Consider the following 72089-nt stretch of genomic DNA (forward strand, 5'->3'; position numbering starts at 1 on the left):
GGGGCTTAGACAACATGCTCTCTGAGGTTTCTTACAACTTTAGAGCTATGATCTTATTGGGTCCTGTGAGATAGGACAGAAAATTCCATTTCCACCTCCTCCCCCACCCCACATATTTATTATTTTCATTTTGTAGATAAGAAAACTGAGGCTTAGTGAAAGAAAATGACACAAAGTTACCCAGCTAGCAAGTGACAGGATTAGAAAGAACTCTTAGAAAGGCTCTTCGTCCAGTGCTCTTTCCACAAAAGCATTCCTGCCTTGAGAAGCAATAAGTACAATTAACATACAATTTCACATTTTGTTATAACAAATGCAGACAAGCCTTTATTTTCATATGGGCATTTTATTTGGGACAAAAAAGAATAACATGAAATGATATATACATAGATTATCCAGACACACTTGGACTTTTGTTTCATATTTAAAGGACGTTAGTAACCTCAAATTTTCTTTAAGTTTTTATTTGGAGCAAATAAATACAATATTAAACCTTTGATAGCAGAGAGATTTTGAGCAAGTATTTCCTATTCAGTTTAGTATTGGGCCTGGTTAATGCTCTAAGGGGTCATAACGTTGTTTGCCTGTTTAGATCAATTAGAATCTTTTCAGAATAATTTGCTTTACGGATCTGCTGTTTCACTAATATGGGCACTTTCTCCATGCCTCTTGTGTGGTTCTTATCCATTGTCTTTTCATAAACCCTCCACAGATGAACCCAATGATGTATTTTATACTTTTTACATCATGCATTTGTTCAACTTCACTAGCTTCACAACTAATGGAAAAATGGCCTTTAACTCAAAATGATGGAGCTCCGTTGTTTATGTAAGATGAAATAATCTTATTGAAAAGGAAAGTGAGACTCCATGAATTTTCCAAGAGTGAGCTAGAATAATAATACCGTCACATAGTGCAGCTTATATAACTTCAGACAGTTCACCACAGTACCATTTCCTCTGTTCTGGTCAAAAAAATAATACAGGTTCACATTTCCATATATCACAAAGCATCCAAATGGATTATACTATTACAGAGCAGCATGCATATATTCATGGGTTAAGATGCTTTACGTTGATTTCTCTTGACCTGATGAAAGCAATTGAAATATAACCAAAGGCTTGATTAAAAATAATTTCAGGAATATTGTTACAGATTTTAAAGAAACTCATGCTGAAGGAAATAATAATTTGAAGTTGGAATAAATATGTTTTTAAAATTAAAGATTGTCACTAGCAATATTTGGTTCTAAAACACAGATTCCTTATAAATATGTTCCACACACATTCCATTTTTACTGTATAGTTTATCAAGGCTTCTTTCTTATTCCTTAACCACCATCCTATAACCCTAACTAGCCAATGTGTGCTCAAGACTTGTAAAATAATTGATATGAAAAAGAGATTACATGCTATATTTAATTTTAATGGCAGATTTTTGCTCTTACATATCTTTAAATCTTTTTATACTATCATACCATCTCCTAACTTGAAGGAGAATATATTTTTTCCATCCACATGGTTTCCAACTTGGCAGTGCGCTTGTTAGAAATCCCTTCAAAAACTTGGTTAAAGCCACAGACAAGGGTTAAAAGATCCTTTTTTTACCGAAAGAATGTCTCTTGTCTACTTTTTATATTCTGGTCTCTTATCAAACTTTCAGAAGCTCTACTAAGAGAGAAATGATGCTGTACTAGCAGATCAGGTTCTCCTAGGTTCTCTTATATCCAAAGAAGCAAATTAAGTAATTGAAAATAATCAGATAAGAGCTGGAAAGAATTTTAATTCAATTTTAGTTCATTTGACAGGTATGGGAAACTGAGATGCAGGAAAAGGGCTAGTAAGTGGCAAAATTAGAATTTGTGCTACCTTAATTGTTAACCCTCTGTATATAGTAATAACCATTTCTGCTAGGAAAGGAATAAGAGATCCTATGCAAATAAATATGGTAGTGAGGAAGGTAGATTTGTTACAAAAATATAATGCATCTTAACACTAAATACCATACTGCCTTGCATTTGTATAGCATTATTTTTAAAGTATTTTCACATTTATTATCTCACTTAGTGCTAAAATAGCTACTTAAAGGGATAAAGGGAATTGTGTGAATAAATAAGGTAATTAGGAAATTAGGAATTTTAAATCACCATGTAAGCTAGGTAGTGTATGCATTGTTATCTTCTGTATGGAAAGATAAGATAAAGTTCGCATTATTTTATATTTTGGGTTATCCATACCACTGCTCCTCCTCCATCAGTGTGAATAGTTAACTGTATATGCTGTTACTAGCCAGCATGAAAGATTCTTCCTTTAATTATTGACTGCACTGATGACTTGAACCCCAACTCAGAATGACCTTTCTTTTCTGACTTGTAAACAACCACTTACTTTCCCACCTCTTCCACAGAATGGTGATGGAACAGAGCTCTTGATGCAGGCCTTTGGGTCATAGATTCCTGGGGGTGTTGGTGGTGGTGGAATACTATCACGACCAAGGTTTGACTGCTGGTGATAATGAGGTGGCGGCTGTGATAGGGGAAAACCTAATCTGACATAAAATGGGTAAGTTTTTCCCTTTTAGCACCAGAGCTAGCACCTGTAATGAGGCCTCTGGGTAAGGAGAACTCTCTTGGAGCTTGGTAACCAAAGGAGGACAATAGTGCCACATTACAAACTGCCTCCTGTTTTCTGTCTCTCCTTTCCCCTCATACCCTTTCTGTTCCACTCCCCAACCCTTGGCCCAGGACCCAAATTTGTGCTATAGCTGTGTTCTTCCTTCCTTCCTTAGAATAGGGCTCATTCTAGGCAGATTGATTTTAATACCATATGGGAAAGAAAACCAGGTCAAGGACAGAAAGAAGGAAGAAATGGGAGAAGAGAATATTTCCTTACCCCATTCACCCCTAGAAACCAATCACCCTTGGGAGGAGTAGATAGAGCTAAGAGGACTGGCAGGTGCACAGCCACATATAGGCTTTCTCTATGCGGGTTTTCTCCCACAACCCTATTCAAAGTGACACAAGTAATTATTTTTAAAAAGATAAAACATGTCACTGTGTATATGTCTTAAAAGACTTTTTGTCCTTGAAAAATAATGGGATCTACTTGCAGGCTTAATGCAAAATGAGTCAATTTACCGATTTCAATTTCCCAAACAAAATCTTGACCTCAGATGAACTATCCTCATCTGCCGATCCTTACCTTATTTACCATCAGAGATTGACAGCTGTGGGCATGAGGAAGGGGCCTAGCAGGTTGTAGAATAAGACATCAGAACTAAAAGAGTTGGAAGGAACCTCAGGGATTATCTAGTTCACTCATTATTCTGATCACAAATCCTCTCTACATCCCCAAGGACTGAACATTCAGTTCTCACTTTGAGACCTACCGTGATGGGGGAATTCATTGTGCCAGCTGATTCCATTTTTGGACAGCTTTAATTGCTGGAAAGTGGTTCCTTATGTTTGAATTGAAATCAACTTCCCTTGTAAATTCCCACCCACAGCCAAGTCTGTGATCAGGAGCCAAGAGTCTAATTCTTCCACATGACAGTCTTTCAGATATCTGAACCCAGCAACCTTGCTTAGGTAGGCCCTCTTCCCTCCTTCCAATTCTTCTCTTTTCCAGGTTAAATATTCCCAGTTCCTTTAAATAAACCATACCAAGGTCTCCTCTAGCCTCACTATTCAGGTCATCCACACCTGGATGAAAGGTCAACCACCCTTGATAAGCAGTCTTTGGGCTCAAAATTAAAATGATGGTGGGAAGTTTCAGGTGTTATCTTTCTTCCCCAATGTCAGTCAGTGCAAGGGGGAAAGAGAAACTTTTGCATATCTTTGAATGAGAGGTTTCCCTGGACAGATCTGTGCTTGGGATCAGGTTGCAAATCTACAGTTTACTGTTCTGAGTCTGTTTTACTGATGGTGCAGTAATAGCCGTTTGTACAGCAAGCAGGAAATAGCTCAGTAGGGAGTGGAGCTGAGCTGCTATTAGTTTGGCCATTAGGCAATTAACCTTCAGTTCCTCCTCCTTCCCTTCAAACACCCCCAGTCAGTTTTCTAAATATCCAAACCACAAAATAAATAGATCCATGGTTGAATAAAAGGAAGGAAATGGGGGGATGGCAAATACCATTTTTTTCTCCTGCAAGTGCATTCAAAGCTTGTCTTTATAGACTTGCCAGTTCACTAGCAGGAAGCATAACTCCTGCTAAGAATATGATTCCTATGTTCCCTTATCAAGTTTTGCTAAGTTTCCCCTGGTAATGCCACACTACTGTTTTTCAACTTCTGGAATCTTATGAGCTTAGGTATTTTTATTTTCCCTTGGGAGGAAGTAATTGGAATATTTGAGGCAGGAAGGAAGATGGGGAATTAAGGGATGATAATGTGACTTTATGGTAGAACAGTTTTTTGACCTTCCCTTTTCTAGGACCTATCTAATTACAGAAGAGGGAGAGGAAACTAGATAGACTTTGGATGGACAATCAGACTTCAGAAATTCTACAGATTTTTGATTATTCTGTCTTACTTTATGTGTAATGACTGGCAGAGCCATTCCTAGGTGTTTCTTTGCCATGTTCAACTTTTTTTCTTACTGGTTGTTTGTATTTTAAATGATTCTTTTCTAGATAAAGATCATTTATTTGTGTCCTGAGTTGATCTTTTCACTGTAGAGTATGATAAGGAGGGGAGAGGCAGTATGAGGATAACTCACCATACAGAATTCAACTAGCTTCAACACCTCACTTCCAGTCTGGTAATTGAAGGATTTTCTGGGGACACAGAGCTTTTAGAAATTTTATGAATAATCTGTATTTTTAACCTTTTGATCTTTGCAGAGAAAAAAAGCCTTGTGGTACTGGGACCCTTATTGCAGGCCAAAACCCTCATGAAATAACTGAGAGGTTGTTCTGAACAAAGATCCTTTGGGCTTTTTCCATCACAACACCTCTCCCTACCCTCTGCTCCCCCAAACACAGGAGAGAAGAAAGAGTGAAGGACTAAAAGTGAGGGTCACAACCGGAGGCAGCTCCAAAGGTAGAGACAGGTGTGGTCAGGAAGAATCAGTTCTATTTACTCCTCCAGTCCAGAGAAGGGGAGAATACTCCTCAGCTAAACTATCCTCCAGAGCAACACCAAGTGGGTATCAAGTGTCTATCTAAACTTCTACTAAAATCCAGAAAAGATCTATTAAGCACCCATTGCACTATGATGGGAACAGTACAGAGTGCAGGGAAGGCACATTCCTTGCCCTCAGTCTGGTGGATCTAAAATGTTTGCCACAAGTGCCCTGTTCACATCTTCTCTAGCCCAGAACCAAAAGACCCACAAAGAAATGCAAAGGTTCTTTCACGACTAACTTGCAAGTTATTCGAGGGTGGTCCTGTGCATTTCCCCACAGTGCCTAGCACATAGTAAATTCAGGTTATTATCTGAATTTGTTATAAAAGCATCACGCAAAATGCATTAGCATGTTGATGCATGGTACCCTGACTATATAGCTTGTTTCACGTCTGGCTAAGGAATAATTGTGCCTTCCTTGACTCTTCCCTGATGGAAAGTTGGTCTGAGGTGAAGACTCTTTTTAAAATTTCTTTGTTTCTTTGTTTTTCGCATGAGGGTAGAACAAGGGTATTAGCGTAGATACTGAGTAACAATAATAAATGACTAGATACAATGCTTTACACGCATTATCTCATTTCAGCCTCACACAACTCTGTAAAGTGGGTGCTTGCGTTAACACCATTCTTTTACAGAGAAGGAAACTGAGGCTCAGAGAGGTGTTTGGACTTGCCTAAGTTCCTACAACTCATTTGAGCCTGGATTTATGCTCACATCTTTCTTACCCCAAGCCCATTAAGCCACACTGCCTGTATTTTTAGTTTAAAGATGGCAGTAGGCTTAGACATTTGTTTAGTGAGCCTCGATGCTGTGATATTTGATGGCTGGTGAAAAGTAGAGGCTGCTGGCTTTAAGAAAGTGATTCAACACAAGAACTGGTCCTATGGTGATCTCTAGAAGGGAGGTAGGTTTTCCCCACTCACTGGCCTCGGGACATCGTGACATTCTTCAAAGTTGAAAAGGGAACATCAAGGTGATCATGAAAGGCCCGCTAATCTGGGGCACATAGCTAAATTTCATTTCATGCTAGAGCTATCAATTTTAAATCTTAAAGAGCTTAAATCCAACTGCCTCATTTAACAGATGAAAGTCTCTATAGATTTCAGCATGTATGCTGACCATAACCCTAATTTTCAGTTGTTCTGAAGACCCAGATTTAGGTAAGGATAATACAAGACATAGTGATTAGAAATACTTCATTTTTTTTTTAAAAGACTGTGTACTAAATGGTGATTCAGAATTCTACAAATTAAGTGATGTAACATAACATATCTCTGTTTTTTCATCAGCTTATTTTAATGCTACTGAGAAAAATTGGCAGAGATAATTGGTCATAAAATTTAAATTCTGAATTTGGTCTCTGTGTGTGCCATCTGTTAATACCAGCAAGGCCTAGGCTTAGTTAGGGGATAAGGAAAAATGGAAGGAAGGAAGGAAGGAAGGAAGGAAGGAAGGAAGGAAGGAAGGAAGGAAGGAAGGAAGGAAGGAAGGAAGGAAGGAAGGAAGAAAGGAGGGAAAAGAGTTAGGAAGAAAATAAGAAAAAAGAAACATGCATGGAGAGGAGTTGCAGAATGCCTCAGATGCCACTCGGTGGCACCAATGCCCAAGGTTGCCTACCTTTGTGGCTGTAGCATGCTTTTCTTTCATTTAGTACTGAATAACTAGGTTAAAAACATTATGCAGTTTAAATATCCAGTTAAGTCACTTGTATTCTCAGAAGCCATGTCTGCACTATGGGAAACATTTAGGTGACAAGTGAAAAATCTCCTCTGTACTGGGATGTCCCCAAATAGCAGGACCTTCGGTAGTGGGGAGACAACGCAGGTCTGCAGAACCGTCTGATGTTTTCACTTTTCATCGTTGTTTTGGCACTATGTAGACAGAGCCACAGAGGTTTATCATGAGTCCAAACAGTGCATCTCAAAAGTGCAGTTCAAAGAAAATCTTGATGAGCAGTAGTATGGTGAATTTAAAAGGAATGCAGAGCTCCAAAAAGCTTTTACCTTCTGTTGAAATATTAAAAACTATGTTTGAAAAACATGAAAACAGCCTTTCAAATCATTACCATTGGTCGATAGTAAGAAACAATTTATGCTGGACAAGTAGTGAAGGGAACTTTAATTAATTTCACTACCTGTTGATCTCTTGGCTGGTAAATAACGTATCTGTGGGCTGGTAAATACTTTGTCGTTGTTTTCCTAAGGCTGTTAAAGGTAAAGTGATGCTCCATACTACTGACCCACCATAGGTAGGGCATGATCTCTCAATAATTTTCCAGTCCCATGGAATCCATCCATACTCTCACCCAATATAGGGTTGGCAATACTGGCACATCTCTTTTGTTATGTCAGCAGAATGTCTCTGTAACAGTTAGCCTAACTCAAAGCAGTGTATGTAAACAGAGCTAGGGCTTGACGAAAACAACTATACCTAAAAACATACCTTATGTACTAAAATCCTCTTTGTGGTTAAAAATGAACTTCTGTGGGAAGTAAAAACACAAGTTGGTTACACTGAATAAAGTGAGCAGGAAATTCCTATACAAAGGCAGTTAATGTCATTCCTGGTGGCTGCCACTCAACTAAGGTCTGTATCAATCCACTGTTCACTGTGCATGCCAGAATCATACATACTGAAAATAACAATATGTGCACATTATTCATCAGAGAGAATTAATGCCACACACGCACAAACAAAATAAAGTTAACGTATTAGTGGTGTCAATGAAGAGGGAGCAATTAACGGAAATGAACGACCTTTGCAAACATGGTCTCACTGGGGCAAGAGTTTAAGGTTGTGATCGTAACAGCTAGCTGCCTTAGGCAGAGCAGCTCTCCTCGGATGGTTGGGTTATCGCCGGTCTCCTTCCACTCGTTTCTTGCGAACTAGGGCAAAGGGAAATGAAAATAAATGAAAAATAAATTTAAGGAGAATAAATTCACTATTGGCAAAGCATTTCAGACACGAAAGAGCAGTCCTATACAATATCCTACTTATATTTAGAGCATAATGATCAGAATTCTCAACTCTCTGTGTCTATGGATGAGAGGAGTATCATCTGAACATTTTCTTAGAATGGTCTTGGGATGCATTTTGGTATTTACATCTGAATTCTATGAATATTTCGTAGTTTATTTCCATTCAGGAGGAGCCAGAAGGAAGGTCTATCTTCTCCACGCTACTTCCAATTCAACTTCTCCTTGGTCTCCATTTCAACACAGGGAAGGCATGGCATATCTCTGAAAGTACGAGAACACTAGCTAAACTGCCCTCTTTGAATTTTAAATTTTCTGTCCAAGCAAGTAATCAAATTTAATTACTTTGAGTTTTAAAATATCTTTTTCCTGATAAGTGATTCTCACCATCCACAGAAACTTTGACTTTTTTTTTTGCCTCAACTCTTCCTGGGCTATAGTCCTTACGTCATTTAAGGAGTTGTAAACAAAGTGATTCTCTCCGCCTTAAGAGCAGAGATCAAGGCTAAGACACAATTCAGACACCTGACTTGTATGTAATTAAGATAAGCTTTGTAGTGAAAAGTCTCTTACCCAACATAAGATTGATAAAAGGAGCACTTTGTACTTAGGACATGAGAATATTTAATATTAAGTATCTAGTCAAATCAATAAACATTTATGAAGCACCTTAACCTGGGGTCTGTGAACTAATTCAGTATATCTGATTTCCTTTGTTATCCTATGTATCTTATGCATTTAAAGCATTATTCTGGGAAGGGGGCCATCTATAGGTTTCACCAGGCTACCGAAAGGATCCATGACACCAAAAAAAAAAATGGTTAAGAACTTCTGATGTAGATGCAGGTCTTACATAGTTATAATTATGGGTTCTTGAAGTGGAAAGTACAAGAGAGAAACTAGGATGATATTAATAACTCTTTCCCTTACTGCAATTATCCCAGGCACCAATTTTGAGGGTTATATAATAAGTTACTGTTATAGGGCCCCTGAATCTTTACTAGTAATCTTCTGAAAATCAAGCTTGATTTTTTTAAAAGCATTTGACTTAATAGAGCAAAATATAGCTTTCCTCCAACAAAGTATTTCTATGTATGTGTTATCATCATACAAAGGGTTACTTAAGGGACATAACCCTAGAGATAATTTAGTTTAATTATTCACTGATTAAATAAAGCAAAAATAAGGCAAAAAACCAGGGCACCAAATATGTCTGCCTATGGTGTCAAACTCAAAAAGAAACAGATGTGGGAGGCAAAGTGACTTAGAAAATAAGAAATTAACATTATCTATGTTATATTTTTCTTAATGTTGCTACTCATTGCCTATTTACATTTTAATCTGGTTTGGTGGAACTTGGGAATCAGATCAGGCATGAGTTTGACACCTCAGTTTGACTGTATACAGTCCACAAAAAGAAGAAAGATTTCCTAGATGCTAAAGTCCAGCAGATGATCCCCTTTCAGATAACATTGGATTGATTGCATTCACCTCTAAGATACTACATGATTTCCTCGGTGAAATCTGCAGCTGCTCAGAAGAGATGAGTCTAGTAATCCATGCTGGAAAAACCAGTCGAATGAAGCATGTAATACATAGCTCATACCATTCAAGTAGATGTATAGACAATTCATTGAATGAAGAAATCAAGACATGTATCTTGGACAGGTGCTGAAGAATAACTATATTCACACCCTATAGCAAGATAAGGTCGTAATGGGTACATGATTTAAACATAAGGGATAATACCATAAACAAATTAGGAGAGAATGGAATCATTTACCTGTCAGATCTATGGATAAGGGAAGAATGTATTAAGCAAGCAAGAGATAGAGAACATTATGAAATGCAAAATAGATCCTTTTGATTACAATCAATTAAAAAAGTTTTTGCACAAACAAAACCAATGCAACCAGATTAGCAGCAAAGAGGAAAGCTGATAAGCAATTTTTACAGTTACTGTTTCTGGTAAAGAAACATTTCTCAAATATATATATATTAATATAAGTAATATATATATATATATATATATATATATATATATATATATATATATATATATATATATATATATATATATATATATATATATATATATATATATATATATATATATATATATATATATATATATATATATATATATATAAGCTGGACCAGGGTTGACTAAATAAGGGAAAGGCTGCATGGCATTTGTAAAATTGCATAGTACTTTGTCATTTTACTGAAGGTATAAAAGGCTTTCTTTGTTTCCCCACTGAAATCTGTATCTGATATATACTGTCCCTAGCAATTTCAGATTGCATATAACCTGGCTAATTCAGACTGTTTATTTTCTGCAAAGCCACTATTGTCTCTGTAAGTTCTTTATCTACTTTTCTGAGAAAAAAAATAGAGCTCTCAAATAATTTATAATGATAAATCTTTGGTGGGGACAGATCCATGCAGTAGAGATAACATGTCTACACTGGCTTTCATGATTTAGGAATGAGAAGTTCTGTGTATGTTGGGTATATCACCCTCAACTGCCTACCATGTTGCCAGATGATAACTGGAGGCACTTCTCTGCCTTCAGCACTCGTTATACTCATGGAGTCAACCTTTCTGTTTCATAAAGATACTAAACTATTGTTTTTTGAATTCTCTGATACTGCAGTTCATCTGTAATCTCATCAGTGTGGGGACTCCTTGCAATGGTAATGATCCCATGCAGCACTTGCCCATGTCCCCCTAAAAATCTTCCACAGGGGGTCTACCTAACATGCTGAGCTGTTTTTCTAGATCCCTTGATATTGCCTTTATATCAATGGAGACAGGTGGTGGTGCGGTGGATAGAATGCTGGTTCTAGAGTCAGGAAGACTTGAGATCAAATCTGGCCTCAGAGATTTATTAACTTTATGACCATGGGCAAGTCACTAAAATGGTTTGCCTCAGTTTCTGCAAGTGCAAAATATAGACAATAACAGCACCTTCCTCTCAGGGTTATTGTGAGGGCAATGTTTTTGAAGCATTTAGCACAATACTTAGCATATAATGGACACTATGTAAACGCTTGTCTCTCCCCATCCCCTTCCTCCAGTGGAACACGCCAGCTCTCCATCAGGGACTCTTGCCATTGAATAGCCAGATTCAAAGAGTAATTGGTAATGGTTCAATGACAACCTAGGAAGTCTCCAGGGGAATACTTCAGGGACATGTGCTTGATCCTGTGTTACTTAACATTTTTATTAATGACTTGGATAGAGGTATAGATATTCTCATCAGATTTGCAGATAACACAAAGTTAGGAGGGATAGCTAGCACACTAGATGGCAGGGTCAGAATCTGAAAAGGTCTTAACAAACCAGATTATTAGACTAAATCTAATGAGATAAAACTCAATAGCTAAAGTCTTATACTTGGGTTCAAAAAATCATTTTCCGAAGTACAGAATGGAAGAAGCATTGTTTAGACAGCGATTGGTCTGAAAAAGTTCTGGATGTTTTAGTGGATTTCAAACAGTAATATAATATAGCAGCTAAAAATCTGAAGTGATTTTGGGCTGAATTATGAGAAGCATAAGTTCCAGGAATATGGAAGTGAGAGTACCTCTATCCTCTCCCCTGTTAAGGTCACATATAGAAGACTGCATGCAGTTCTAGGCTCCTCAGTTTAAGGATTTTGATAGGGTGGAGAGTATCCAGAGGAGGGCAACCAATCTGGTGAAAAGCCTGTTATTTGAGGACTGGTTGAAAGGACTGGGGATGTTTAACCTGGAGAAGAGAACCCTGGGAAAGAGAAAGCATGAAAGTTTTCTTCAAGAGTTGGAAGGCTGCTCCATTAAACAGGGATTAAATTCATTCTGGACAATGGATGCTATGAATGGAAGTAGGAAAGAGGTATCTTTAGCTTTGAAATCAGGAAAAATGTCTTTATGATTAGAATTGTCCCAAAGTGGAATGATCTGTCTTGAGAGGTAGTGGGTTACCCTTCACTGAGGTGTCTTAAAATGTTCAGTCATCTCAGTCGTGTCTGACTCTTCTTGACAAAGATACTAGAGTGGTTTGCCATTTCCTTCTCCAGCTCATTTTACAGATGAGGAGACTGAGACAAACAGGGTTAAGGGACTTGTTCACAGTCACATAGCTAGTAAGCATCTGAGGCCAGATTTGAACTCAAGGAAGATGTCTTCCCGACTCCAGGTATGGCATTCTATCAACTGTGCCCCCTAGCTGCCTGCTCATTTGTTAGGTACATCATACTGGGGACTCCCTTCAGGTACTGTCTGGACTACGTGACTCATTCCAATCTCAAATTCCGTGATTCTGTGGCGGAATCTTGTATTACTTCCATACGAATGTGACACATATTGTTGATGTATTTAAGACAATATTTTTGCTCTAGCATATCAAATGCTTCTTTACAGTCAAATGGGACATTGTATTCTTTACGGTGTTCAAGCAATTGTGTAGACTATAAAGATGTGATCTACTGTAAAATATTGTTTGCAAGACCTGATGGTTCCCTTCCGATGCCTTCATCTTCTCAGAGATTTTTGAAGAGGGGGCAAAGCAAGATCTGAGTTGATAATGTTGTGCAAATTATTTGGGACAAGCAATGATTTCCATATGGTTTCCTTTTGTAACAGCAATGATCATGCGTGTGTGCTATCATGAAAGTAGACTGACTCAGAACCTCTGGGTCTTAGTCACATGAAATCTGCCTGAGCTGATTTCTTGACTTTCGTTAGTTTTCTATCGGTGGAGTGCTATAAATTTAGTGGTACACACAAGTGTCCAGTTTTCAATTCTGTGGTTTAAAAAAAATAGACTTTAGTCCAAGGAAAAGTGGAAAAGGTACGGTTCTTAAAGAACACACTTGGATGACTGCTAGAGACATTGCAGGGCTATTAGTGTGAAAATCAAATACTTCAAGGATCACTGAAGTTCACCACAAGACAGGATCATTTACACAGAACAAAGGAAAGTGCAGCCTAAAGTGAAAAGCACCGAGAATTAGCAAAATATTGCTTAAAAAGCCAGTCAAATAAACCCTTAGAAAATAAATCCTCTCAGAGAGACCTGGCAATTGCAAGGGTTCTTACTGAGTCACCTACTATGTGGTATAGACTTCTTGAAGGAGGAAGAAGAGAGAAGAGACTAGCTAAAAAACCCCAGCCAGTAAACTGTTAAAAACAAAACAAAAAAAATGGTCGCAGCCAAGACAATACAAAGACTGGAGAACAAACATTGGGAAAGGGTAATTTCTTGCTGATGAAATTATTTTTTTTAATTCAAGGCTGTATTCAAACTATTGTCGGAAGCCTTACCCTGTAAGGTTCCATAAGATTTGGGCCTCTTTGTCAAACTGTAAAACATCCATCCCCCTGAAAAAAAGTTTGGGAGAGTTTTTGACTTCTAGCGGACCTGGAAGTCTTGTCCCCATTGAGAGAATTTTGAACTCTGACAAATACATTAAACACTAAGAGAAAGAATTGTTCTAGAATGACTTGAGGCAGTTGGTAGCACAGTAGCAAAAATGCTGAGTTTGGGTCAGGAAGAACAGTCTAAATTCAGCCTTGTATGTTTATTAGCTGTGTGACCCTGAACAAGTCACTTACCCTCTGCCTGCCTCAGTTTCCTCAACTGTAAAATGGGGATGATGACAGTACCTACTTCACAGGGTTGTCATAAGGATCAGGTGAGGTAATATTTGTAAAAGTACTTAGAACAGCACCTGGCTCTTAGTAGGAACTACTTCCCTTTCCCTCCCTCTCTATATTTTCATGTAAACACATCAGGAACTACGAAGTTAAAATTTGAATATGTTCTCAACTTTCCATTACTATCTTTTAAAAATTATCAGTGAGAATACAGGGATCACTGGATCTTATGACTGATCTAAAACTGACTTTAACTTAAATGTTACCAGCTGTTTGATTCTCTAACGTTTCATCGTCAGGAGCAAAATTCATAATCCACTGAACTCTCTTCTCCTTTCCTGTGTGTCTACTCACACTATGTTTTCTTTCCAATTTCCTTATGGCATTAGATGCTCTGCTTTAAATAACTCTTTCGATTGCTAATCTATTTATTTTAATTACATTTAAAAGAGATAAGAAGACCCAGTTTTGAAGCTGCCTCTTTTTAAACCAAAAACTAAATTACCTCACCAATTTTATAAAAGGTTTATTTCAGAGTGCTAACAAGATCAAAGGAAAAAAGAGAGTAGGAATTGTAGCCATTGCTTATTAGCATCCATCCCTAGCATTAAATAGAAGAAATTTAAGTAGGGAGACTGCTTGGAGGATCTTAGTACCTTTTTAGATACTTCTGAGTTGGGTCTTCACAGTGATATTCTGTGAATTCCGCAGATCAGACATACCAATATTCAAATGCAAGAACAAATATGAACCTAAAAGTCAAACGTAAGTTATTTAGGGAAAAACTTCCTGTTCTCTTCCACTAGCACAGATGGTCAAGGACTACACATAAATGTTAATGCATTTAATTTGATTCAATAACCATTTATTAAACACCTATAAGATAGAGTTAAATAAGATTAAAAAAAAGAAGAGAAGACAAAAGCCAAAGGTTACTTGATAAGAAGAGATGAAATTCTTATTTTGACGGAATGGTTTGTGTCAGGGATTCTTAACCTTTCTTGTGCCCTAGACCCCTTTATCAGTCCGGGGAGCCTATGGACCCCTTTTCCAAACAATGTTTTGAAATGCATAAAATATATTCCATTAAATTATAGGGGAAATCGATAATATGAAAATACAATGATCAAAATATTAGAAAAAAAAAACAAGTTCATGGACCCCAAGCTAAGAACACTTTGGTTTAGGTGAATCCTAAGCAATGAGTATTAGGATGACTTCACTAGCAATGAATTTGGTGATTTGGCTCTGAGGTTAATGGCTGTCTATTAAATTATGTTTCTGAAATGTAAAGATGAAATTGTCTAAAAACGGCCACCATGCTCTTGTAGTTTTTAACATCCTATCATCCATTAAATGCAAAGCATCTAAAAAGCAACATAATAACCATTGTTAAAATTACGGTAGTTTACCTAGATCGTTATTCTTTGTGATAGCAGCTGCTACCCTGGTTCTTGGCCCTTGCTTTGTAAACTGGTATCCAAACTTGAGAATCATTGAGTTCTCCTCAAGCATCTGGGCAATCTCCATTTCTACAGCTGTTCCCAACTGCTGTCTCTGGTTTGTGAACAGACATATACAAACATACATATACACACAGAGAAGACATACCAAGAAAGAAAGGGAAACATTTACTTTTATAAGATATAATTCAAATTGTTAACAAGCTTAATGATAAACAGCGTAGGTATGTTTTGGCTTTTAAAAGGATAAGGACAAAAAAAATCGGTCAATTTGTAGCAGTCTATCCCGCTGAAGAAGGCTCTGCCTTGGACCATGTCGCCAGTCATCCTCTTCTGCAGCAAGTTTAAAAGGGAAGATCAGTTAACATGGGCTTGCCACCTGACCTCCTAATCTTTCCAGATTGAAGAAACTGGAGGAATCATTTATGAAGATGGAAAAAGAGAAATGAGAAGAAAATTGAAACCAAGGCTAACATTTGGTGCTCCTTGTATTCCACTGAACGTTTGTAAGGAAGGCAGCATGGTGTAACGGAAGGAGCTTTGGCCTTGGAGAGAGGAAACCTGAGGGCTGGTACTTGCTTGGCACTAATCTAATTAGTTACCTTAAGCAAATTTTTTCACCTTTTGGCAGAATGATGAGGTTGGACCAGATGTTCACAAATCTTTCTGTTTTAACATGGATAAATAATCCAAGAGAGTTTTCAAAATTTAAATGACTTTAAATTAAATTAATTGTTGAATGTGTCTCCCCCAGGAGTGCAAACTGGAAAAATCAATAATATTAAACTCCACCGACGGGTTTGACCTCTTCCTAAAGCACAAGTCTGACCGTATCGCCCCTAGACTCAGAAATGGTCGGAGACGCCCTAGTGACTGAGGAGAAAAATACGAACTTCTCTGCTTGGCATTTAAACCCATTCGTGATCTAACTTCGGCCAACTTTTTCATGCTTATGGAACATTCCTCCCTTCCACATACTCTACATTCCATCCAGACTGGCCTACTTTCCCCAAATTCAGCGTTCCAACTTCACTTCTGTCGCTTTGTATAGGGTGTCCTCCATGCCTAGAACACACTGTCCTCTTACCTGTGTCTTCTAGAAGCCTTAGCTTTCTTCAAGGTCCAATTCAGGGAATAATAATATATGATTATATACTCTTATATTAAGTAACATATATAATATAATAATAATATCAGTCTCTCCTGTAATCAGCTTCTGATAACAACAAGAACAACAGTAGCGTTTACTGACACGTCAAGGTTTGCAAAATGCTTTGCCAATATTGTCTCATTTTGTCCTCATGATCCCCTTATTGTTATTATTTTCACTTTACAGATGAGGAAACTGAGGCTGATGGGTGAAGTGACTTGGCCAAGGTCCCATAACTTGCTAGTATCTGAGGATAGACTTGAATGCAGGTGTCACTGAGTCCAGTCCAACACTCCAAGATGCCCAGTGATTCCCCTTCGTACTTACTGATCTCTCCCTCTAATGTATTTCTCTAGAAATTTACAAGCTATATTTCCTGGCACAATGAAAGCTTCTTGAAGGCAGGGATTCGTTTCCATTTTGTCTTTGTAGGTCCAGGACTTTTATGTGCGCTGCACAGAGTAGGCGTCTAATAAGCGCATTTGGTTTGGATAATGCGTACACTGAAGGTCAAAATTATAATGTGATTATTTTCTGATTGCTTGTCACAATTGGCTGCAAGTCCAAATGAATTACCTAATTGGACATCACAGTAATTCCTCAACCTTTAAACAAATGGTGAGCACTTTTTGGATTAAATTAAGGGGAAACATTTTTTAAAATGGAGGCACGAGGTACTTAGTGATGAATTAGAGGAAGTTAAAAGTAGGAATTTTTTAAAACTAAGGGTTACAGGCTACTTTTTAAAAACTGGGAAACAAATAATAAAGAGCCTACCTAGAGGTCAGAGAGTGTGTGTGTGTGTGTGTGTGTGTGTGTGTGTGTGTGTGTGTGTGTGTGTGTGTGTGTGTGTGTGTGTGTGTGTGTGTGTTAAAGACATTACAAATGCATTCCTCTTCTCTGGCAGCTAAGAGTTACTCGATTTATTTAAATTTATGTGTAGTTAAGTTTTCCCAAGGTTGCGTAAGAGTTCTGCCAGTAGTTTTTAAAAAGACCACAAGATGGAGACATTACTCTATGAAAAATGACCACTTACTAAAAATGCCAAGCCCCAGACAACTTTCTAGATCTGCAGCCTGAGGAGGTTGTGCCCCCCTCCTTGTATTTACTGTCCCTTTGTAGTGTAAATACTTTTCTACCACCTTTTTTTCAAAGCTTTGTTTATTTGCTCATATTTTTCATCTGTAGGATTACTGATTGACAAGGAGGATGACATTAAATAATTTAGGTCATTAACACCAGGATTGCATTACTGCAGTTCTGTGCAAATCCACTGCCGCTGATCTGAACACTCCATGTGGGCAATATGGCACCTGATGTTTATATATAGTGCCATCCAGTTTAATAAATGTTTTCACATCCATTATGTCAATTGATTTTCCCAACAATCCTGTGAGACAGTCAGGACAGGTGTTATTATTATTACTTAAGGAAACTGAGTCTCAGAGAGGGTGTGACCTGACCAAGATCAGACAGCTAACAAGAGCCGGGGCTGGGACACACTTTTAGATTTTCTGACTCCAAGTCTAGGCTGGGGGAAGCATGCTGCCTCTTAATTACGCAAAACTACTAGGATTTTCCTCTTAGAAGTATATTGTTTGGAAGTTTGGGGGGAATTATTAAGAGGAGCTGTTATCATGGCACATAATCCTTTCTTGGCTTAGTTTCACATTCTTGGCTCTGCCGTTTACTTGACCTTGGGCATTAATTTAATCTGAGCTTCAGTTTTCTCATCTATAAAATGGGGGCGATAATAATGCCTGCATTACTTACTTCATGGGGTTGTTGGGAGTAAAGTTTTTTGTTAACAGAAAAGTGTAATATAAAGATAAACTCATCTTTAGAAGGGTCCCATTCCTACCCTTAAATATACATGCAAGTTATCTCATGGAATCATAGGATAGCGTGATGGACCGAGAATCAGGAAGATATGAGTTCAAATCCAGGCTCAGACACTTACTAGTTGGGTGATTCTGGCTTACTTGCTTGCTGTCTGCCTCAGTTTCCCCAATTGCAAAATAAGGCTAATAACACCTCTCCAGGTTGTTATGAAGATCGAATGAGATAATATTTGTTAAGTGCTTAGCTAAATCGATCAATCAATGCATGTTATCTAGTCTAATACTCTTATTTTGCAGGTGAAGAAATTGAGACCCTGAAGTGGGCAAGGACTTGTCCTGGAGTCATATAAATAGCAGAACTGGGATTCCAGTCTCCTATTGTATACCAGAGCTATTCCCACTTTATTACATGGTATTTTGACTAATCTATTATGTGCTTCCTTGAATTTTCTATTTTTCCTAAGTGATAATTGATGGAATTATAATTACAGAGCTTTCCTGACAACCTTTCATTTTATCTGGTGCCTCATTTGTAAAGGGCTTTTGGTCATCACCCAAAGGATTCCCAGTAGGTACGCACTCTGGTTCCTTTGTCTGTTACTTACCATGCTATATTCGTTTCAGCTCCCAATTATGCCTTTATGATAAAGTTAAATGGAGCACAAACTCTAATTCAGGATTTCTGCATCCTATTGACTTAAGCTAAGCTATTCAGCTAAACCAACAGTGCTCTTTCCCTCTTCTTGTCATAAAGAGAGGGAAGTCAAACATAACAATTTGGTAAATCCATTCCAGGAGAACTTAAGATGAACTTAAGGTTAGTGACATGAGAGGTATTTGAAGCAGGCTGCATGTTCATGTTTTCAAAGATCAAAACCAATAAAAGTTTTCAAGGGTTCAGATTATTAAGTAGATTTTAAGAAAGTAGAACTTTTAGAAGTGGGAACTTGGGGGTACGAATTCTGGAATGGGGTTTTTGAAATGATCTAATTAACCTCACAAGTGAAAATATAAATACTTTGCAATAAACAGGTCTCAGATCTCTTAGCAATGTTTCTCTAGGGTTTTGAAAAAACCTCTCCCTAAACTTTTTACTACCTCATAATTGCTCTCAGCTTGATCCATTTAAACATCCAGCTACTCTACCTCTTCCTTACCCTCCTATCTGACACTTCTAATAATCCCCATCCTTCCATCTGTATCCCAGGATCCCAGCAACAGACCAAACGTGGCTATATGTGGGCTAGTCTAGCAATTTCTAGGGAGAAGTACCCATGGGATGTCCCTAGCTCAGTCCTGAATTTGGCCAGATTAAATCTGAGAAACTGGTTCCATGGGCATTCTGGGGAAGTAAATTGGAATTGGGCTAGGGGCTGAGGGGGTCCAATCAGTCCTAGAGATGTAACAGGTGCATAAGAAGGATGATTCTGCCTTGCCTGTCTTCAATTCTTCTTTATTTTTAAAAATCTAACCCTAATCCCTCTTAACCCTAGTGCCTTCCTTCTTTTAATTATTTCCCACTTGTCCTGTACGTAGCTTGTCTGAACGTATTTATTTGCTTGTTGTCTGCCTCATTAGATCGTGAGCTAGGTTTGTCTTTTGCTTCTTTTTCCATCTCCAGCATTTAAATGTTCACTGACCTTTATGGGACCTTTATGGCCGTTGTGACTGCCTGAACATCCTCTCCTGCTCAAGAAGTGGCAGGCGACTGATGCAGCCATATAACGGAAATGAGGAGAATATTTGGAGGAACTGGTTGGGGAGTCAGCAGGGGTGACTGCACTGGGCCTGAAGGTTTGCACTTGCTCACCCTGGAACGTGGTACCATGTTGGATATGTCTGGCAATATTTTGGTATCTGAATTACCTTCTCTTTCTTGATTAGGGGAGGATTGAAGGAGCAGGGAAAAGTCAGGGATGAAGCTGGGCTGGGTTCGGTCTGGGGGCCTACCTGTAGGAGAAAATGCTAAGATGTGCCCAAAGGGCTATGCAAATGTGGATACCCTTTGACCCAGCAATACAGCTTCTAGGGCTGTATCCCAAAGAGATCATAAAAATGGGAAAAGGACCAACATGTATAGTATTTTTTTATAGCAGCTCTTTTTGTGGGGGCTAAGAACTGAAAATCGAGGGGATATCCATCAATTGGACTGAACAAGTTGTGGTATATGAATGTAATAGAATCCTACTGTGCTATAAGAAATGATGAACAGGAAGACTTCAGAGGGGCCTTGAAGGACTTATATGAACTGATGCTGAGCGAAAGGAGCAGAACCAGGAGAACATTATGCACATTAAGAGCCACAGTGTGCAAAGACTGAAACTGATAAACTTAGCCCTTCACACCAATGCAAGGACCTAAAACATTTCCAAAGGACTCGTGATACAAAATGCCAGATCCAGAGAAAGAACTATAGTCAGAACACAGAATGAAGCAGACTGTTTTCCATTTTGCTGTGTTTTGGTTTTTCTCATGGTTTATCTCATTCATTTAAATTCTTCTATGAAATATGACTAATGTGAAAATGTATTTAACAGGAATGTATGTGCAGAACCCATATAAGGTTGTATGCCATCCTGGGGAGGGGGAAGGATGGGGAGAAAATTTAAAACTTATGGAAGTGATGGTTGAAAACAGAAAACAAATAAATTATAAAAAAAGAAGAAAAGAAAATGCCCACAATGGTTACCCACTACTCCAGTGTATGAACACGACTTGCCTTGTCTCTTCAAATGCTTCCCTAATTCTACTCTAGTGAGTTTTCTCTCCCCACAGCACAGATAAGCTTGGAGCTGTAACTCCCTCATTCTCCACACAGCAGAATAAGTTGCCGTGTACAAAGACATGCTTGGGCTTACCTGGTTGTCTATCTTGATCTCTGTCAGGGTCTCGTTTTCTTTCAGGGCATCCACCAGGGCCAGAATCCCAGTTCCAGTGATAAAGTTGGATTCAATGTTTAGACTTTTCAACGTCTTGTTTACTTTTAACATGTCTGCGAAAGCCTGAACGTGTAGGACAAAAGACGCCATGAGCGTTTCTGAAGGTTTCTGTGCAGAAATACTCAGCACACCAAACAGAGCCATTTGGTAACCAGTTAATCAAGAAAAATTTGGGTCCTAATAACCTATTCCCCAAGTAGGGTGCTATGCAAGTCTCCAGCTTCAAGTAGTCTGGAAATGAGAGCTTCTTTACAGCAAGGAAGATCCATTCTAAAGACTCTTTCGAGCTACCTCCCTCTATCTCCCCTCGCACTTCTTTCCGTTTTCTTTTCCGTCTTGTCTCTCTCTCTATAAGAATAAAAGCTCTTGGAGGACAGAGACTGTCTTTCTGCCTGTAACTGTATCCCTAGTACTTAGTTTAGTACCTGGCACATAATAAGTGTTTAATAAATGCTTGTGGACTGACTTATTTACGGAACTTAGTGCCCATGCTCAGCAAAGTTTCCTTATGATTCGCCTATATGACTTCTCCTAAGGTGTTTAAAAATTCTGGTTATTTGATATCTCCTGGTAGTTGAAATCTGGTTAACTCAAATGTTGTTTTCCCCCATAAGATCATAACTAATGTGTATTTACTTACTGTGAAGAATTCCTTACTTGTATTAAAAATACCTAATGGGGGTTGGTGGCTAGGAGGCACAGTGGATAGAGCAACTGATCCTGGAATCAGGAGGACCTGAGTTCAAACCTGGCCTCAGACACTTAATAGTCGTGTGATCCTAGGCAAGTCATTTAACTCCAAAAACCTCCTTCCTCCCAATAATAATAAAGAATACATAAAAGGAAAAAAGATGTCATACGGTCATCCCAAAAGTCTTAGTGCAGTTATAAGCAGTAATTGCTTAAGACTTTTACTCTGAGACTCTTGGGACACCCTGTATCTGTTTCTAATGAGTTGGGTTTTTCAAGTTATGTTTTTAGGAGTGTTACTTACAATTGCAACAGGGTCATTGCTGCGGGTGGCAGCCAGGCTGAACTTCTTCACATGAGTGTTGGTCTCCAGAGCCTTGGCAAACTCCTTCAGGGTTGGAATTGGAATATTCTATGATAGGAAGAGATTTCCGGTCATTAGACAGTCATCCTGACTTACAAAAGGTCTCATCCATCTAAAGGGATAATTTTCAATGGCCCATTTGCCCTCCATTACTCTTCATTCTGGAGAAGGACCAAGTTTGTAGTTTGGACAGATGCATCAACTCTTTGACCTAAGGATGCCTCCTTTCTTCTTAGTTAGGGGGCTCCTGCATCTACTATTTCCACTGCTTACAGTCCAGATATTTATAGAATTACTGAATTTTAGTGTTGGAAAGGACCTTACTGGCCATCTAGTTCAATCCATTCTGAAAAAAAATTTCCTCTAAAACAATAGCCAATAAATGGGCATCTTGCCTTCCTCTACTACAGAGGAAGGGACAGCTAGGTGGTGCAGTGGATAGAGTGCCACTGCAGGAGTCAGGAGGACCTGAGTTCAAATCTCACTTCAGACACTTGACACTCACTAGCTTGTGACCTTGGGCAAGTCACTTGACCCCAACTGCCTCATCCTGAGTCATCTCCAGTCATCCTGATGAATATCTGGTCACTGGATACAGATGGCTCTGGAGGAGAAGTGAGGCTGGTGACCTGCACAGCCCTCCCTCACTCAAAACAAAGCCAAGTGCAAGCCATGTCATTATTTCTCCGATGGCGTGGTCTTCTTCGGCAACGAAGGACGGACACACACACTACAGAGGAACCCACTCTGTCTTTGAACAGCTCTCATTGTTAGGGAGTTTTTCCTTACATCAGGCTTAAATTTGCTTATTTATAACTCCCACAAACTGTTTCTATTTCTGGTTTCTGATGTCAGGGAGAATAAGTCTCATCACCTTTTCCAAGGAACAATCCTGCAAGTTCTTAAGGGCAACTAGAATTTCCCTCCTTGGTCTTTCCTTCAGGCTACACATTGCCATTTTGTAAATCAGCTAAGGAAAGGATCCAGACTAATTGAATATCAAACTTAGGAAAGGGCAAGCTATAAAACTGGGACCTCATATAGCATCCTAGTTGCCCACTTATGGACACACTCCAGTTGATCATTAGGTAGGTATTAAAGCATAAATACAGAACTCTGGATTTGGTCTTCCCAGAATTAGAATATGGTTAGGTATGACCCCCTCATTCCTAAATACATGTTTTCTTAATGAAACTTAAGATGGCACACTATCCTTTCAGAGCATCTATTTGTTAAAAGCATATTTTCTTTAATTCCTTCTTTCCTTGCTTCACCCCCATTTTCTCTTTTTTCCTTCTCTTCATTCCATTTGTGAAGCCACAAATGATCTTAAACGTGGCTACAAACGCAACATAGATTATTAAGCGCCCACTGTGATAGTTGCTGGGGTTTAATAAAAAGCTTAAGAGTGGTGCTAATGATATATCTATAATAAGGAAAAGGGAAGCTATGTATTTTTCCACAACATTAAGCATTTAAAGAACCAGTACCATCAACCTCTAAAATCCTTACAATCGCCCAGAAGTCCCTTTTAGAAGAACCATAAAAATGTCTTACTTCATCTTTCTATAATTAAGCCTATTTTTCCTCAGGCACCAGCTTTACAGACAAATAAAACACTGAAACTTATTGTTTTTCAATTTTATCCAATTAAATTACTAATACTTTGACAATATTGTTCCCTACTACTTTTCATCACCAACATAGAGTATTTTAGTTACATTGTGAATTAAATTGTCCTTTATAGGATAGTGCGGGATATTAATAACTCTATAGAGAAATGTATTCAGCATTCCAAATAATCAAACAATGCACAAACTTTTGGAAAATAATCCACTTATAAGCTGAGGACTGCCCAGTGACTAGGATATATTAGGTGCTTAATAGCTGTTGAGTAATCTTTCTACTATTAAATATTTGTATTGACAACTATATTTCCAGCTTCCATGCATTTAGTTTCATAGTGCAAGTCTCTCCTTGCCCTCAAGATGTCAAGTCCCCATCGGTCTTATAGTCGCATTTCTGAGTCCATTACCAAGAAGGAATGAGACCCGCAAGATTGTCTAGATAGAAATGTAAGTTGGGTTTTTTAAATTTATGGACAAGAGGATATTTTAAAATCAGGAAAAATCTCACCAAACTCTCCTAAAAGCAATGCGTTTCACCGGAATTCAATGATTGTAAATGAAGACTGTAGGATCATAAATTTAGAGCTGGAAGGGGCTTTGAGCTCAACTCTCTCATTTTACAGATAATGAAGCTGAAGCCCAATGAGGTCAAACAATTAGTACAAGGTCACACAGACCAGAAACTGAATCTGAATTTTTGAAGGGCTTAGACAAGAGAGCCACTGAGGTCCTTTCCAGCTGTGCATCTAGAATCCTCTATTATCCTCTGAGTCCAAATCCACTACTCTTTTCACTGTACTACACTGTGGTTTGTTAGGAAAATTGTTTTAATTAATAATTTAATTGCTAATTACTGCTAGGGCACTGGAGAGTGTTGCCTTCAATTATTTACACTTTTATCTGTCCCAGAACTATTTTTTAGTCCTCATTAATACAAAGTTCCTACATACGGCCACCGTTTGCCTCCCAAAGAAGCTTTGGACCAAATGTCAGAATCTATTTTGCTGACTATGCATGTTTTTAACAGGGATTTTGTTTTTCTTGCTCTCTCAAAAGAGTTTGGGGAAAAGAGGAGAGAAGAGAAGGTGGATCTTTATTTGAAAAAACTTTTAATTAAAAAAACACAAAAAATCAAGCTTTTGGCCACAGGAAAAAAAAGTAAGTAGGAGGAATTTACATTTAGCCGACACTTATTAGTGTAAAAGTGACCCTATGAGCGAAAGACCAAGCTCTGATTGGCCTTACCATACTGGAAAAGCTCTATGTATGGAACTGAAGATGGACTGAGTGTATACTTGATGTCTGGAAACAAGCCTAGTGAAGTGTAGAAAGATTCATTACCAGAAAGTTGGTCACCAGGTGATTAATTTTTCAGACACTCGAGATATTAAGGAGCTTTGATCAACACTGATGGAAGAAATACCTTCACCAATTAAATGATGGAAACATGGAAGATAGCGATAGATATGTCCAAATGAGGTTCTATTAATACAAAATTCCTGCATATGATCTTGATATCACATATTTTATCCTGTGGGCATCTTTGGACAAGCTTCTTTTAGAATTAGAATGGAGGAATCTGAGAGAAGAAGAAGACCCAGTAAGTCATGTCCTAGCATACTTATGCATGGACCAACAAATGTACAGGGAGAAGGAATCATAAATTTTACATGATCAGCTTTGTACAGAAGAGGAGAGCAGGCAAACAGAAAAGGAAGGTAGCCCAGTGAAGGACAGGAACCATGAGTTAATGGCTTCCCTGTACAATAACATGGATACTGTAAAACGGGAGGTCATAATGGATAGCTATGTGATTGTGATAGTACTGGAATTCCATGATATAAAACTCTACTTTTGAATTATGTCTATGATCTTTCCTTTGGAGAGTATTCACTCTCCTTGTGTCAATATGGCGAAATGCACCAGCTGCTGATCAATAACTGTGTTCTCCCCCATCTCAAGGCCATATCCAAAGCACAAGAAATATTCAAATAAAATTAAGCAAATATGCCAAACTTCAATTTAATAAGCCTTCATTAAGTAGTTACTACTTGCAAGGCACCATGTTAGGTGCTGGGCATACAAAAGCAAAAATGAAGTAGCCTTTGCCCTCAAGGAGCTTACATTCTATTGGAAGAGACAAAGTATGTAAAGATAATGAAATCCAAAATATTTGCCAAATTATCCAAAGTAATTTCAAGAAGGAGAAAGCCCCCAAACTAAAGAGTATGGGAAAAGCCTTGTAATAGATGGTACCTGAGGTTAGGTATTCTAAGAGGGATTTCTGCATTTCAGACATGGGGGACCACTTATAGGAAGGTATAGAAGTGGAAGAAGGAAGTCATGTACAGGGAATAACTAATAGGTCAGTGGGATTAAAAGGAAGAATGTGAAAGGGACTGATAGGAAATAAAAGTAGAAAGGGAGTTAGCAACCAGAGTTAGCAGGTCTGATGATTTTATCATAGATCCAGTAGAGACTTCCTGAAAATTGTTAAACAGGGGAATCAGATCTCTATTTTAGAAATATCAAGATGGCTGCTGTGTGGAGGGTAGATTAGAGGGGAAGGATGGAAGTTTCAGTAGACTGAATGCAATAGTCTTGGTGAAAAGTAATGAAGACTTGAAGAAGGAGAGGGGCTTTAGAATGGGAGAGGAAGGAGGAGGATGGAAAGCAAAGATGTGGAGAGAGTCAACAAGCCAAGGCAACCTATTAGATTTAGAGCTTTATTTGTCGTTGATTGTTTAGATTTCAAAGTAATACAAGGACTAGCTAGGTGGCACCAGCCTTAGAATCAGGAGGACCTGAGTTCAAATCTGACCTCAGACACAAATGACACTGTGCAAGTTACTTAATCTTAAGTGCCTCCCCGCCCCCCAAAATGAAATAATGGAGAAAATGTTAATATAGATCAGATTTAAATGCATGTCATTCATAATTGGGTTTTTTTGGAGACTTTATTGTTAAACATTTATCAGCACACCACTTGAGTCAGAACACATTCCCATTCACAGTCTCATATTCATATAGAGTTCACAGACTAAGTTCAGGCTCTACCCTATGCAGACAATCACAACAGTCTCCTAACTGTTCTCCTTCCCTTAAGTCTCTCCCCTTTCCAATCTGTCTTCTACTTAGCTGCCAAATGGATATTTCTAAAGGACATGTCATCCCAATCCTAAAAAAACTCTACCCAAAAGTTTTTAACGTCTTTTGTGTCATGGATCCTAGTAAAGCCTATGAACCCCTTCTCAGAATAATACTTTTAAATGTGTAAAATTAAAAAGGAAAATAATTATATAAATAATTTTATTAAATAATTATAATTTTTTTAAAACCAGGTTCATGAACCCCAGGTTAAGAACCCATTACAGAGGTTTTCTTTTGTCTTTAAGATAAAATACAAACTCCTCTATTTAGAATTTAAAGATCTTTACAATCTGGATCTTTACAATCTGGTCAAAGTTTACAATCCGGTTAAGCTTTCAAAAAGTCTACAGTCCAGTCAAACTAGCATATTTCTTGTTCCCTCTATGGGACATTCCATCTGCCATGTCTGCTTTGGGGATAGTGGCAGTCTCCTGTGCCTGGAATGCATTCCTTCCTAACCTCTGCCTCTTAGAATTTTAACTTTCTTTAAGGGGGCAGTTCAAAGGCCACTCCCTATACATGAGACTGATTTGGTTTCCCCAGGTAGCAAGTACTCTCACCCTTTCTCCTCCCCAAATAACTTTAAATTTACTTTGGCATATTTTGAGCTTATAATAATAACTAGCGTTTATAGAGTACCTTAATGTGTGAAAAGCACTTTCAAATATTATCTCATTGTATCCTGACAACAATTCTGGGAGGTAGGTGCTATTATTATCCCCTTTTTATAGATAATGAAACTGAGGCAAAGAGCAGTTAAGTGACTCACCCAGAGCTGACCCAACCATTAAGTGTTGGAGGTAGGATCTGGGCTCAGGTCTCCCTGAGTCTAAATCCAGGGCTCTATTTACAATGTGCTTATGACTTCCTGGCAAAGCACTTAGCATACTGGTCTCTGACCTGTTAGCTGTGTGACCCTGGGCAAGTCATTTAGTTTCTGTGTCCCAGGCAGCTGCCTACAAGTGTAAATTACAGACGTTATCCATCTGCATCAATAAAGGGAATTTCCTTATAAGGAGTTATCTACACCAAAGAAGTTAAATGTGCAGACTAAAAAGAATATAGATTTATTTTTACTGAAATCTGTAAAAATGTCGTTTCCTCACAATAGAACGTATGCTCACTGAGGGTAGGGACTCTCACTTTTATCTGTGTATCTCCAGAGCCTGCTAGCAAGCATTATCCCAGGCACATAGTTATTGTTTAACAAATGTTTCAAATTGAATCAGGTACATTTGTCTAATATATTCATTTGTTATGCTTGGCCATATTTATTTGTTGAGGAAGGGGAGTTGGTAGAAAGCAACAAGGAATTTTAGTGGGGAAAATAAAACATTTTTTTTTAAAAAAAGGAATTGCATGAGGAAAAGCCAAGAGTCAAGGATGATTTCAAGGTTGAAAAGTAGTTGCTTCCTAGGATAGCAGAGTAGAAGAGGGGAAAGAATGGTGACCTGGAAATCAGGAGGCTCCGAGCTCCAATCTCACCTCTGATTATTTATGTCCCTTTGGGAAGCCTCACTGGGCCTTGGTTTCTTCATCTGTAAAATGAGGGAATTGAACTAGGATCACAGGTGATGAACCTGCAGCCTTGTGGCCCTCCAAGTCCTCAAGTGTGGCCCTTAGTCAAAGGGCTTCAGGTTTCCCACCTCTGAACTAGGTGAGGTCCCTTCCAGCCCTGGTTATGGTGACAGCCTCAACAAAAAGCAGGGAAATTCAGAGAAGGGATAGATTTTGGGGAAAATAAATTCAGCTCCATTTGGACTCGTTGAGTGTGAGATGTCTATGGAACATTCTGTTAGAATTATAAATCAGGTAGTTTGAAATGCAGGGTGAGAGAATGAGAGTAATTAGGCCTGTATATATTGATTTGGCAGTCATCTGTATAAGATGCCCCTATACCCCAATTTTATCAGTTAAAATCCTTCCCTTCCTAGAGGGCCCAAGGGACCCTTTGGATTTGGGGTAAGAGGGATAGATAATCATCTCTGGTCCTGAGTACAATGTCTGAACTCTTCCTGGTCCAAACCTAAAACCCTGGGATTTGACTGTCTCTAAGTTGGCCTCCCAAAGAGGAAGGACTGGTTCACTATTGTTAACACTCCCACTGGCATACTTTGTACTGGATTATGTTCTCTCACTTGGTGGGGACGTTTGGGTTCCCTGGGGTCTAACTCTCATGGGAAGCTGAATAATTTGGGCTTAGAATGCAGTCATCCTCTGGATAAACACATATTTTTAAGTTTTTTCTGTATTAAACTCAAGGACTGAGACTTCTTTCAAGGAAAGTAGGGACCACATCTTCCCTTTCTTCATTTTACCAGCACAGGCAAAATAAGGGACATTCTAAATAAGTGTAAACTGATGAGCAAGCAGGTAACTGGTTATCTCCAGCACATTTCCAGTCCTTACGGATGCAGTCAGGTGACTGCTACTGTAATGAAATACCTTAATGTTGTTGAGGTTGACTTCTTGAAGGCTGGGATCATTAGCTTTCAGCTGCTGCAAACTTACTTCCACGTTTGTGGGGTTGGGTGGTTCTTCAAATATTGGCTTGACCTTTTCCCCTTTGACCACATCTAAAACACAAGTTAATATGTTGTAGAATTCAAGTTCTATTCAATCATATGTGATAGAATAATTCTTGATCAAAGATGGTTTCCTAAAGTATCATTTCTATCATGGATTTCTGAAAACATAAAATCTCATATAAAAAAGAATCCGCTTTATTGGACAAGCAAGTGAATTACAAGGCTTTACTAATGATTCATTCATTCTGCCTGGTGTTTGCAGCTTGGTGTTGCCCACCTTCAGTAGTTCTGTTCAGAACCCAGGTATAGAAAGTGATCAGGTTCCTGGGCCCATCGCTAGAACAACCACATCGGAATTGTTCGGAAATGTTGTGATGGGGCAACCAACTTAGACTTAGGTTTTGTGGTCTACGTTATGACTGATTGCTTATATAGAACCACATGTGCAGATGGCCATGTGGCATAGTACCTTCCAAAACAGTACTTCCATATGATGACTGACATGTTACCATATAGGGATATAGCAAACAGACCTATTTATATGCATGTGCCTATATGTACGCACATATAACAGCACACACAAGTATATACGCACAAGTATATATACATGTTGTGGTCATGTATATGTATAAGTATACATACATATATAATAGCTACTATTTGTATAAGTATGTATGTATGTATACATACCTATGTGTACATGTATGTATCTATGTAATACACATGTGCATACACACACGGTTGTTCCTCAACTTTCATGGGGTTGATGTTCCTAGAAAATGGCGCAACAGTACAAAACATGGATGTTGCTACATTGAACCTATGGGAAAATAAGGGGTTAGGCTCCTCCAGCCACCAAAAAACTGGAATTTATCTTTAGAGATGGCTAAAAATACACTTTCCTGCATACAGTCCTTTACAATGAAACTTTAATTCTGATAACATGTACTTTTCCTAAAACAGTAACTATGAAATAACACATAAAATGCAACATACAAAATAAAATCAGTAACATGCAAAATATTTTTTCTTGTAATTCCCTAGAATTCTATAACCTTTTGTGCTAACATCTCAATAAAAAGAACAACTCCAGAACACTTGCTTCAGACAATATTCATTTTTCATAACACTTGAAATCTAAGGTACCAAAAATATTGTACAGCAAATAGAATTCTTAAAACTAAAACGTTTTTTAATCTGAATCTTACCTTCCACTGCATCAGATGGCAGTGTGAGGGCATTGTACTGTATACTATACTCTCTATCTATATCTGTATACTAGCCTCTCTTGTCTTGGCTGCCCTTTGAAAACCAAGGGGGAGGTTGCTGGGACTTTAGATGCTACTGTCAGAAGATGCTGAGACTGGCGAGGTCTCGACATCACCTCGAACACTCTGTCCTTCATAACTGGTGGATGACATTGGAGGTTGAGAATGACACTCAGCTTGAAATAAAATGGCAGCAATGCCTGCTTTGTGCACCGTTTGAGATCCTTAAAGAGTCTCAGAGTATGGAGCGTAGAAGAGGAGAGTTGACCTTTAACCTTAAAGCTGCTATTGATAATGGAATTGGCAGCGTCAGTGTCAGTGTCTCTAGATGACAGCTAGTCAGTTATGCCAAGACACTCTTCAGGGTTGGCACAATCATTCCCTCTCTATGATATGTAACTGTGAATGTGCACAGCTGTCAACACAAAAGTGAACATGAGCTTACTAATAAAATCACGCGAATGCCTGGTCTCGAAAGTTAAATGAGCAAATGCTGAGGATTGAATAAATTGTTATATACATAAACACAGCCTTACATATGGTATGCATTTGCATTCATGGCTGGCGATAGAAAAAGAAATGGCATTCTTTCTCCTCACTGTTCAAACTTTCAATTCCTTCTCCTTTCCTTTGGCCCATCTAAAGATCTGGGGCACAATGGGAAGACAAATGATAACTAGGAGGAGAAATTAGGAAGAGTCCTAGGATTTGAGCTCTTTTTATCAGTTCAGGAAGATGGGCATGGATGAATAGACCCTAAAGAAACCTAATGTGGGCAGAGCTAAGAATAAAAAAAAGATATGAGAGACATGAAGATGATTCAGTGTGCCATAGGGCATTTTTATTTCTTGATTTGCTCAGGTCCCTGGCAATGGGTTATAAGCTATACTTGAACACCCATGGGCCTACTCCTTTTCTAAATCAAGCTGAGGGTATCCACTCTCCTTGTACCACGATGGCTAAATCCACTGACTTCGGATCAGTGGTTATGGATTCCCCATCCCGAGGCTACATCCAAACTACAGGAAGTATTCAAGTAGGCTTAAGTGAACGTGGCAAACTTCTAACTATGGAAACAAAAGGGCCATGGAAAGGCTGAAATGAGGCCTCCTCGTTCATGGTTGGGGATTAGTATGGCAGAATTAGTAGAAATGTCAGGGAATATGATATCCTAATTTTCCATAAAACTTAGGTTTTCCACTCTTTTATGAAGAAAGGATAGCACATTTCTCGGGTTAATTTCCAAACATCCAGATGAATCTTTATTTTGAATGTTTGAAGACTTGTGTTCTTTCCCCATTTCTCTTTCCTGCTCCATTCCCTGGCCCTGACCCTGTCTTCAAATACGTCATCTATAAGAATATGAAAAAAGAAGGGTTTGTGGTTGATTGTAATACGTATTTTAAGTAGTTAGGAAAAACCAGATTATTTTTTAAAGCACAGAAGCTAAAATTAAACGGAGAAAGTTACGCTTACTTTCTGCAGACTATGGCTTAGTATCCTATTAGCCTGCCAAACTTTAAATTTTCTTCCTTTGAGTACTTTTATGTCATTCTAATTGTTCACACTTTACCCATAAGATAGACTCTAAGGATTTTACTTTTAATGGGCAAATGCTGACAGCATGTTATACCTAAATATGTGATATGTTCCTAGCTGGTCACACAAATAAGACTCTGCTTACAAAATGACTTTTGTGTGTAAGCATTTGCATGAGTGGAAGTATTTCAAACCCAATTTAGAATTCAGAAGTTAAAAATAAAGAGGACCAATGAATCTAATTAACTTAACAAGGGGCCAGAAAATGAAAATTTTCCAATGAAGACCATATGCAAAAGAAATTTTTTTAAAAAACTGAAAAATAACTAAATTTATTATTTGCATTTTTGGTTATAATAAATCTTATTCACAATACTTGAGGTAATAAAACTTACTTTTGTTTTTATAATAATAATTAGGATCATTGCCTTAAGGTTTGCAAATATTGTACCATGCCACTAACTTTAAAAAAGATACATAACTTTTGTCCTAATTAGTCTTTCTTTCTCCCCACCTTTCCCCCATCACCACACCTTAAACACCAAATACCACCCTCTGGGTCTTAGGTTTATATCTGCAAATTCCTTTCAATCAGTCTCCATGGTCTACAGCTTCCCCCAGGCTTTCTTATCTTTCTTGATAATGTTTCCCTTTATGACCAGATAACTTTTACTGTACTTTGAATTAGAGTCTGCTATAAGAGTTGCATCTGCCCCTAAGCCCAGTTTAAAATGGTAGGTATGATGACTAAAGGAGAGCAAGGCATTAGAATCTAAAAGTCTCTGTTAGTGAAGGCAAACCACATATAAACCAAAACAGAAATCAGAAATGTACAGGGAAAGGGCTTGAATGGTAACGTATTATAAGGGCAACGTTAAGGTTTTTGACAACCATGTAATACCAAGTACTCTGGCACACACTATGGAACAGCAGATGGAGAAATCTGAATTTACTGGTAGCCAACAAGTTTCACAACCTTTGCAATTTCCCCCTTCTCCCCCCTTTACTTACTTCTTGGAGGGCTTTTGCCACTATCGTTACTGGGGATTTCTTCAGTAAACCGTGGATTATTGACTAAATTGTGAACTCCAAGAACAGCTAAAAAGCAAAGAGAAGCTGTTAGCAGGATTTCCAAATTTTTAATGTTTCTTGGGGAAATGAGTCTTCATGCATAATATTTCTATTATCCAGAAACTCCTTTTCTATAAACATTTATTAAGTGCCTAGTACTGTGCTAGGCACTGGGGATACAGAGATAAAAATGAAACAGTCCCTGCTCATAAGAAGCTTACTAGAAGAAGCTTGTCCAGATGCTTGGAAGGTGTTACAGTAATAATAACATATTTATTTGTCAATTTATTTATATTTAGCTTTGAATATTCACTTCCATAAGCTTTAAATTTTCTCCCCCTTCTTCCCCCTTCCCCCTGCAAGATGGCCTGCAATCTGATATAGGCTCTACATATATACATTCCTATTGAACATATTTTCACATTAGTCATTTTGTATAGAAGAATTATAATGAATGGGAGAAACCATGAGAAAGAAAAAACAAAACAAAAAAGGAAGAGTCTGCTTCACTCTACATTCAGCCTCCATAGCTCTTTCTCTGGATGTGGATGGCATTTTCCATCATGAGTCCTTTGGAATTGTTTTAGGTCCTTGAATTGCTGAGAAGGGCTAAGTCTATCCAAATCAGTCATCATACGCTGTGGCTGTTTCTGTGAACAATGTTCTCCCGGTTCTGCTCCCTTCACTTCGCATCAGTTCATATAAATCTTTCCAGGCTTTTCTGAAGAATAACTAATATTTATACAACAATTAAATGTTCTACACATTAACTCCTCTGATATTCACAGGTTTTGTGAATTGACTGTCATCCTTATCCTTATTTTATAAATGAATAAACTGAGTCTCAGAGACATGAAGTGACTTTCTCAGCTTCACGCAGTAATTGTCTGAGGTGGAAAAGCTCAGTCTTCCTGACTCCCAAGTCTAGAATTCCAGCCACTCTACCAAATGCTCCTCATTCTGTTTATTCCATGTCCCTATTCAACCCTGCCTCTCAGAATTCCTAGCTCTCTTCAAGGCTCATGTTAGGCACTATCTGCTATGAGAAAAAGTGTTTCAGATACCCTTAATCATCAGTGTCTTTCCCTTCTCAAATTATAACATTTTTACTGATTTGGCATAAATGACATTCCTTCAGGAGAATAAAAGTTCCTTGGGGATTTACATTCCTCATTGCATTACCATCCTTTAATCATCCTATCCACCTTTTTAAGAAACTGATTGGGCTTATGGGTGGAAACAACTCAATAGCAAGCTCTAATTGTTTTGGTCTCTGCATCTCCGAAGCTTACACAATGTCTTACTCGGGGTAGATAGAAGCTACTTAGAAGGAAAAGAATTTAAGAATACCTTGAAGGAACAAGCATATTTTTGCATCAGTGGATATATTTGACCCTTCAAGTGTTCATAAATGTTTGTTCAAATGAAAACATAATATCTAATGTGAGGACTTCTTCTCCAAAAGTATATATGAATTCACATTGGAAACTGATCATAATAGACCCTGTAGTCACGGGTGCATATTACTAATTACTTGCAAAGGCCCCTTATAATCTAGGAAGACTCTAGGTACTTAGCTCAAAAAAACTCTTAACCAGAACAGGGAAATCTCTGATCCCTAACAGAGATATTTTAACTATTTTTTCAAAATATAATATATTTTCAGAAGCCTCAGAGAGTAGAAGAAAACCCTGGTTTCCAACCTCCAAGTTTATGCAGTTGAGATGGATCAGAAGTGCCCTTCTTAATGGAGAATCTCAAAGCCCACATTTTCTGTTGTTGTAATGGAGAACTGGGTAGGTGCAGGTAATGTGGCTTATTAAAAAGTTCCTGAATCCTACATCTCACTCTTTCCTTTGTCCCAGGGATCTGACATTGAGAAATGGGGCCAGACTCGGTCATCCTCTTCCTTCCATGTTGCCTTCCCCATGGAGGAAAAAGAAATGTAACGTTCTCTGGAATAAGTCTAGAATACAAGTCAGAGCTACAGGAACCCTGTCCCTTTGGCATTCCCTCCTGTGTGACAGCCATGTAAGGATCATATTCCTTCTACTAATGCAGGCTGCCCACCACCCCTCCAAATTTTAGGAAGTGAATTTCTGTGGTTGAAAACAATCTGTCACTTGGAGAGCAACCTTCTGGTGGTGATTCTCTCTGAACTTAGCTAGACTGGTCTTTAGAGGACAGATGAAGACTGTACCCATTCTCAATGACCTTCCAGTTGGGTAGGATCTGACAAAACTTGTAGTCTGATGTCAGCACTTCTATATTGGGATGAAGACTTTGGAGTATGCCTTTAGTGCAGGAAAATACACAGCAATATGAATAATAACTAGCATTTATATAGCGCTTTTATGCTTGCAAAGTACTTAGACATCTCATGTGATCTCTACAACAACCCTAGGAGGCAGGTGCTATTATTACCCTTTATTTGAGGCAGAGAGATGTGAAGTGACCTGCCCAGAATCACACAGCTAATAAATGTCTGAAGCTTCATTTGAACTCGGGTCTTCCTTCCTCCGGGTGGAGCACTCCCTGGTCTTCAGTCCTGTCTGACTTCTCCTGACCTTATTATGGGTTTTGGTTTTCCCCAAAGATACTGGAGGGGTTTCCTATTTGCATCTCCAGCGGATTAAGGCAAATAGTGTTAGTGGCTTATGCAGGGTCACACAGCTAGTAAGCGCCTGAGGCTGGGTTTGGTCTTCCAGACCCCACTATCCACGCAGCTATCTAGCTGGCTCAGTATTATAATAACAATATTGAAAATGAGGATAACATCTAAAATGCCTACCTACTTGGAGAGGCAGTGTGGTGGAATGGATAGAGTCAAGGTGATTTAAGTTCAGATACCATCTCTGACATATACTGCCTATAAAACTCATGGCAAGTTAATAGGACAAAGCCCTGGGTTTAGACTCAAGAAGCCCTGAGTTCAAATCCAGTCTCAGATACTTACTTGCTCCATAACCCTGCATAAGTCCCTTAAAACTCTGTTTGCCAGTTTCCTAACCTGTAAAACGAGGGTGTCAGCTTCTAAGGTCCCTTTCAGCTTTTAAGCGGTTATCCTATAAATAATCATGAACACATTTGACTTAATCTCTGAGTATTGCAGACCACTTTTTCAGACCAGAACTGCAGAGTAGTTACTGATGTGCATGGGCCATGGGAGTTTTCTCACTGGGGAGTTCCCCACACAGAGGAAATCACAGGTCATAAGTCTGGACCCAAAATAAAAATCACAGGCTCATTGTTAGGCTCAGAAGAGAGACTACATGCAAATTACTTTGTAAGCGGTAAAGAATTGTTAAGGTACTAAAGGATATTGACACATGTCACATTATTCCAAGGCTTATGGTCTAATATGTATAAAGAGCTTTTTATCCAGCTAATTACCAACCTGCAAGATCATAGAGTTCAGTATCAGAGGCACTAGCTAAAGCTTCTTCCAGTTCTGGGTCAAGAGTCACTTTTTCTTCCTTATGAGTTTCTGTTAGCTTTTCCTTGGGGATAAAGATCCTTCCTTTGAAACAAACAGACAAACAAGACTGAGAATGACTGCTTTATTGACAAAGGGAACTGATTGACTTGGAGGATGTAGCTTTGACAACCATATGCTGAACAATCACCACTCTGTGTGTCCAACTGGGATTTCCCTACTAGCTACAAAGAGGTCTAGATCCCTAGTCCACAAGTCATCAGAAAGGCATTTGTAGTGGGGCAAAACGTTGATGTGGGGAGAGAAGAAAATCTTGCCGGTCTCTCTCATAGATATGGGGCAACTAGAGCTCTAAAAAAAAATATAGGGGGTTGCTTGGTTATTTGGTCTTTAAAATATTATCTTGTTAAGATGAAGCTGAGGAAATAAAGAATTTGGGAACTCATCAGGAATCTCTCTAGAAGGATGAAATCTAGAATATTATCATAGTAAAGAAAGTCCATTATTCCCATGATTTCCTTCTTTCATTGTTTGGGGCTGGGTTTTATTTTGTTTCGTTTTTTGAGACTAAGTGTCTATGTTCTTTTCTCCCTTCATATTATTTCACTTGGTAATCTCATCAGCTCCCATGGATTTCATTATTATCTCCATGCTAAAGATTCTCAGATCTACTTATTCAGTAGACCTTTCTCCTGACCTCCAGTCCTGAATCTCCAACTGCCTACTGGTAATCTCAAAATCAATGTCCTGCAGACATCTTAAACTCAACACATCCCAAACTGAATTTATTATCTTTTACCAAACCTCCCCCGATTCTAAATTTCTCTATTACTGCCAAGGGTACCACCTAGTCACCCAGGCTTGTAAATTAGGTATCATCCATGACTCATTACTTTCCTCTCTCACCTCTCATATCCAATCTGTTGCCCAAGCTTGTCAATTTTACCTTCCTGAATATGCCCCCTTCCCTCTTCTGACACTGCCACCACCCTGACGCAGGCCCTCATCACCTTACTTCTGAACCATTGCTATCGTCTGCTGGTTGGTTTCCCTAATACAAGTCTTTCCCCCTTTCCATTCTATCCTACACTTGGCTTGTCAAAGTGATGATCTTCATAAAGTATAGGATGTACTATCTATGTCACACCCTCACCCCCACTCAATAAACTCTAGTAGCTTTAATCATATCACATCTCTCCTTAAGACATAGCAATACTCCTTGATGATCCATATCTATCAATCATCTCTCTCTCTCTCTCTCTCTCTCTCTATCTATCTATCTATCTATCTATCTATCTATCTATCTATCAAGACTAACATTTTTATATCTGAATTCAAAGCCCTTTACCAGTAGCCCCAAAGTACCTCTTAACATTACTCCCCAGCCTGATTTCTCTGTTTTTCTTGGCAGACTTTCACTCTTATTTCTTATGACACCTGACTTCTACCTCAGATGCCTCTCCCAAATTTCACACTTGGAAAAACTTTCTATTAATGCCTTTCTCCTCCCCAGTTCCCCCATTCCACCGAGCTTTCTCTATCACTCAGGTAGCTCCTAAAATTCCGATTCCTCCCCAAAGCTTTTCAGAATGGATCTGAAATGAAGCAATTCCCTGACGTTATTTGATTAAAACCTTTCCCCTTGGTATGTCTCTTGAGATTTTACTGTATATTTGAAATCTGTTTTCCCCTTTCCCAATTAAGTAAGTCACAGCTACTATGGAAACCAACCAACCTTTCCATGGTAATCTCTAGTTATCTGCTCAGTTCTTCACTTCTGCTTAATTTTCTTAACAAAATGCCATTCTAAATACTGCTCAAGCCATCAGTCAGCGTGTGAACAATTGTGAGCAATTAAAGTCAGAAGATGGTTAAAGCTACAGGCATGATGGTGGGTGCTCTAATTTAAGCCAGCCTAGAAGCCTAGATGTCAGTGTCTTGGCAGACTACACAATGCTACAGGCTCCTCTAGCTGCAAGGCTATTAAGTACTTTATCAGAGAAATACCCTTGGCTCCAGTCATTCTGTGGCTAAAGAACTTCCAAGAGCTGTTCTCAGCTCTGGGTATGTGGGTGGGGAGATGTATGAGAACTGGAAATAGGGACTCATCGTCAGGTGGGCTTTTCACCCATTGACTTAGTGTTCATCTGGAGAGATGTGTATACTATTGACATGTGAACCGACTTCTAATGTCACTAACTTTAGTAGGTCTGTCCCTTAGTTACAGGGTGAGTTAACATGAAACAGACATAAAGGAGAAAAGGCTTGATGGGAATTCTCTGGCACAGAGATAAGAGCCACCATAAGCCTGAGGGACACAGATCAGATAGCATGGGACTTTCTTCTACACACTATATTTATATTTTCCTGAAATCTCAGAATCCTAGGATCCTGAGGTGTGCTGGACATGGCTCAAACCAGAGGGGTGAATATTTAACTTTTCAGTGTGAGTACTTACACCTTCAAAATCAATAAATACCACAAAATCAGAGTCTGATTTATTGTCTTGATTGTTTAGAATTTAAAATGTGATGGAAAAAGTGTTAATAATGCAGATTAAACTTAGAAGTGTGTGACAGATAAATGATTTTTTTTTTGGAGAGCTGGTTGTTAAACCAGCTCACCATTGCTCAGGATTCCCTCTGAACTACCCTTTTATGTCATCATCTGTGGGTGTTCAATTCCTTTAAGTGAACTTTCTATAAGCAGCAAGCCTCAGTGAGAAGCTACATGAGGTAATGGATAAAGCAGGAACTTCTGAGTCAGAAGATGTCCCATCACTGACATATACTGGCTGTGTGGCTGTGGGCAAGTCCTCCAACCTATCAGTACTCCCAGGTAACTCTCTAAGACCATAAAATGCAAAAAAAGTTACAGCTCTTCATTAGTGCAAAGAATTCTCCCTATCAATTAAGTCACAGGTCCAGTCCAAAAAGAAGAAAGAAAAAGAGGAGGAAAAAGTACTGTCAGAGGTCATTTTTGTATCCTGCCCCTTCCTCTCTTTTAGGTCGGCTCCCATTCTTCGTCTGATTGGATGCTGGTCCCAGGATGCACTGGCTGCCCATTCCAACCCAGTGTGGGCCCGGACCTTACCTTTCTTTTCTCCAGTAAAGGGTATAAAGTCTTCCCTGTCTTTGTGTTCAAGTGCTTCTTTTTCCAAATATGAAAGGAGGTGCTCCCTATCAAAGGGGCCTGTGGCTGCTTTCTGCGTCTGGTCTTTCTGCCGGAAACCTGCTGGTAGGAGCGCACTCTGCCAAATAACAGGTTTGGTCGGGTGTCAGTGACAAGATAGGTCGTCTGCCCGGGTTTCATTTGTTATCTCTGTCCCCATTTACTAGCATATCAAGTACACACAGGATTTCTGTTCAGTTAACTAAGGCTCCGTTCTCTCCTTAGTAAGTGGAGGAGAGGATCTGGTCCCTCGGCAGTCACTATGTGCCCTATTGGAGCTTACTATGGGATGGTGAAAGGAGCTGATCTGGAGGACCCTAATGACTTATGTATGGCAAAGTGGGGTTGTGGCAGGATCCTTGCCCTAACACTCTTAAACAGTAGGAGTAGATGGTCTATCAGGGATGCTAGGAGATTATTCCTATAGCTCCCCCTGCCATAGAAAGTCAGTTGGCAACTCCTGGTGGGTTCTCTCACACGATGGCACAGAGTGGAGACTCCTCACCGATATAGGAGAACTTTAAATGCTTTCTGCCTATCCACCTTCCAGAAATCCTCCAAAATACTGTAGGTCAGGATGCCAGCTAAAACTCAGGTCTGACCATCTCATTCCCCTTCCCAAAATACTCCCTCCAGCAGCTCCTAATCGTTTCTAGGACAAAATGCAAACGTGTCATGTTGACTCTTGGAGCCCATCATAACCCAACTCCATTAGAGGTTTCCAGGCTTGGTAAACCTTGTGCCTCCTTCATGACAAATTGCCAACTTGTTATTCATCATACCTGCTTCCTACCTTCATAACTTTGCACGGGTGGTTACGCCCCATTCCCAGAATTCCTTCTCTCTTTACCTCGTGACTTCCTGCAAACCTTGGCTCACGTGTCCTCTCCAACATGAGGCCTTTCCTTGATTCACTCAGTTGTTAATTCCCCTCTGCCCGATATTCATTGTGCTTATATATGCACTTAGAGCCATATGTGCTGCTTCCCCTGATAGAATATAAGCTTCTTGAGGGCAAGCACCGTTTCCTCTTTGTCTCTCTATCTTCTCCATCTAGCACTGTGCCTATTGATTGATTGACAACTAGATTTCCTGAACTTTAAGTTGCAGGAGTAGTTCAAGGCTTTCTGTATCTCTCTTGTGGTTTGGTGCTGTGGGGCCTGGAGTCTTGCAAAGCCTCCTTCTATAGGTCAGGGCTCAGATTTTGAACCCCATGTGTCTGGAGTGCTCCCACAGTCATTAAAGACAGACATTCAGAGTTGCAGAAGAAAATAACTACATCCTTATTTCATTTCACCATTATCAATTCTGCCTCTGGTCAGATGTGGATATGTGTAGCGCAGTTGTGTCAGACTCTCCGTGACCCCATTTGGGGTTTTCCTCCTGCTCATTTTACAGATGAGGAAACTGAGGTAAACAAGCTTAAGTGACTTACCAAGAGTCATGCAGCTAGTAAGTATCTGAGGCCAGATTTGAATTCAGGAAGATGACTGAGTCCAGGAGAGGCACTCTATCTAAAGCACCACCTAACTGAGCCATGTGGATATCAGGTAAACATAAATACGCCATCAAACCTCATAGTGGTTGCTAATATATATTCAGTTAATCAGGAAATTTTAGAACCAGAAGGAACAGCTTGCCCCAAACTCTGTTTACTTTGCTTCAGACATGAGTTTATCATAAATTTTAGTTACAGATTTTCTTGTAAAGTAATTTTGCATTTCTGGTCATCACTAAACCCAGTACTTCCTACTCCTGCCCATCACTCTAAAAACTGACAGAAGGAATGGTGAGAGCACATTCTCCTTAACCTTAGAAAGTCCTTTACTATACGCTGTGGTGTGAATTTTGTTGTTGCCAGTTTTTCTTTTTGTTTTTTTCAGTTAGAGAGGTAGAGATAATATCCTCATTTTACAGATGAAGAAGAAATGGACTCCTCAAGAGGTTAAGGGATTTTACCAGAGTCACACCGAAAGGGATGGGCCAAATCTCCTGACCCCGCATTCATCATGTAATCACATGATCCTTCAATAAACACTCTTTATTAAAAAAATAAAATCCATCTACTGGAAAAGTCAATGCAGCGGTCAACGTATCCATTGTGTTAGACTAATTTATAAAACATCTTAGACTAAAACAAAGTCATCCGTTTAGATCCACCTGGTTCTAAAATTGGGCCAATTGAATCGGGGACTATTTTAAGGTCTACCTGCGCACTAAGAAAGGCTTTACTAAATAAATATAATGAAGAATGTCCACAAGAGTTCAAGGGCAATATATGAGCTAACAGAATAAGCTTCGAAAGAATCTCCAGAAGAGTTAAAAGCACCTATTTTCCTATATCATTCCACAAACAATGGTTGCCTCATCAGATAAGGCTTCATCCTTGGCTAGTCATTAGAGTATCTGGTCTATGGACCTTTGCAACACAGCTGTTTGCTATCTAGCTCAAATTATTATATGTACTTATATTATTATCATATATGTAATATGATATACATGAAATACTTCTACTAAGTACATATGTGTACTTAAAGGTAACATAATATACATAAAAGTACATATATGTGCTTAAAAGTAACAAAATATGAACGTTTATTAAATATGTCTTACCTATTTAGCCTGGCCACCCCAGCTTGGTCCAAATGAGTGAGGTGTTATTGTGTCTATACTTTATGGGATACCAATAACTCTAGCTTCCATAGTTTAAATTAGCTCTGTAGAGGCAAGGGAAGCCCTCTGGACTCCTCTGGTCCAAAAGCCCCCACAGTTCAGAGCTGTCATGGGGTTGCATGAAAGTCTATCCTTGACTTCAGGCCATCCTGAGAGGGAATAGGAAATCATACGGGACCCTGGGAATGCTGCTCTGGGTTGAATTCAGGACTCTAGAAAAGTCACTTTTCCACAGGAATGGAGAAATTAAGTGACTTTCTAATATCACATTGAGAAGGAGACTCAAGTTTGGAAGTTAGAACCACAGACCTTGTTGGTGCCTCCATCATGAAGGCAACTTAATTACACGGTTCTCTCAGTAACCACTGTGCTCCATTTCCCCCTCACTCACCTCAGGATCTAGGTCATCGAGAACATTTTCCAACTGTTTTAGTTCCTCTTCTGAGAGTTTACCAAGAAGTTCATCTTCATCAATGTTCTTGTATTTCTCCAGTTCTTTTTGGAAAGGCAGGGCCATGGCTTCTCGTTCAGGGTCTGGATACTTACACAGGCCACCTTTCTGATCTTCAAAAGCCTATTATTGAGAAAGAAACAAAAAATATCCCACCCCTTTGGTGAATCAGACCTTCAAGTAGTCCTTAGTTATGGTGGTGTTCTAGTAGACTTTGTTCAGTTGTGTCTGACTCTCTATGACCCCCTTTGAGGTTTTCTTGGCAAAGATACAGGAGTACTTTGCCATTTTCTTCTCAGATGAGGAAACTGAGGCAAACAGGGTGAAGTGACTTGCCCAGGGTCATCCAGCTTGTTGGTGCACTTTGTTCTTTGTTCTTGAAGAGGACCATGACATGCCGGAGTTGATGTCATGCCGTGCAAGTGAATTGGATTTAAGTGCAGAGCTGTGCAAAGTCACCACCTTCACTTTTTCCTCCAGGGACATCTGGTTCAGGGGCAAGATAAAGATCAGGGGGACTGCAGATGGTCTTGGATGCAGTGGGAGACCTTGGGTCTTTTTAAGCTAAGGTCTTTAACAGGTCTCATTTTGACTGAGGCCATGCCCAATCAGTGATGAAGACTAGGTAAGAAATGAGGCAGATAATGGCCTCTTTTACCTAGTAAAAAAAAATAAATAACCTGGGAGGGGAAGACCCTCAGAGTTTCTGACCAAAACAGAAATAATTGCTATTTACATTCACTCTGAGCCAATCAGTGACCCAAACAATGACCAAGTAGGGCTTGGCCTGGGACCTATTGTTGGCCAACCAATGAGAGCCAGAGTGATTTGGGTTTAAGGCATGGTCCTTAAGAAAGAAATCTAGCCAGTAAACCTCAAGATATCTTGCCAAGTTTGAGTGATCAAAATTTATGTTCCTTTGGGCAGAGCACTTGAAGGTAAGGGTATGATACCCTAAGTGGACAGAGGGAAGGGAAGGGAAAGAGAGAAAGAAAGGAAGAAAGAAAGAAAGGAAGAAAGGAAGGAAGGAAGGAAGGAAGGAAGGAAGGAAGGAAGGAAGGAAGGAAGGAAGGAAGGAAGGAAGAAAGAAAGAAAGAAAGAAAGAAAGAAAGAAAGAAAGAAAGAAAGAAAGAAAGAAAGAAAGAAAGAAAGAAAGAAAGAAAGAAAGAAAGAAAGAAAGGCCAGTTCCAGCTGAGTCCCCAGTGGGGCAGCTCCTACTACTACTCACAAAGGTTATTGTTTGTCCTACATTCTCAAAGAAGACCATGACATCAGGGAGGTGATATCATGACATACAAGTGAATTGGATTTAAATGAGGGAGGGCTGTGCGAAGTCACCAGCCTCACTCTCTCCTCCTGAGCCATCTGGGTCCAGTGGCAAGATATAGATCAGGATGACTGGAGATGGCCCTTGACACAGCTGGTAAGTATCTGAGACATGAATCTTTCCGACCTCAGGCTGTATTCACTTTGCCACCTAGCTGTCCTAGTAGACTCTACTTACTGCAACTGTTCTAGAAAACAATAATTTGATTCCATTAGCTGACCCTGTAAGTTCTTTGAGGGCAGAGATTGGTCTGTGATTTCAAACTTTTGTCTCCTCCAGGGTCCACAGAGTGCCACAGGGCACCTGCACAGACAAAGGAGACACTTAAAACATGATTACTGAATTTATTCTTGGTGAATACTGACTTGTAATAGAAAACCACTGAAAGCAATTTAAATATCGTCAAAATATGGCTATGTTATCATTCAGGGAGGGAATGATAAAAAGAATGAAAAATAGGCTTCATTAAGGATGAAGAAGAGAAGCTCAGTGGGGGACACAGGAGATAAAGTAAAACAGGATAACATGAGAATGAGGAAAACAGTAAAGAAAGAATGAGGGAGAAGAAAAGAGAACTTCAGAATTTTATAAGGAACTTCTAAATTTCTCTGCAGAGCAGTCCCCAAGCAAACTGTTATCTCACAGTTTCTGGGGTCTAAAAGAAAAGTTGTTCTTCCAACATCAGTATCTCAGCTAAATTGCATCACTTGACTATTGAAGTTACCTTGGATGTGCCTGTGGCTAGCAGCAAAGTATCTCAGAATAGAGGTGAAATAAAGGAAAATAAAGTGACAGAAAGAGACACAGGTGTGCCTTTTTTTCTCAAGATTCGAAGATCTCAACTTACCGAACAGAAACGAGACCTGGAATGACATTTAAAGATTATCCAATCCAACTCTTTCATCTTATAGATAAATCAAGAAGCAATTATTTCATCTAAAGAGAATAAGTCTTCGCGCCATAGAAGTATTTCCTTGATGTTAAAAAATATTATTACATTTTAAAAAATTCCACATACGTAAAACTTTTCAGGGATATATATCTAGTGTATAAATTCTGATCCATTTAAAGCATGTAGTCCAGGAATTATTAGATTTAACTTCTCTAGAGTTGGATTGGAATGGCAGCTGTTGTGTTCTAATGCCTACCACCAGGCATGTGATGGATGAGATTCCTATCTCCAGGCAGAATCTGCAGGACACCTGAACATCATGCGGTTCTCCTCTTTGATATATTTTGTGCCTAAGCTCAGGACACATCACAGGACCTGATCTCAGATCCATATACAGACACTTAGAGGAACAAATACACTGTGGGAGCCCCTGGCTACCTTTCCCAGGGCCAAGGTCAAATACTGAGAAAAGTAGGAAGAAATACTAGACCACCCCAGCTGAATATGTACAAACATCCTGGAGCCTTACCTTGTTTCTAATGCTGTCCTCTCTCCCACACCTAACTGTGAACCTCACAAAAGATGGATGACTTAACAATCGTATGCCAGCACGGATACCCACCTAAGCACTTGGTTTCATACTTTCTCTTCTTGAAACCAGACATGGTTCAAGTCTTTAGAGCTCATTTCCTGGTTGCTCCTGACACCCTCCCACCCCAGAGGCTAACAATATAAATCTTCTCCTCTTTTAGTTCAATGAGATACTTTACTAATTTAAGAAAGATAATACAGTTGAACTAATGAAACACCCACAATATAGCAAAGCTAAATAAATATTCAGATTGTAGTAAATTTAAAGAGGCAGCTAGGCGGCTCAGTGGATAGAGTACTAAGCCTTGGAGTCAGGAAAACCTGAATTCAAATGTGACCTCACATACATGTATGTATGACCCTGGGCAAGTCACATAACATCAATTTGCCTTAACCCCCTGGATAAGGAAATGCAAATCATTCCAGAATTGATGACTGAACAAATAGTTTCCAGGGAGTTTTTAAAGGACAGCTAGGTGTGACAGTAGATATAGCACTGGGCTTAGAATCAGCAAGACTCATCTTCAGAAGTTCAAATCCAGCTTCAGAGACTCATTAGCTGTGTCACCGTGGGAAGTCACTGAACTCTGTGTGCCTCAGTCCCACATCTGTAAAATATTCTGGAGAAGGAAATGACAAGCGACTCTAGTGTCTTTGCCAAGAAAATCCCAAATGGGGTCATGAAGAGTTGAAGATGACTGAAAAAACATGAAATGAGAAATGCCTGCTGGATTTAGAGTCAGATGGCCTATGCTAAAATCCTGGGGCAAAACTGCTTAATCTCTCTGGGGCCTCAGTTTCCTCATCCATAAAATCAGGAGGTTGAAAGTTGACTCTAAGGTCCCTTGCTGCACCAAATTCTATGATTCTGTCATTCCTAAGAGATGGCAGATGCAAGCCTGGTGGATTTTTGAGTCAACAAGCAATGAACTTCTGGGACTATCAAGAATTTACACCACCTATATTCAATAAGCTAAGTGCAATAATATTCATGAGCCATAGAATACATTTCTATTTCTCCCCCTTTACCTGCTCTATATTCTCCTTACTTTCTCTCATTTCCATACCTCTCTTCCTTTCTCCTAACATCCCTTCCAATCTCCACATAGCCTTCACTTACTATACAGAAAAAGTCATCTAGAAACTGACCATCATTTAGCTGATATGCAGACTTCAGAGGGACAAAAAATATTCCCATCCCTTTGGTGAAAAACTAATCCTTCTCCTCTACCTGCACACTTGGATCCTACTTTCTATAGGTCCTGCTCCAGTGGTCATCTCTCTCCCTCATGCATCTTTAATCTCTGTGATCACTGCTATGTTTCCCATCTGCCTAAAAATATTCTCAAATTTGTCCATTTTTTGTAAAAGTGTTCCTTTTACCTTTCAATCCCACCCAATGACTCTATATCTCTAGCTGTAATTTCTCTTTTGTGCTTCAGTCACGGATCTCCAGAGACTTTCAGGTTATCTCCACAGTGCCTTGCATATAAACAGATGCTTGATAAATGTATGTTGCAATGAATACATTTAAATTCAGTCACTATCCCAGTTCAGGTTCTCATCACTACTCACCTAAACTATTATAGGAGCCTCCTAGTTGGTCTCGTTGCCTCAAGTCTCTCCCTGCTGCAATAGATCTTCCTCACAGCTACTAATGTACCTTTTCTCAAGTAAAGGTCCCCCCACCAACTTCGTAAACTCCAGATACTCTATTAATTCCAATATAAAGTAAAAATGTCTTTGTCATTTGAAGCCTTCATCATTCAACCCCTTCCAATCCACCCACTCTTTTACACATTATTAATCTCCCTCTGCTTCCACTAAACGGGCCTATTTGTATTTCTCACACATGATATTTGATCTCCTGTATCAGTGCCCTTGTACTTGGACTGTCCCCCAAGGCTAGCATACTCTCCTTCTTCACCTTTGCCTCTTAGAATCCACAAGATCCTTCAAGACTCAGCTCCAGTGCCACCTTCCGTTTCCTGTACTCCCTTCTACAAATGCCTTCCCATCTGTCACTTGCCATCTACTTGGCATGTACCTGTTCGTGTACATCTCTACCCCATAAGAACATAAGCTCTTTGAGGGCAGGTACCTATTTCTGCCCTTTCTTTGTATTTCCATCCCTTAGCAAGAGCTTGATAAATGTTTGTTACTTGACTGATTCAACATGGTCATATCCAAGCTCCTTTCCTCACCAATTATATCTAATCAGTTAGTCCATCCTGTGGATTATATTTCCAAGTTTTTTGATTCCTCTCCCTACTGTCTATTGCCACAACCATCACCCTAGTGTAGGCAGGCCCGTGTTACCACTTACTGACATAATAGCTTCCTTATAGGTCTTCCCAACTCCATCCCATAGACTGGTACCAGACTAATCTTTCTTAGACACAAACTTGGTCACGCCATTCCTCTACTCACTTAGCGCTTTCTGCACTGGTGAATGAGCAGAGGTCTAAAGCTTTGTGGTCTGTTGTTCAGGGCTCTCCATAATCTGGTACCACTTTACCTTTCTGGCTTTATGCTGTGTTATTCACTTCCCCAAACTCTGTGCCAGAGTCAATATGGACTAGCGTCCTCTCATTCTCCCCTCCCTGCACAACACATATTGTGTTCTCCGGCCTCTGTGTCTTTGCTTACGCTGCTTTTTATTCCTAGAATGTTTTTCCTTACCTGTCTTTACAATACAGAATTCCTTCCTGTTCTCTAAAGCCCAACTCAGATCCTACTTTTTCCAAGAAACTTTCCTTGATCTTCTTTAGTCCGTTCCAGCCTTCCCTCCACATCCCGGCACTCCCCCATAGACATCATATAGCACTTTGCTTTGTAACTCTATAATGGACTTATCAAATGATGGTATTTTAACACCAGATTGTAGCTATTAAAAATGATAAGCTTGTGACCAATAATATCCATGGAAAAAGTGGCCATGAAATAATGTTATCAGAAAAAGGATGCAAAAAGTAGGTAAATATTGACTAATTTCATATGGGTACTTTGTTTATGACTATGCAAAAAAGCAAATGAAGAAATATTCAGGATGTAATCTTTAGTGATTTTTTCATAAAGTTAAAATTTTTAAGGATAAATTATGAATAATCAAAAATTTTATGAAATTTGAACTATATATCCAATTAAAATTTTAGAAGTGTGCTCCCATGGAAAACTTTTATCTAAAAAGTAATATTTGCATGAAAAACCATGTAGACCTTAAAATATTCATAAAAAGGAAAGGGAAATATTAAGCTAAAAATGTGGCTGGGGGCCAGGATGGGGAAGGCTTAGGATACCATTTCAAGAAATTTAGACTTTATTCTATAAACAATGGAAAGCATAAAAATATACATATCCCAAAATACCCTTTCTAGTTTAAAAAAATATGTTGTTTTACTTTTCTATCACTTATGTTTCCTACTATGTTGTCTCCCTCACTCTTCCAACAGAGCTATCCTTTAAAATAAAGAATGAAAAAGGAAGAAAAAGTTCTGTAAAAGTAAATAGCATAACTAAAAGATCTGACATTATAAGGAATATCCCACAGCCATACTTCTACAAAGGACTAGGGGAAATATCTTCTGATAGCTCATTGGTCATTCAATTTCATTGTTTGTTGTTCTTCCTACTTACAGTTTTTATTTATAATATTGTTTTCCGGGTTCTACTTACTTTGCTTTATATCCGTTCATATAAGTCTTTTCATGTTTCTCTATATCATATTCACAATTTCTTACGGCACAGTAAAATTTCATGATACTTATGTACCACAATTTTTGGCCACTTTCCAATCAAAGAGCTTCTACTTTCCATTTGTTTACTACTACAAAAGAGCTGCTATAAATATTTTGATATATTTCTGTATATACATATATACATACACATGTACATATATATCTTTTAACCCTTTCCCCCCCTTTCTGGTCACTGACTTCCTTGGAGTACATGCCTAGAAGTCGAAGCTTTGGGGCAGGACATGACTGTAATTTCCAAATGCTTTCCAGAATGGTTGCTCTACTTCGCAGCTCCCACAGTACATTAGCACACCTCTCTTTCCACAACCTTTCCATAGGCTATTCTTGTCTTTCATCATCTTTGCCAATTTGCTGGTTATCACCCTTACTAATGTCCACGGATACTGACAGAGAGTTACAGACCTATTTACAAGCCTGCACATTCCCCTTCCCCCCTTTTTTGGTCCCGTACTGTGGTTTCATGGCATGGGGAGCTCCTGGTGATACCAGTGCAGCTCAGCAACTGCTTTGCCATTTGCAGTCTTATAGAGTTGCCGGGGGCCCTGAGAACACAAGGCAATATGGGTCAAAGGCAGAATTCGAACCTAGTTTCAAGAGCAATTCTCCCTCCACTCTATGAAATCTTTCTAGGGGTGAATGATACATAGTAGATATTCCCAGATACACATGCAAACATAAACATGTATGTGGTAGGTAGAGATTTATGGAAATATATGTGCCAGCATACCTGTTTTAAATCCAATTAAGGTAAATAACCTTGTGTTCTACAGTAAGGAGCTATTTTCATGACTATCCCAAGAAATGGCCTATGATAGATTATTTGCTGCTTTTGCAAATAGGAATTCTCTTCAGGTGGCATCTAAGCATCCCAGTCTAGTGGATAGAGTAAAGGGGTCAATACCAGGAAGGGCTGAGTTCAAATATTCCATTAGATGCTTTTTGGCTGTGTGACTCTGGGCAAACCACTTCACCTCTGGGAGCTTCAGTTTCTTCGTATGCAAAATGAAAGAGTACAGAAACTACACAGTGTTAGAGGGAAGGGCATTTGACCTAGATTTAAGGGTTTTTTTACTTTCTAATTATGGGGCTGACCTTGGGCAATCAATCAAGTGAAAACCATTTACTAAGTACCTACTGTGTGCTACTCTAGGGGAATACAAAAACAAAAGTAAGATTGTCCCTCCCCTCAAAAAGTTTGCATTCTACAGAGAGGCAAGTCACTTCAGCGCTCTAGGACTAAGACTCCTTAGTCTGCAAAATACAGGGGTTGGTCTAGGTCTGGTGGGGATTCTTGACTTCTTTTCATTTTATAGACCCCTTTTGTAGACTCCTCAGAATAATGTTTTTTAATGCACAAAAGAAATTACGTAGGATTACAAAGGAAATCAATTACATTGAAATAGTTGTCAAAATATATTTTTAAAAAGTTGATAGACCCCAGGTTAAGAACCTTAAGATGGTCACTGAAGTCCTTACCCACGTCTAGAATCTAATTTCCATTTCTCTGATACCTTATTCCCTTGGCCATGCTCCGCCCCTGGCACCTTTCTTCCTTATGCTGATACCCTATCACTCTCTTATTACTTAACTCCCAACAAATAAAGATAACAGAAGATACCAATGTACAAAGACAATTTTAAGAGGACAAATGAAGCTTATGACCTGATGAGGTTATATCAGGAAGGGAAGCAGGATGCTTTGTTCATACCTGCGCAGGGAAAAAACAGTGTCCCATAAAATCCGAACTGTCCAGACAGAGGAAAGCTATCTTTAAAAGTAACAATTACAAAGAAAACGAACAAACCCCCACTTAGATGGTGCCCATCTGTCCCTTCCCTGCCATTCCCTGGTAGATACACCTCTCTGATCCACCATTACAAAAACCCTCTCTCAGCTCTCCAGTTCTCGGGAGGAGAATCTTGATTCAAGGGGGGCAAGTCCTGGAAAACATGGAATGGGCACAAGATGGTGGGCTGAGGAGTTTGGGCAGGGCCAGACGCAGTAAGGGGCTCTCTAAATCGGGGGTCTGCCCTTGGGGCGGCACTTGTCTCTTTCCAGCCTTCCTCAGCCCTGGTTCTTGGCGTCCGACAGGGAGGATCTAGGGCTGGTCCAGGACGTGACAACACTCGTGCTTTAATCAGCTGCACCAGGCGGCCGGGCGGACCGCGGGCAGCTGCGGGCATCCTTCGGGATGCTGAACGTCCTTGGCAACCACAGCCCTGGGGACGGAGCGGCTGCCGCGGCCCCCCGGGGCTCAGCCTTGTTTGCCGAGCCTGGGGGAGGATGGAAGCCCCCCACACTCACGGACCCCGAGGGGTGGGTGCAGTCTGAACAAAGCGGAGCCTTCGGAGCCCCGGCCCAGCCCTCAGCGCTGCGGGGCGCACGAGGGAGGGGGGCCCCCCAGCCTGCGGCTAATCCCGGCCCGGGGGGCCAGGCTGGGACCCGGACCCAGGACCTCGCGCTCTCCCCAGGGAGCTGGAGGAGCCCCGGCCGGGGGGCCCGCACAGGCCCCCACCCAGCGGGGCTCCCGGGGCCAGCCCGCCCAGCCCGCCCCAGAGCATCCCCAGCCCGGGCTGGGCGGCCCGACAGGGAGGGCAGGAGGGCGCGGTGCAGCCGCCGCCGCAGTCCCACCGCCGGGAACAGCGCCTCTCCCGGCCGCCCGCCCGGCGGACACGGAGCTCGGCCGAGTCCCCACCCATCCCGGGGAAGCGCAGAGCCGCCTTACCCATAGGCGCTTCCATCCCGGGGCCCGCTGTCGGGGTGCCCGCTGTCGGGGTGTCCTTTCTCGCTCGAGGTGGAGCCAGGTGGGAAAAGGTGCGGAGGCTGGCCGGGGAAAACGCTAAGCAGGGCTAGCAACAGGCTAGTCAATGAGCCTGGAGGCGGCTGCGCGGCCCGATCCAGGCTTGGAGAGCGGAGCACGCCGGGAAGCGTAGTCCGGGACCAAAGGATGTGAGATGCTGGGTCGGAGGCGGGACCCCAGGGCAGAAGCGATCTCTTCTCTGGCCTTTCACTCTCCTCTTTTTGTGTCTCCCTTGCCTTCCCTTCCGTTCAGGAAATGTGTGTTAGATAACACAAAATGGACTGAAGGTTGTGGGGACGTCCTCACCTTTGGGATTTCGGGGAAGAGATGAGGTGGACCCTCTTGGGCATCACAGGGGCTGGGAATAAGGGGGGCCAGGGGAGGTTTTCCAAAGCTGGGAAGAAATCGAGATGAGTGAGTCCCAACCTTTCCCAACCCCAAATGAAAGCATTATAAACCGGTGTGTTCAATTCCAGTCCGGCTCCCGAATGTTAACACTAGGCTGTAGAGACATTGAGTTTTTGGACTTCAGGGAAGGGCTGAAAAGAAGCCCCTTTAGGAATCACGGAGCTATAGGGATAATGAGAGGGGAGGTTTTTCAAAGCAGTGAAGAATCGAGATGAGTCACAACCTTTCCCAACCTCAAATGAAGGCATTATGAAATGGTGTGTCTGATTCTGGTCTAGGTCCCGAAAGTCATCATCTGGGGTCATCAGCTGGAACGGGAACTGTTCCTGACATAGGAGAATTGTTGGCTGGGCTGAGCTTTGGGAAAGAGGAGGCAAAGGAAGGAATAGGAGGGGCTGTTAGGGGGAGGTTGAGATCAGGTTGTGCCTTTAGCTAGGCTTGGCAGATTGGGTTGGGAGTAGGGTGGTAGTTGCTGCCTTGAGGCCATCTGGATTATTGTAAAACTGAATTACCTGGGGGTGGACTTCATGGTTTGGCGTCTTAAGATCATAGACTTAACTAGAAGAGACCTTAGAAGCAATTGAGTCCAACTTCCTTCTTTTTACAGAAACTAAGAGAAAGTAGACCTACATAATCACCATGCACTAAGAGAAGCTCTTTATTTCTGTGAGACCTCTTATTTTTCCCCTCCGCTCTTCCCCTACCCTACTTCAATCTCTCTCCTGGAGATCAAGTATCTGAAAATTATGGCAGATCCAGCTTAGAATTAGAAAGACTCATCTTTCCCCATTCAAATCTGCCCTCAGACTAGCTGTGTGACCTTGAACAAATAACTTCACCCTGTTTGTCTCAGTTTCCTCATCTGTAAAATGAGCTGGAGAAGGAAACAGCCAACCACTCCAGTATCAGACAAGAAAATCTCCCAAAAAGGGGTCAAGAAGAGTCAGACATGATTGGAAAAATGACTCAACAATGACAATATACAACAAATACTTACTGGATGTCCTTGTTCCTATGTCTGAATATGGAATCCTGATATTAAGGTTGATATTTTTTCATGTTTTTGAAATAAAGAATTTTGAATATGTTATTTATTTATTTTTAGTTTTCAACATTCATTTCTACAAAATTTTGAGTTCCAAATTTTCTCCCCATTTCTCCTTTACCCCCACCCCCAAAAGGCATGCGTGCTGATTGCCCCTTCCCCCAATCTGCCCTTCCTTCTATCACACCCCTCCCTTCCCTTATCCATCTTCTGTCTTGTCTTGTAGGGCCAGATAGATTTCTATACCCCATTGCCTGTATTTCTTATTTCCCAGTTGTATGCAAAAACAATTTTCAACCTTTGTTACACAAACTTTGAGTTCCAACTTTTCTCCCTTCCTCCCTCCCCACCCCCCCTGAGAAGGCAAGCAATTCAATATAGGCTATATATGTGTAGTTTTGCTAAAGATTTCCATAATAGTCATGTTGTGAAAGACTAATTATATTTCCCTCCATCCTATCCTGCCCCCCATTTCTTCTGTTCTCTCTTTTGACCTTGTCCCTCCCCAAAAGTGCTTACTTCTAATTACTCCCTCCTCCCATTTGCCCTCCTTTCTATCATTTTCCCCACCCCACTTATTCCCTTATCCCCTACTTTCTTGTAGTGTAAGATAGATTTTCATAACAAATTGAATGTGCATGTTATTCCCTCCTTGAGCCAGATATGAGGAGAGTAAGTTTCACTTTTTCTTTCTTACCTCCCCCCTTTTCCTCTCCATTAAAAAAGGTTTTTCTTGCCTCTTTTATAAGAGACAGTTTGCCTCATTCCATTTCTCCCTTTCTCTTCCAAATATATTCCTCTCTCACCCCTTAATTTTATTTTTTTAGATATCATCCCTTTCTATTCGACTCACCATGTGCTCTCTGTCTATATATGTATATATGGGTCATCTAGGTGGTGCAGTGGATAGAGCATCAATGCAGGAGTCAAGAGGATCTGAGTTCAAATCTCACCTCAAACACTTGACACTCACTGGCTATGTGACCTTGGGCAAATCACTTAACCCCAATTGCCTCATCCTGGGTCATTTCCAGTCATCCTGATGAATATCTGGTCACTGGATTCAGATGGCTCTGGAGGAGAGGTGAAGCTAGTGACCTGCACAACTCTCCTTCACTCAAAACAAAGTCAAGTGCAAGTCATATCATTATTTCTCTGATGGCATGGTCTTCTTTGGCAAAGAAAGATGAACACACATACAAGTGTATGTGTATAATCCCTCCAGCTACCCAAATACTGAGAAAAGTCTCAAGAGTTACAAATATTATCTTTCCATGTGGGAATGTAAACAGTTCAATTTTAGAGGGTCCCTGATGATTTCTCTTTCCTGTTTACCTTTCCATGCTTCTCTTGTTTCTTGTGTTTGAAAGTCAAATTTTCTATTCAGTTTTGGTCTTTTCATCAAGAATGCTTGAAAGTCCTCTGTTTCAGTGAATGACCATTTTTTTTCCTGAAGTATTATACTCAGTTTTGCTGAGTAGGTGATTCTTGGTTTTAGTCCTAGTTCCTTTGACTTCTGGAATATCCTATTCCAAGCCCTTAGATCCCTTAATGTAGAAACTGCTAGATCTTGTGTTATCCTGATTGGATTTCCACAACACTCAAATTGTTTCTTTCTAGCTGCTTGCAATATTTTGTCCTTGACCTGGGAACTCTGGAATTTGGCTACAATATTCCTAGGAGTTTCTCTTTTTGGATCTCTTTCAGGAGGTGATTGGTACATTCTTTCAATATTGATTTTTGCCCTCTGGTTCTAGAATCTCAGGGCAGTTTTCCTTGATAATTTCATGAAAGATGATGTCTAGGTTCTTTTTTTGATCATGGCTTTCAGGTAGTCCCATAATTTTTAAATTGTCTCTCTCGGACCTATTTCCCAGGTCAGTTATTTTTCCAATGAGATATTTCATGTTGTCTTCTATTTTTTCATTCTTTTGGTTTTGTTTTGTAATTTCTTGGTTTCTCATAAAGTCATTAGCTTCCATTTGCTTCATTCTAATTTTTAAAGAATTATTTTCTTCAGTGAGCTTCTGAACCTTGTTTTCCATTTGGCTAATGCTGCTTTTTAAACTATTCTTCTCCTCATTGACTTTTTGGACCTCTTTTGTCAATTGAGTTAGCCTATTTTTAAAGTTGTTATTTCCTTCAGCATTTTTGGGGGTCTCCTTTAGCAAGCTGTTGACTCACTTTTCATGATTTTCTGACATTGCTCTCATTTCTCTTCCCAATTTTTCCTCCACCTCTCTTACTTGAATTTCAAAATTCTTTTTGAGCTCTTCCATGGCCTGAGAACATTGCATATTTATTCTAGAGGTTTTGGATGCACAAGTCTTGACTTCCTCTGATGGTATACATTGTTCATCCTCATCCAAAAAGATGGAAGAAAACACTGTTTCATCAAGAAAGTAATCTTCAATAATCTTATTTTTTTTCCTCTTTTGGGCATTTTCCCAGCCAGTTACTTGACTTTTGAGTCCTTTGCCAAGAGGATGGTATACTCTGGGGACCTGTAAGTTCTCAGTTCCTCCAAGGTGGCACAATCAAGGGAGAGGAGTTTACTCCTCTTCTGGCCTGTGCACTGGTCTGGGAGCAACAAAAAACTTTTCTGCCCAGAGTCTGTGAGTAGAATTCCCTCTCCACAATGGCCTCCAGCTCCACCAGACCAGTGCTCCTCCTCACCCCAGGGATGTGTTCAGGGCTGATATTCAGATCAGCTGCTCAATTGCTTTGAGCAGGGGCTTTAGGCTGAGGGCTCCAAAAATGGAGGCTGCTGATGCAGTGGCTGCTGCTGGTGGGTCCAGACTGTGCTCCCTTCTCCTAGGTGAAGGAGCTTTCTTACTGACCTTTGAAGCTGTCTTTGGTGTTTGAGTTGGACAATCTGGGAACTGCTGCTGCCAGTGGCTCCCTGAAGTCTTTCAGGTCCTGTCCCTGCCACACCATGAGACCCACACTGGGCTGACTCTGCTCTGCGCCTGGTGTGATAGACCTTTCCTGTTGGCCTTCCAGGCTGTCTTGGGCTGGAAATCTCTTTCCCTCTGTCGTTTTGTGGCTTCTGCTGCTCTAGAATTTGTTTAGAGTCATTTTTTACAGGTATTTAATGGGCTACGGCGGGGGGGAGCTTCTACAGATCCATCTTTCTACTCCACCATCTTGTCTCTGCCCCCACCCCTTTTTCCCTTAATAGTGCTGGGGAATTGAACCAGTTGTTCCAGACCTAAGTTTGATGCTCTTCCCACCATACTATGCCACTTCATAATACTTTTATCTACTAAAATATAAATGGTGGGGGAAAGGAAATATGTATTTATATGGGACTACTATATGCCAGGCATTATGCTAAGCTCTTAACAAATATTATTTCATTTGATCCTCACAACAACCCTGCCAGATTGGTGCTATTATTTCTCCCCATTTTACAACTGAGGCAAACAGAAGTTGCTTGCCTAAGTTCACATAGCTAAGCAGTCTGAGGCCGAATTTAAACTCAGGTCTTCCTGACAGGCAATTGCTCTATCCAAATCCAGTTAAATATATGTGTGTATGTGTGTGTGTGTGTGTGTGTATGTATGTGTGTGTGCGTGTGTAATATATGTGTGTGTATGTATATATATACATGTATAGCTTTGAAAACCACTTCTGACATTTATTTGCTATGACTCGCTTTCCATAACCGTAAAATTATCTTGACACCTATAGTCACTACCTCACAGGGTTTTTGTGAAGTTTAAACGAGTTAAATGTGTGTTAAACTCCTTGTACACTTTCAACCATCATATAAATGTCAATTTGTTATTGTGAATATTTGTTTTGTGGATTTGTTCCAATCAACCAGCACCCGAGAAAAGTGGTAAAAGAGAGATGATAGAAGGGATTCAGTGAGGTCAGGCTACAAACTCTACAATAGGGCTTCTTAACCTGGGATCCATGAATAGTTTTCAGGGGATCCATGAGATTGGAATGCTATAAATATTTTGACAACCATCTTTCATCAAAATTTGTTTCCTTTGTAATCCTGTGTGTTTTATTTCATGAATTTCAAAACCATTATTCTAAAAAAAAATCATTATTCTGAGAAGGGGTCCATAGGTTTCACCAAATTATGAAAGGGTTCCATTCATGACACAGACAAGGTCAAGAACCCCCATTCTAGAAGGAATCTGAATTATGTTATCCACCTGTTGCTAGAGAGATGAGGAACTTACCCAGAATGAGACATGCATATTTAGACATGGCCAGTGTAGGAATTTGTTTTGCTGGTCTATTTGTTCTGATTGTTTGGGGCTTAAAATGTCCTTGTCTTTTCACAGTCCTTTAAACATGGACTATTTCTATTTTTCATCATCTTTGCCAATTTAATGGGCACAAGATAAAGTTTCAGGGATGTTTTCACTTTTCTCTTATTATTAGTTGATTGGACCATTTTTTTCACGTAGTTGTTAATAGTTTGCATTTCTTCTTTGCCCACCTACTATGAACAGTTTTAAAAATTCTATTCAAAATTTTTGCTTAAATTTGTTATTCTACAAAGTGTAATCATAATGAACAAGCCTGGTCCTGAAGAAGAAAGGAGAAAATGTTACCCCTTCTTTTCTTTGCAGAGGTTGCAGACCACTGGTGTAGACTATTCTACATTATGTCAGATTCAGCTGGTGAAGTAGTTTTGCTGAACTACTTTTTTTCTTCCCTTTCTTCTATTCTTTGTTATATGGAAGACTCTCTGGGTAAAGGATGGAAGAAGTTTATAAAGGTGATGTAAAAATAAAAGATTATCAATAAAAAATTTAAATTGCTATTTGAAATGTTCTGTTCCACACAAGGGATCTATGAAATGATTGATGTGCCTTTTCCGTGCCTTTTCATCTCGTGCAATTCCTTTCCTTTGTCTTTCATAAATTCTCCAGAGAGAATGTGTTGGATGCTCTAGAGCCCCTTCTCTGAATATTTTAATAGTTTCTGGGTTCAGTACTTGCCTACTTACTTGTAGATCTGTATTTATACCTTACTCTTGAGAGATAATCATTGCCACTTACTTTTTCCAATGATACATTTCCTTGATGTTTTTATATCAATTCTTGAACTCAAATCATTACATATTTATTCCCATCATGATAATCTTTCTCATAGGCAACTCCTATTTTCTCTGCCTCCCTGCCTTCCCATCATCTCCAAGACAACATGTGATTGGAAATAGACTCTACATATACATTCTTATTAAACATATTTTCACATAAGTCATGTTGTCTAGGAGAATGAGAACGAATGGGAGGAACCATGAGAAAGAAAAAACAAAACAAAACAAAAAGAGAGAGCAAATAGTATACTTCAATCTGCATTCAGATTCCATATTTCTTTCTGCAGATGAGGATGGCATTTTCCAACATGAGTCTTTTGGAGTTGTTTTAGGTCCTTGCATTGCTGAGATGAGCTAAGTGTATCAAAGTCAGTTACCTCACAATGTAGATGTTACTATGTATAATGATCTGGTTCTGCTCACTTCACTGAGCATCAGTTCATATAAGTCTTTCCAGACTTTTCTAAAGTCTGCCTGCTCATCATTTCTTATAGTGCAATAGTATTCCATTACATTCATATACTGCAACTTGTTCAGACATTCCTCAGTCAATGGGCATTCCCTCATTTCCAGGCCTTGGTCATCACAAAGAGAGCTGCTGTCAATATTTTTGTACATGTGGGTCCTTTTCCCATTTTTCTGCTCTCTTTAAGACGCAGCCGTAGAAGTGGTATTGCTGTGTCAAAGAGTGAGCACATTTTTATAATTCCTTTGGGCATAGTTCCAAATTGCTCTCCACCAGCAATGAATTAGTGTTCCAATTTTCCTATATCTTCTCCAGCATTTATAATTTTCCTGTTTTGTCTTGTTAGCCAATCTGATGGATATTATATGGTACCTAGGAGTTGCTTTGATTTGCTTTTCTCTAATCAATAATGATTTAAAGCATTTTTTCATATGACTATAGAAAACTTTAATTTCTACCTCTGAAAACTGCCAATTTGTATCCTTTGACCATTTATCAATTGGGGAATGACTTGTATTTTTATAAATTTGATACAATTCTCTATATATTTTATAAATGAAGCCTTTATCAGATATACTGGTTGTAAAATTTCTTTCCCAATTTTCTACTTCCACCTTAATCTTGGTCGCATTGACTTGGTTTGTGCAAAAATTTTTCAATTTAATGTAGTCAAAATTTAATTTTGTCTTTGTAGCCCTAGTATCTAGCATGGTGCCTTGCACATGGGTTCAAGTATCTAGTGCTGAAAGGGACCTCAAAGGCCCTCTAGTCCAATCACAGTAGGGACTTGTTGAACTGAATCCTGAAATTCTCCTCTTCCTTACCTCTGCCCCCTAGAGTCCCTAACCTTTCTTTAAAGTTCATCTCAAACACCACCTCCTGCGTGAGACCTTTCAGTAGAAGTACATTAGGAGTAGATTTGGGGTCAAGGAGTAACTTAGGATCATTAAAGGTGCTTGGAAATTTCCCAAATGCAATCTGGGCTGTTCTTCTCCTATTCAGTTCTTGACTGAGCCCAAAGTCCATTTGTCATGTCAATTCACAATATATATGTTCTGGGTGACTAAATTAACAACTGGTTACCTATCCAGTGGCATCCGCATCCCAAGCCTTCACCAATTGCCTTATTTTTTGTCTTGCCACTGAACTCTGATGACTTTGTACAACACTGTGTCACTTACATTCAATTCATGTGCAAATCAAGACATCACCCTCGTGATGTCACTGGTCCTCTTCCAAAATGAAGGATGAACAGCAATTGTAAATATAATTGTGTAAGAGGAATTCTTCAGCAGTTTGATTTCTAGGTTGTTAGACCAATCTCTTTTGAGTGGCCATTAAGAGATAATTGGGAGAGTAATAAGCCATATGGAGAGTAGGCACATGGTCCCTGTAACTGAGGCAGTTCTGACGTTTGTTGCTAGTAGCAATTGGCTTTGAAATCAGTACAGAGAAGGAAGATCAAATTAGCCATTCAAGCTAGAAAAAGCTGATGGCAGGGGGGACTAAAATAATAGGGTAGAAAAAGGAAACAGATACTGCCGTTTTAATGCTCTTAGCAGGAAAATGTCTTAGATTAGGATTAGAGGCAAAGATTTCTGAGTGGGGCTGAAAACAGTGGGTCATTATTTCCAAAGCAGGAAATGGAAGAAGGCATGGGAATGATTCTGTAAGCTAAAGTCACAGTAAGTACCCGAGTGGCTTTGGGGGACCTCAAATTACACAAAATCTTGAAAAATGTTGACACCAAGCTAAGGAGGGTGAAATTTTTAAAAAGGAAAATCCTAATCAAGGATTATTATTATTACATATTAGGTTAGGGTATAGAATTAATGGTAGTTAAAGAATTTAGGGAGAAAAATACAGATGCATTTCTCATGGCTGAGAGTCAGAGGGATCATCTCATCCAATCCTCTTATTTTATAGAAAGTGAGGTGAGGTTAAACAACTTCCCCAAATCACACAGGCAGCAAATTGAGGAGGATGGGCCTGAGCTGGACACCACAAGGGGAACTCTGTATGGTCAGAGAGCAATAAGAGGTCACGTGCCCACTTGAGATAGAGGAGAAGGGAAGATGGAAGAAGGGAAGGGGTAACACTCTAGTTTTTCATGACTAATGTGGAAATATGTTTAATATGATTATACATGTATAGCCTATAGCACATTGAACATCATCTTGGGAAGGGGGGAGCAGAGGGAGGGGGAAAATATAGAATTCAAAATCTTATAGAAGTGAATGTTGAAAACTAAAAACAAATAAAAAAATTTTAAAAAGAAGGAAAGAATTCTAGTTTTTGAGTTTTATGTATCTTAAAAGTTCAGTTTAACAACATGTGCTTTAATACAGTTTAAATGTTTAAGCTTAGATGTTGGTGTAAGCTTTGATTTTTCTTACTGAACCTATGATTTCATAGGTGTAGGAATACTAATGACTGGCATTTATATTACTTTATAAATATTATTTATAACAACTCTGGAATGTAGGTCCTATTGGTATCTCCATTTTACAGTTGAGGAAACTAAGGCAGACAGAGGTCAAATGACTTACCTAGAGTCACACAGCTAGCAAATGTCTGATGCTGGAAGTGAATTCAGATCTTCCTGGGTCATAGTCTGCATCAGTAAGAGGCAAGATTTGAGCCCTGGTCTTCTGCATGCCAGGCCTCTTATCCACTACACTTCTGTTTGATTGAAAGTTTTTTTTAAAGGTAATTTCCTTAATTAATTCTGCCTGCAGTTTTTACTCTACTGCTTATACTTTATTGCTTGGACAGCAAAATTCATAATAGGAAACTGACAACTTAGACTCAGTAATATTTGGGGTTTAAAATTCTCTACATATAAGTTCATGAAAAACCTAATTAGGATGAAAATGTGAAGTAAAGTCTTTAGATGAGTCACAGAATCCCAGAACTGAAAGTGATCTTATAGGTTACACAATCCAGTGTGAACAGAAATTCCCTCAGACAATTGCTTCCTGAAATTGACTGTTTAGAAACTGAAAGGAAAGGAAATATCCTGGCAGGATTCTAAGCAGGAAAAAAGGAACCTGTGCATCAACTATTCATAGGTGAAACACTGTATCAAACCAGCTGTAGCATGATTAATTTTGAAATTTTGTCTGAAAAAGGAAAAAAAGAGAAAGTTATTCAATTTTAGAAAAAGGAATAACTACTACAAATTATGAGTATTTTATTAGTGGAAGAACCGAAAGGGACGGTTATAACCCAACAAAACTCTCAGGAATCCTAGAGACTATGTAAACACACCGCTGACATTTTCTACCAAGCACCCTATCCACTGGACACCAGTTAAGTGTTAATGCATTCAAATGGATATAAGTAGAGCCACAGTGACAACACCCTAAAGAGACAGAAGGAGAAATTTTAAGATCTGTTTGAGAGCACCAGTTAGTGCAAGGTAGCTAGCTTTCGGGTGACACCTACATCTTTCTTTCTTCACTCCTTCCTCATTTGTATCTATAGATGTACTCTCTCCCTTGTTCCACAGTAGTCAACAAACAAGCCTGGTTCATATTTCTTCTTTGCCATTTAACTACCTTGGTGACTGTGGGCAAGTTTCTTGACCAATCTGGACCTCTTTTTTTCTCATCTATAAATGATGGGGTACAGGAGCATTCTGGGGAGAGAAGAGAGTTGGTCTGGAATGAATCTGTAAGATCCCTTCCAGATCTGCCTCTATTATTTTATGAGTCTTTACTGCTCTATAGCCTTTCAAAGTCTCCCTTGTGGCATTCAACTCAGATCTGTTCTTCCCTATGTACTTCATGCTCCCAAACTATTGATTTCTGTCTCCCCATCCAGCAAAATTTCCATTTCAGCTAAATATTAGGGAACATGATTTACAAATCTACACTAAAGTATGAATAACTGATAGGCTCCCTCCTCCATTTTCCATGAAGTATCTGTTCATTAATTGAAATAAATCTTTAATTGGTGAAAATTGGCAGTATGTGAAAGATTTTTAGTGTAGAGGGAGTTTTCTTTAAGTCATATCACTTTACCTTCTAAGTACTAGAGACACAGAGAAAGACAGAAAGTCTCACTTCTTAAGGAGCTTGAAGTCAACGGTGAGCCAACGCACAAACAACAACGTACACACAAATTATATACGGGACAAACAGGAAATAATCCGCAGGTACTTAACTGATAGGTCAAACTTAAATCTCTAATTACTACAATTTCTTTTTATCTGGCCGTTGAAGACTGTCCAAGATGCAAGAGGATATTGAGTCTGAGAGCACAATAATGTGCACATAGTGGGTGCTCAAAAATATTTTAAAGATGGGGGCAGGGAGGAAGAAGAGAACAAGTACGTATTAAGCAACTCCTTTGTGCTAGGCACTGTGCCTAACACTTTACAAATGATTATATTTATTTATTATTTATGTTTATTTGTATACTTACAAATATTATCTCATTTGATCCCTATAACGACCCTGGAAGGCAGGTGCTATTGGGATCCCCATTTCACAGCTTAGAAAACTGAGATAGATGGAGGGTAAATGACTTGCCTGGGATCACCCAGCTACTGTAATAAGTTTCTGAGCCTGGATTTGAACTCAGATCTTCCTAATTCCAGGTCTAATGATCTATCCGCAGTGCCACCTAAATGGACTGGAGAGGGGTTAAGGTCAGCAAATATAAAGATATCTCAAAGAAGAACTACAGAAAGAGGGACAGTGGATTGAGTCAGTCTCCTTCCTTTTGGTAGAGGGATGGGATACTCCAGACAAGGAAGGCTGAAAGTCTAGACCCTCAACTGGTTTTGTTTAATTGTTTTTCTTTGTAACAAAGGAGGCCTCTTTTTGGAGAATACCTGGTAATGATCATGTTGTAAAACTATAGAGACTAGACCTGTAATTTTACTAGCTTATGGAAGTCCTGGTTGAGAAAACTCCTAAAAATTTGGATCAGCATCTTTTCTGCAATTTATAATGTTAGAGAATTGCCTAGAGCACTGAGAATGTAAGTGACCTGCCCAGGGTCACAGTTTACATCAGAGACAGCACTTGAACTCAGGTTTTTCAGACTTCAAGGCCAGATCTCCATTCATTACATGATAACTTTCTATCAAAAAAAATAAAAGACTTCAGTCAGACTTATTTTTCAAAAAGATTTGATCAGGAAGAGGTCATTGAATAAGTTAATAAGTACAATTGCACGGATGTGATTTGAGGGATGGGGGAAGGGAGGCTGACAAAAGTTGGTAAAGGAAATGAGGCAAAATGATGGTAGCTATAACAGTTGAAGGAATTTTTCGTATCTATGAAATTGTATTTCCATACACCTGTTACTATTAAGGCTCAAACTTATTTGCACAGTACTTTATAAGGTTGTAGGATTCAGAGCTGGAACAGATTTTAGAGCTCATAAAACCCAAATCTCTCATTACACAAATAAGACCTTGAAATTAAGACTTGGCAACAAGGGTTTTGTAAAGCACCTTGGATACGTTATCTCACTTGAGTTGTCTCACAACAATCACCTCAATGAACCAACCTAACAAAGGCAACTAGGGACACAAAGACAAAAGTGGAAACTGCTTTGAAGGAGGTTACAGTCTAGCGTGGAGGGGCAACATGTGTGTACCTAAGTGGATAGATACAAAATAGATTATAAGATCATTGTGGGAAGAGGGCAGATAACTGTGGAAGCTGGCAGGATCAGGGTCAGGGTAATGTCGAAGGTGGTTCTTGAATTGAGATTTGAAGGAAACTAAGGCAGGTAGGTGGCACAGTAGATAGAGTGCCTGATCTGCCGTCCAGAAGTCCTGAGTTTAAATCCAGCCTCAGACTCTTACTAGCTGTGTGACCCTCTGCATGTCACTTAACCCTATTTGACTAAGTTTCCTCATCTGTAAAAGGAGCTGGAGAAGGAAATGGTAAACCACTCCAATATCTTTGCAACCACCACCACCTCTACCACCACTACCACCTCAACTAGGCGCATGTGGAGTCAGACAAGAGTAAACAAGGATTCTACAGAAGCCGAGGTGATGTGGGAGTATATTCCACTTGGGGTTTTTTTTTTGTTTTTTTTGGCAGATCCTGGAGTGGTTTGCCATTTCCTTCTTCAGCTCAGCTGGTGTCTGAGTCCTGAATTTGAATTCAGGAAGATAAATCTGACTAGACCCAGCACTTTATCCGCTGCACCAGGACAGAAGTGAGTCCCGCATTTTCAGATGTGAAATCTAGGACTCAGAAATGTCCCCCTGGGTCACGCAACTAGTAAGTGGTAGAACCCAGAGCCTTTGGCTTTAAATTCATCATTCCACTGCTTCACGTTGCCGATATATGTCTAAATTAAGTCCCAACTGTTTAGTTCAGTGGAATCAGTAAAAAAAAAAAAAAACAAATTAGCGCCAAAATAAAAAAAAGGCCTGGCACCCAAGCAAGAGGCCAGTTTAGCCGGCACCCCCAAAACACTGGTCTTCATGGCATTTGCTGCAAGTGCCATAAGGCCAGGTAAAATGGAAGTGGATACTGGCAAGAAGTGACCTAACTCTGAAGTTAAATGAGAGAGGGCTTGAGAAGCTGCCGGAATCCAGATGTTCATAATGTACATTGTGAAGCGAAATCTGAGGTCACCTGCAGTCAGAAAGGGTGGGACAAAGTGGAAGGCCTTCGGAGGGCTAGGGCAGAGAACGGCTGGCACAGAAGGAGCAAAGGCAAAGTTCTCCGGTGGTAGCCTGGGCACAGCTGGTACTACGAGCTCTACAGCCAAGGCTTTGCAGGGCCGTTGTCACAGGCACAAGGTTCCTGCCAGTGGGATCCTAGGGAGGCTTCTCCATCTTTCCGAGAGGCCCACAGTCGTTGCCAAAGACGACCTCCGCCCCCGCCCTGGCGCCCCTGCCCCCGCCCCCATCCCCACCCCCCTTTTCTGAAGCACAGTAGCTCCACTTCCCCCGGCGGGGGTGGTGCCTTTGCCGTGCGTGCGGCAGCCTGGAAGCCTGGCAGCCTGGGAGCCTGGCAGCCAGGCCGGGTACTTGCCCCTCCCCGGGGTCAGTGACAGCCACACTCCGCGCCCAGCTGCCCCGCCGTAGCTCCCTCCTCTGAGCCTCGCGGGGACAGGCTTACTGCCGCGCACTGGGGGAGCCCCAGAGGAGGCCCCGGGAGATGTCCCGGCCATGCCTCCGCCCCGGGCCCCGGTGAAGAGGGGGGCACGAGGCGCCGCCCCTTAACGGAGCCAGGTTCCCGAGCCATGGCCGACTTCTCGCCCGCGCTGTCCCTGCGGGAAGGGGGCCCCCGCGGGCCCAGGCAGCCGCCCCTGGCCCTGGCGCCCTCTCCGCCCCCGCCACGCTCCCGATCGGGCTCGGAGGCCGAGGAGGCCGAACTGTCCCTGAGCCTGGCCAGCACCAAGACCCGCTCGTACGGCAGCACTGCCAGCGTGCGGGCGCCCCTGGCAGCCGTGGTCTGCGAGCGCCGAGTGCAGCACCGGGTGTGCGCCGGGGACACGCTGCAGGGCATCGCGCTCAAGTACGGAGTCACGGTGGGTGAGGGCAGGGGGCGGGGGGCCGAGGGCAGGGGGCCGGCGCTGGGAGCTGGGCACCGACGGGGAGGGAGCCAGGGCCGGGGGGGCACCCCTGCGCCCTGGTCCGGCGTGCCCGAGATCCGAGGCTCAAGGAGCTCGGGAGTGGGAGGGGGAAGGTTGGCAGGGAAGAAACCACGATGGGCAGGTAACCGAGCCTGTGATGACAAAGGTTGTTTTAGCTGGCGAGCCAGGGGGTGCCACGCTGAGGACACGGCCCGTGCCCTCTTGTCGAATGGAAGCGGGGATGTAAGTAGGAATGAGTAGGAATGGGGCCGCTGGAACGAGATGTTCGGGCGCAGAGGCTGCCCTGCTGTGTTTTCCTCTTTAGCAGAGCCCGGGGCAAAGAGGATGGTTGAGAAGAACTTAGTTGTGTATGTACTTTTTTTAAATGTAGAAGCAGGGTGTGGCAGTGAGTCAGTGATGGCACAACTGTCCCTGCGGGTAATCCGACTTGATAGACTGTGCTGCTTAATAGGATGTGAAATGACAGCCCTGGGCAGCTGTGAATGTGACAGACACCTGTTGCTAAGCAGCAGCCAAGAGCTGGGGTCCAGGTGAGCAGAGGGGTAGATGGGTTTATTATCCATTTATCACCTTCTGGATGTCTTGAGCATATTAAGTTACGATCTTGGAGAGAGAAGAGGGAGACTACAGGGAATTTATTTTTAGGTTAAGAAATTCTTCTTTTTTTTTAACAGATCGAGTTTCCATGGTTGGTGAAGGACTTTTTTATCTTTCCCAAACCTTTGTGGATCCCCTTTCAGTGCTCTCTCCTGGAATACCTTGGAAGCATGAGAGAAGGAAAGAGTAGATGATCTTATCTACCCTTCACTCTTAAATGAGACTTTCTTCTTTACTAGACCAAAGAAAAGACAGGGTAATCGAACTTGTATACTTCTATGGGTATACATTTACCGATCTTCTCTTTGTGTCATTTAAACATATTCTAGTGTACTGTGTGTCTAACATGCTGTGAGGATACTTGATAATCAAGTGAACTCATTATTGTATCTGTAGGGAGTTCTCTGTTCAATTATGCTTTCTGGATGCCCCAGGGCTGATTTTGGGGTCAGGGCCAGAGGAAGCTGTCAGGTCACCCTAAATTTCTGTGTGCCAAAAATCACTTTGTAGAACAGGCTCTCTTTGATTGTGTATGACCACAACGAAGGCTGAGAAATTAATTGGCTTCATTAACTTGGTGCAGACTTAGGCACCTTGGAGAATTTCAGAGAGGACTATTAATGAAAACCAGCCAAGACATACTGTAAGGCACTAGATGGTCCAGGAAGAAGACACTTTGAGGGGGTCTGCAAGGTCAAAAATTACTTTTGTGACAATAATATAGTTTAGTTCAGAATATGGTAAATATTAATAGATATAACCCATATAAACAAAAAGCTCTTGGGGTGTCCTTAATTTTTAAAAGTCTAAAGGGGTTCTGATACCAAAGAGTTTGAGAACTGCTGCTCCAATGGAAGACTCTCTGGAATTCCACTATTGGTAACTATACTACCATTAAAGACAGTTTTTTGTTCAACGATTAAGTCCTTGCGAATGGCCCGTAACATTTATTTCTCTGTCGTGGACTATCCTGATGTTGAGAGAGAGCTGTTTAGAGTACAGTTATTTTACGACAATATGAAGAAATCCGGGGATATAATAATAATATTTGATACAAGTTGGCATGGTACATAGGTTATTTATCCTGCTTGGTACAGTTTAGAACAATGTAATTTTTTTTCTCTGCATCACTTCCAAATTTCATCCTTGGCTTTTATCCTTGATCTAAATTTGAGCCCTCTCTCTAACTGCTTCTCTAATCATCAAGGACAACAAATTGTGTGTGTGTGTGTGTGTGTGTGTGTGTGTGTGTGTGTGTTTTCAAGTCAATAACCATTGAAGGCCTACTATGTGCAAGGCAATAACAGAATACAATTATTTGCAGGGACAAAAATGAAGTAATATCTGCCCTCGAGGAGTTTAAAATCTACTTTCCCCTCAGGTCTTACCCTTGATTTTATGCTGGGCTGTGTTGTAGGCAGCTAGAGCAATAACTTTATATATATCCTGGATGGGAATATTCCTCAAACAGAAATCCTCTTAAGCTGGAGTCTGACAGTTTGACTCTGTCTTGGGCACAATATCTCCAGTCAGCCACCTTCAGCTGTTTCTTGCTCTGAAGCCTTCCCTCAATTGATTTACCTCCTGGTCAATTAATGTATTCTTTACTTATTAGAAGTTCTCTTATCTGCAGTTTCTCTGCTTAAGTCTCACTCATCTGGCTCTGTATTCTTTTTTGATTCCAAAGGTATCCATCACTATTGCGCTGTCCTTTACGTTAGCTTTCTCAAAGCTCATGTTATGCACTTAAAATCACTTAGAGTTATTGTAAAAAAAACCCCAAAACCAAACCAACCCCCCCGCCCCATTTACAGTAGATTCCACAATTAGTTCGCAAGTACAGACCCAGGTTTTTCTACTTTCTGTTTCTTGGAGGGTGGAGTCTATGTCTAGGACGATACTGTTTATATTCTAAACAGGAAAGGAAAATCTGGTCTTTACAGGAAATACTTGGAAGATTTTTGTTTGGTTTTGTTTTTGCTTTGTGGCGTAGTTTACTTTTCTCCTTAAGATAATTTAGTTGAAAAGAACAACTCTGGGTTTTAAATATGCTGGGCAAAGACAAAAATGAAAACAGATTTGTCCTTAAGGATCTTAAACCCTATTGAAAGGATCAATTTAGTGCAGGACCTTTTAAGGCCTTCCAAACAATTCATCTTGTTCCTATCAGAAGCCTGTGAGCTCTGTGAGAGATCTGTCCCCAGACTAGTCAAGACCTTTGCAGAATATTCTTCGGGAAAGCAAGAATACTTTCCTGAGAAAGTTTCTATCTCGGGCTTTTCTTTGTTATTTGAAGAGAGGTATTTTATCTTAGATCTGCTGTTTGGTGAGATTTCTTTGTGCGCCTCGGGGGACCCAGCCCTTGCTGGGTATTGTTCATTTGTACAACTGAAGGGAATTAGCCTGTGGTTTTTGAACACACATAAATGGTATTTTTATGCCAAGAGTATCCAGCTTCGGATCTTACCTATGACCAACTCTTCTTCCTTAGAAAGGAATGTTTCTTTCAACTTTCAGGTACTGTTCCTTACTGTTAAGGTATCAGGTATTTTTGAAATATCCAATAGATTAACTGGTTTATAGAAAGCTGACAGAATGAACTCCCCAGCTCTGATATTACTTTGAATTATCTTGTAACTTTACAATTCTTCACTCTTTTCAATATTCTTATAATGTCCTTATTTTTATTTTCCGAGTCCATTTCTAAAATAAGGGAGTTTCCAGCCTAAGAATATTACAATACATGTTAAACATATAAATATCCATCTTTAGAATAGTGATAATAACAAACTCATATTTAACAATCTATCATGTTAACTATTCCATAAATACATAGTCTATATGGTATTAAATAATGAATTAATAATTATATGCAATGAATTTGCATAAAATAAAACAGATTAGCTACTGTCATTAATCACTAGCAACATTATTAGTCACTTTACATCTATGATTATAAGAAAATATCTGTGGCTAGGAAAATAAATGTTAAAATGCTAGCTATTAAAAAGTCTGAGACCTTAGCCCACGTGGGTAGCAGTATTGTATATTATATTAGCAACTGATCCGTTCATTCTATATGTACAGACATCTAATTAGAAACCAAAATGCTTCCACGTTTACTAGATTATTGTGGTAGAAACATTTTTCCTTTTCTGGTTTCACGGCCTGGATTCATTCTGACTACAGTAGAGGCTTTGAAAGCAGATTACTTAAAGAAATGTTAGCTTTGACAGGTATCAAGAAATCACGAACTAAACCTTACCATCCTTGAGGTGACCCACTGAAAACTGATGAACATATTGGGAATCCTGAAGCCTGACCAAAATCTCAGTAGATCTCACTCGTGGCATTTTTTAGTGCATGTGTACAACTCCACCAGAAATGACACCACAGGTTTTACACCATATTTTCTAACGTTTGATCATGAACCACCCCTGCCTATTGACTTGAACTTTGTAGTCTCAGAGGACAAAAAGCATGCAGTTGCAATCAATACATTTTGCGGTTGAGAGAGTTGAAGAAAATTGACCAACTAGCTATGACCTTAGCTCAGAGGCATTCTGGGGGGAAAATCAATAAGGTATCGTATCTATATTAGTTTCCAAAAGCCCCAGTCAGGTGATAAGGCTTTTCTGAGAAACCTCAGTCCAGCCAAATTGAGTCAATAAGCATTTATTAAGCTCTTACTGTGTGCCAGACGCTGTGCTAAGCACCGGAGATATGAATGAAAGAGGAAAACAGTTCTTACTCTCTAGAAACTCATTCTAAAATGGAAAGACAGTCCATAAAAAGAGATTGAAAAACTGGAGGTGGGGGCGTGGTGACAAAGTCCTGAGAATAAAGGATGACGGCCAAGTAATCTACGGATTAGCAAATGCATGGAGATCTACTCCTTTTCAAGTTGTTGAGAGACTGAGCAATTTACCAGAGTATAGAATAACACCAGAGAATGAAGGTTCTATAAACACAATTTATAGAAACTATTTATTGCCCTTAAAAGAGATAACTGCACTCCATGAATAGTGATACAAAAGCAATGAGGAGCGAGCTAAGATTTTGGGGAGAGATTATCTACCATTTATATCCAAACCATCCGAGTTACACAATAGCTCAGAAAGGAATGCTTCTAGTGAGGAAGACACTGTGTACAGAAACCCATCAAAGTTGCCTAGGCCTGAAGAAGATCCCAATTCAATCAGTGTTGGGGGGAGTCAGGGAGGGAGGGCAGAACCCAAACAGAGACGTATTCCTTTCCCTATATAAAATTGTATTTGTAGGGATTTCTAGGGAAAAAAGATATCTCCAAAGCTTAGACACAATGATATTCAGTCTTCACTATCAACAAATTCATAGACACACACAGAGAGAGGGAGAAAGAGGGGGGGAAGGAGGAAGGGAAGGAGGGAGAGAAAAAGGGAGAAAGAGAGGGAGGAAGAGAGGGAGAGAGAAATGTCC

General features: G+C 40.0%; 2 protein-coding genes across 10 annotated transcripts in view; one reads left to right on the forward strand and one right to left on the reverse strand.

Annotated features, from left to right (window-relative positions):
* Window positions 1-326: 326 nt before the first annotated feature.
* TMOD2 (tropomodulin 2) lies at window positions 327-52593 on the reverse strand. Of its 7 annotated transcripts, XR_011970475.1 has the most exons (12): window positions 45276-45374; window positions 43042-43224; window positions 39900-40056; window positions 36768-36890; window positions 33311-33397; window positions 29410-29540; window positions 22127-22234; window positions 21052-21195; window positions 15152-15296; window positions 7879-8007; window positions 7565-7604; window positions 327-7128 (listed from the first exon to the last, which is right to left on the reverse strand). XR_011970475.1 is itself a non-coding variant. In XM_072624323.1 (10 exons), the coding sequence occupies exons 2-10, from the start codon at window positions 43165-43167 to the stop codon at window positions 7973-7975; spliced, it is 1056 nt and encodes a 351-aa protein (XP_072480424.1). In that variant the 5' UTR covers window positions 43168-43224; window positions 52395-52593; the 3' UTR covers window positions 327-7972. The 7 variants fall into 7 exon arrangements, 4 of the variants coding, with proteins under 4 accessions (XP_072480424.1, XP_072480425.1, XP_072480426.1 ...); XR_011970474.1 differs by having other exon boundaries at window positions 327-7604; XR_011970473.1 differs by having other exon boundaries at window positions 7565-8007.
* A 13778-nt stretch (window positions 52594-66371) lies between these two features.
* The window catches only part of LYSMD2 (LysM domain containing 2), a 16573-nt gene continuing 10855 nt past the window's right edge, over window positions 66372-72089 (forward strand). The window contains exon 1 of one of the 3 annotated variants that reach the window (XM_072624929.1): window positions 66372-66968. In XM_072624929.1, coding sequence (XP_072481030.1) covers window positions 66681-66968 — 288 coding nt within the window. In that variant the 5' untranslated portion in view covers window positions 66372-66680. Of the gene's footprint in view, window positions 66969-67125; window positions 67257-67778; window positions 67888-72089 lie in introns of those variants that run through there. The other 2 variants (XM_072624931.1, XM_072624930.1) reach the window with 2 other exon arrangements.

This window comes from Notamacropus eugenii, chromosome 7, assembly GCF_028372415.1.
Source record: "Notamacropus eugenii isolate mMacEug1 chromosome 7, mMacEug1.pri_v2, whole genome shotgun sequence".
NCBI lineage: Eukaryota > Metazoa > Chordata > Mammalia > Diprotodontia > Macropodidae > Notamacropus > Notamacropus eugenii.

Bases quoted from the DNA above. Each gene is read 5' to 3' on its own strand.
- TMOD2 (XM_072624322.1), bottom strand. From the start codon at position 45,332: ATGAAAGAGTTGGATTGGATAATCTTTAAATGTCATTCCAGGTCTCGT. The intron at 40,057-43,041 runs GTGAGTGAGGGG...GTTATTTGGCAG, and splicing joins TCGATGACCTAGATCCTGAG to AGTGCGCTCCTACCAGCAGG. The intron at 8,008-15,151 runs GTAAACTACCGT...CCTTTGCCCTAG, and splicing joins CACAAAGAATAACGATCTAG to TTCGCAAGAAACGAGTGGAA.